Source organism: Nicotiana tabacum, chromosome 6 (genome assembly GCF_000715075.1).
Source record: "Nicotiana tabacum cultivar K326 chromosome 6, ASM71507v2, whole genome shotgun sequence".
NCBI classification, from domain to species: Eukaryota; Viridiplantae; Streptophyta; class Magnoliopsida; order Solanales; family Solanaceae; genus Nicotiana; species Nicotiana tabacum.
Window position 1 is genome coordinate 126748694 of NC_134085.1, and position 72089 is coordinate 126820782.

General features: G+C 40.0%; 2 protein-coding genes across 2 annotated transcripts; one reads left to right on the plus strand and one right to left on the minus strand.

The window, feature by feature from the left end:
• Positions 1 to 41023: 41023 nt before the first annotated feature.
• Positions 41024 to 41671, plus strand: LOC107778127 (dehydration-responsive element-binding protein 1B-like). Its single transcript, NM_001325255.1, is given in 1 exon segment — positions 41024 to 41671. A coding segment is annotated over 1 exon segment (648 nt).
• Positions 41672 to 42586: 915 nt separating this feature from the next.
• On the minus strand, positions 42587 to 53747 carry LOC107770824 (uncharacterized). The gene is made up of 5 exons (XM_075255307.1): positions 53346 to 53747; positions 51332 to 51593; positions 51043 to 51239; positions 44071 to 44258; positions 42587 to 43319 (listed from the first exon to the last, which is right to left on the minus strand). Exons 1-5 carry the CDS (start codon positions 53438 to 53440, stop codon positions 43033 to 43035), a joined length of 1029 nt encoding a protein of 342 aa, XP_075111408.1. The 5' UTR covers positions 53441 to 53747; the 3' UTR covers positions 42587 to 43032.
• Between the last annotated feature and the right edge of the window lie 18342 nt (positions 53748 to 72089).

Here is a 72089-nt window from a genome sequence, read left to right on the forward strand (position 1 = left end):
AACTGGGGCAGGAAAATTTCTTTTGTTTTGTTGTAATCAGGCGCCCACCTGGAGAACAAGGGAAGACAACTCAAGTTTCAAGGGAAAGCAGTTTTGAAGGAAGACAACTCAAGTTTCAAGGGAAAGCAGTTTCGAAGGAAGACAACTCAAGTGTCTAGGGAAAGTAGTGTCGAGGGAAGACAACTCGAGTTTCAAGGGAAAGCAGTTTCGAAGGAAGACAGTTCAAGTTTCAAGGGAAAATGGTTCAAGGTGCAAGGGAAAACAGTGTTAAGTAACAAGAGAAGACGATTCAAGTTCAGCAATCAGGTGCCCGCTTGGAAAATAAGAGAATTCAATTCAGAATGCAATACATGTCAGCAACAAAAGAAGCTCTCATCAAGAATGCGAGTCAGCAGTCCGAGATGATCAACAGAAGTTAGTCACAATCCAAAATAAAAACAAAAAAACAAAAAAAACAAAAAGAAAGACAAGAAGTGAATCCAAATGCAGAAATTAATGAAAGATGTGAGCTGCTCAAGACATGGCTGAGGTCACAAGCTCTGCATGTCCCATCGTGATTTGAAAAGTTGAAGAAGATTGAACCAACACCTGCAACTAACAAGCATCAAGATTCAGATCAAAGTCTGCATGAAGAACCAACCAAGACTCAAGATCAAGCTTCAGAAGACTCATAGATATGAATCTTGTAACTCGTAGTTGACAGACTTAGTTAGTCTTTTTCATTTTTGATTTTGATGTAATAATGGGACCGCAGACCAAAACCTCGACGGCACCTCAATCGGCTCTCCACCTCGGCATACTCCATCACCTCATTCGTTTCTAAACTACACGTGGCCTGATTCCTTTATAGCCAAGGATATGTAGGCAGCTCAGACATCAGGGCTTGGTCACATTCTACTTTCTTTAGCTTTTGGTCTCTTTAAATAAGGGTCGGATCAAAAAATATGTCTAGTCGTTCTTTATCTGAAATTACTTTGTATTTCCAGTCAAAGAGGGGCAGCTGTAGACATGTGATTTTTGATTCTCCCCAAGATTTTTTATATTTTAGCGTAAATATTCAATTTAGGTTTAGTATCGCTCTCTTTACTTTATTTTATCTAAAAAAAGAAACTACAAAAATATTTTCCCTTATTCTAGCTAGTTGATATTTTGTCTAGTTAGTTTTATTTTTGAAAAAAAAAATACAAAAATAGTCTTGGCATTTTATTTTCCAAAAAAAGATAAGAAGAAAAGTTTAAAAAAATATATTTTACATTTTAGTATATATTGAGTGGTATTTAAATTTCATTAATATGGTAATTATATGTCTTCTCTAAACATTTTTATTATCTTAAATATACTAGTATCTTTATAAAGTTATTTTTAATCCATTTTTAAAATCAAAGGAAAAGAAAAATGAAAAAAAAATTGATTTAGTCTTCCTACCCCAAAGTTAATTAGCCCAAATTCATGACCTAAATTCCTTCAAGCCCAAAACATTGGGCCCATAACCCGTTCCCCATTCGACCTAACCTAATTCATACCCCTATAAAATAACCCATAACTCCTAAAATGAAAGGGGAGAGAGACTACACTCTAAGAAAGAACGGGCACCCTCACAAAAAATCAGTGTCGCTGCCTTATCAAAAACGACCACCATCTGCCTTGAAAAGAACACTTCAAAGAATTTCCACAAAATCTCACCCCTTCTTATTATTCTTTTTTTAATCTCACAGATTCTCTTTTGCTCACACTTCCCACTTCCACTATTTTGTTACAAGTCTTATTGAAGTTGGAACCATTGGTCAAATTCAGATGTGGAATCATCATGTTGTTCAAATTGAGATTCATTTTTTGTTGAGGGATATTGAGGTCGTTGATCAAGCTCCGGTCCGAAGGTTGATTCAAACTCGTTTGGGATTTAAGGTTCGAATTCTTTCTCTAATTATTTGCTCCTTTTAAATTTTATATACATGTGACACTTTGTTTGGCATGGTTATATGAGTATTCTGATGTTGGATGGAGATGGAATACAATACATGGTCTTCTGTTCTTTGAAATTTTGTCGGGGTTATTTTATTAGGTTGGATATGTTGTTCTTTGGATTACTCGTTTGTTGTTTAGATCTGTTGTGTTTCTTTTAAATAAGCTTTTAGTCCTTTTCATTATTTTGTTTGTGTTTTATTTTTATTTTTTTGTTCTTGTTTTTTTAAAAAGAAAAAGACAAAATGAATTGTGTTTTTATGTGTAGGAGATTATTGGGGCTGATTTTGTTTTTTTTTTTAAATCATTTACTGGTTTGTATGGGAGAATTAGCATGGCAGGCCTTAGTTCTCGCACAATTCCTCTTCTTGTCGATGCCATACATGTTGTTGTTACCAAGTGGCCTAAATTAGTTCAGTTGCATTCAAGAGCAGTCTTATTTGAGAAATTAAGTCTTTTTTCTTTCCCTTGATCGTTTCCTTATCCTTTGATGTTAAATAAAAACTTGTATGACTACATAGACGTAGTATTTGGATGTCAGATTTTGAAATCCCATTATAAAGGGATTTGATGAATGCAAATCACCTTCTGTCAAAAAGGAAAAGCTAGGTATAGATGCAGGTTTGGACATAGACAAATCAGACTTGGGCCAAATGATAAGATCCTACAGTGGCCCATACTAATGAAAATCATAAGCTAGCCTATATTTTTCTAGAATTAATTTACTTCATTTCCTCCATGATATTATCCATATCTCATGACCTTGTAATAATATCAAAGTCGTCTTAGAAAGAATAAATCATAGACATCGTAGCTGGCTTTGGGCGCGATTTAATAAACCATTGTGACTATGGGTACGGTTCCCGTGACATAGTTACGATACCTAATTCTAAATTCGGGTGCGCATTTATGTGACCCAAATCCAAATTTCAACAATGTCAGATAAAATGTGTTGCGGACTGCGGGTGCATTTATGTGACGTGGTTCAAGACGTATTTTAAATGACGTTGCAATCTTTCTTAAAATAAATAAAAGCGGTTATAAAGTTAAAATTGAACCATAGGCTAAAACATGTATTAAAATCAGATAATAGGCCAATTATAACAGTTGAGCGACCGTGCTAGAACCACAGAACTCGGGAATGCCTAACACCTTCTCCCGGGTTAACAGAATTCTTTACCCGAATTTTTGTGTTCGCGGACTGTAAAACAGAGTCTATCTTTTCCTCGATTCGGGATTTGAACCGGTGACTTGGGACACCATAAATTATCCTAAGTGGCGACTCCAAATTTCACATAAAAATAATCCCGTTTCGATTGTTACTTTAAGTTGGAAAAAAAACTCCCCTTACACCATTTTCGGGGGTGTAGGTGAAAAGGAGGTGTGACAAACAATAGCTGCTAACTCAAGGTCGTGGACAGGGTAGTTCTTGTCATGCACCTTTAGTTGTCTAGATGCGTAGGCAATCACCCTACCGTCCTGCATCAACACCATGCTAATACCAATTCGCGACACATCACAATATGAAGTATAAGACCCCGAACCTATAGCCAATACCAATATTGAGGTTGTACTCAAAGAAGTCTTGAGCTTTTGAAAGCTCTCCTCACACTCCTTTGTCCACCTGAACGGATCACCCTTCTCGGTCAGACGGGTCATAGGTGCAATAGATGAGAAACCCTCTACAAATCAATAGTAATACCCCGCCAAACCAAGAAAACTCCGGATCTCCACAGCTGAGGACGGTTTAGGCCAACTCTGCACTGCTTCAACTTTTTTCGGATCCACCTTGATCCCCTCACTCGATACTACGTGACCCAAAAATGTCACTGAATTCAACCAGAACTCACACTTCAATTTTTTTGCATATAACTTCTTTCCTCTCAAGGTTTGATGCACAGTCCTCAAGTGCTGCTCATCGTCCTCCGACTTTGGGAGTATGCCAGAATATTGTTAATAAACACAATAACGAATGAGTCAAGATAAAGCCAAAATACACTATGCATCAAGTGCATGAATGTTTTTGGGGCATTGGTCAGCCCAAATGACATCAGAACGAACTCGTAATGACCATACCGAGTCCTGAAAGCAATCTTCGGGATATCTGGCTCCCGTGTCTTCAACTGATGATAGTTTGAATGCAAGTCAATCTTGGAAAACACTCTGGCACCCTGTAGCTAATTAATAGGTCATCAGTACGAGGCAATGGGTACATATTCTTCACTGTAACTTTGTTCAACTGGCGATACTGAATGCACATACGCATAGAACCATCCTTCTTCTTCACAAACAAGACTGGAGCACCCCAAGATGACACACTGGGCCAAATGAAGCCCTTATCAAGCAACTCCTATTACTGCTCCTTTAACCCTTCAACTCAGGTGGAGCCATACGATATGGAGGAATAGAGATGGGCTAAGTGCCCGGTAACAAATCAATACCAAAATCGATATAAAGATCCGCTGGGAATATATCTGGATAATCCCTCACTACCGAAACTGACTCAACGGTAGGTGTATCAACACTGACATTCCTCACATAAGCTAGGTATGCATCACACCCCTTCTCAACCATCTGTTGTGCCTTTAAAAATGAAGTAACTCTGCTAGGTACATAAACTAAGGTACCTCTCCACTCTAACCGTGGTAATCCTAGCATAGCCAACGTCACGATCTTGGTATGACAATCAATAATAGCATAATGGGGCGACAACCAGTCCATGCCCAATATAATATCAAAGTCTATCATACTAAGCAATAATAAATCGGCTCTGGGCTTAAAACCACTAAGAACAACAAAAAATGGCCGATACACATGGTCAACAATAATAGAATCCTCAACAGGTGTAGACACATAAATAGGGAAATTCAAAGAATCCCGGGATACACCCAAATACGGAGCAAAATAAGATGACACATAGGAATAAGTGGAGCCTAGATCAAATAAGACTGATGCCTCGCTATGACAGACCGGAACAATACCTGTAATGATAGAGTCGGATGCAAATGCCTCCGTCCGAGCACGAAGAGCATAATATCTAGTCTGGCCTCCCCTTCTAGGGCAACCTTTACATGCCCAACCTTCACTTCTAGTTAGATGAGCAGGTAGAGTGGTAGCTTGTGCGGTAACCATAGACTAAGAAGCCTGAGGGCCCGGTGGAATACTCAAAGCCTGAATAGCCTTCAGAGGTGCACCCTTCCCGAGTCTAGGGAAATCCCTCACCACATGATGAGTATCACCACACTTGAAACAAGCTCTTGGAGGATGTGGCTGTTGTGGCTGGCTCGGGCTAGATCGGCTGGACTGACTGCTGTAAACACCCTATGCATGAGGTGCACTAGATAATGGCAGTGCATAGTAAGGAGCCTGGGGCCTATGAGTGGCCAAAATACCGGTGGCGGCTGGGAAGTGCCAAATGAACAGGGCGAGTCACATAGCCCCTACCATGACGAGCTGTAGCAGGGGCACGAGTACCCCTATATGTGCCAGACTCTCGAGACCTCTTGGCCTCCCTCACCTCTCTCTCCCGAATCAGCATACCCTCAAACCTCTGTCATGACCCAAAGTTCCCACCGTCGGGACCGTGATAGCGCCTAACATTGTACTCGTTAGGCAAGCCAACATCACAGAATATTTCACCTTTTTCCGTTATCTTTTAATAATTAAAACTTAACAAAAGCAAATCATCGGAAAATAAATGCGGAAGAACACAGTTTAAAAGATTCTCTTTATGCTAATAACAAAAATCGAAATAAAGTCCACCCAGAATTAGTCTCACAACTCACGAACAGTCTATGAATACTACAAATAATGCTCTGAATGAAAAGTTTACATCTATCTCGAAAGTAGATAAAACATAAATGAAGTAGGATATAAGGGGATGACAGGGCCTCCGGATGCCTGCAGGACTACCTTGGGTTTCCGGAATGGAGCAACATCAACCAACCTCTTGATCAGCCACTAGCTCCGAAATCTGCACAAGAAGTGCAGAGTGCAGTATCAGTACAACCAACCTCATGTACTGGTAAGTGTCGAGCCTAACCTCAACGAAGTAGTGACAAGGCTACGGCGAGGCATCACAACATATACAACCTGCAACACTTTATACTAAAACATAATGGAAATATGTAATGAAATATAACAGAAACTTGCAAATGAATATGAAAACCAGTCATTCCACAAGTACTCAGATATAACCAATCCTCGGGAGTTTCAACATCTCAGTAATGAAATTCAACAGAAATGAATGCTAAAACAATAACTGATGGGGCGTGCATCCCGATCCCACCATATAAACAATAACAGTATCATTATTCACCCTTATTACTCCTTGTTGCAGCGTGCAACCCGCTCCCACCAGTCCACCCTTATTACTCCTCAACACATATCACCCTTATTCCTCCTGTTGCAGCGTGTAATCCGATCCCACATGTTCACCTTTATTACTCCTTGAATCCCCACCTGTCCACCCTTATTACTCCTTGCTGCGGCATGCAACCCGATCCCAATATATATATCAGCACCAATCACAAAAATAAAAACAAGTGTTTCACAAGTTAACTCAAATACTCCACAACACTTTTACCTCAATCCACACAATGGAATATCACTACGATTATGAGACTTCACTAGTTAAAACTACATAGCGGGACCAACCAGAGTGTACCATGAAGCACCAATAAACCAATATAAGCCAACATGGTAATAAAATAAAACCATGAAACAAGTAAATACTTCAAATAAGGAGAACAATAGTTAATATGAAGCAATTATACATGAAAACATTTATGAGCAAGTAGTAACTAAGTTACGAGAGCAATATATAGGGAAACAGGGAACGGAACAAGCTAAAATGATAATTTGGTGGTGCATAGGTACTCGTCACCACACCTATACGCCACACACATGGAATTTCACATAGGAAATAAGTCGGGGATCCCTAGTCCCTCAAGTCAAGGTTAGACCAAACACTTACCTCAAGCCAACGGGTATTTCAAAGCTCAATCACCGCTCTACCTCTTGATTTCACCACCAATTCACTCGTATCTAGTCATAATTAACTTAATAACATCAATAAATGCTAAATAACTCCACTCCAATGCATAATTATAGGTTCTCTAATATTTTCCCCAAAAAGTCAAAAACCCGACCCCGGACCCGCTTGGTCAAAACTCAAAATTCTAACCAAAACCCGATTACCCACTCACCCCCGAGCCCAGATATACAATTGGTTTTGGAATCCGACCTCAAATTGAGGTCTAAATCTCCAATTTATAAAAATCCCTAATTCTACCCAAACCCCAATTTTTACCATAGAAATCTTAGATTTTACATTGGAAATTCATGAAATGTGATGGGAAAGTGAAAGAAAGTGGGTTAGGATCACTTACGAAAGTTTTGGAGAAGATTTGGTTCTTGGGAGAATCACCTCTAGGGTTTTAGGATTTGAGAAATGTGAAAATCCCATTTAATTCCCAACTTAACAACTGCAGATGTCGCAAATGTGACTGGAGCTTCTCATTTGTGAAGCTCACAATTGCAAGAAGAACATTGCAAATGCGAACCTTCGCAATTTCTGCTGCCTTTGCATTTGAAACTATTATGTCGCATTTGCGACCAATACCACTCCCAGCTTTACTTAGCAAATGCGAAGGGTTCTTCGCAATTGTGAAGACTGTTGGCCCAGCTACTCTTCGCATTTGCGATGAGTGACTCACAATTGCCACACTATCAGGCCTTGCAATTGCAAACTCTGGTCTCGTAATTGCGAGATCAGAGGCCAACACCAGAACTGTAGCACCTGCAATTTTTTTCCAAGTCCAAAACACTCTGTAGCCTATCGAAAACTCATCCGAGCCCTCGAGGCTCCATACCAAACATGCACACAAGTCTTAAAACATCATATGAATTTCTCGAGCGATCAAATTGCCGAAATAACATCTAGAACTATGAATTCAACACCAAAACTCATGAAATTCTCAAGATAGTTCAAAATTTCTAACTTTTCAACCAAAGGTTTGAATCACGTCAAATCACTCCCGTTTTTTACAAAATTTCACAGATAAGGCTTAAATACCATATTAAACCTATACCGGGTTCCAGAACCAAAGTACGGGCCTGATACCAACAAGAACAAATGTTTTTCCATTTCTAAAAACCATTATATTTTTAGTTAAATAATTTTCTTCAAAAATTCATTTCTAGGGACATCGGAATTCGATTTCGGACATATACCCAAGTCCCATATTTTACTACGGACCCTTCGGGACCGTTGGAATATGGGTTTGGGTCCGTTTACCCAAAATGTTAATCGAAGTCAACTAAAATCATCTTTTTAAGCCAAAACTCATTATTTCTAAAAAAAATCACACAAAAGCTTTTTGGTATAGCGCCCAAACTGCACATGCAAATCAAGGAGAGATAAAAAGAGGTTTTTTAGGCCTCGGAACACAGTTTCGACTTCTAAAACAAGAGATGACATTTTGGGCCATCACATTCTCCACCTCTAAAACAATTGTTTGTCCTCGAACGAACATAGAAAAGTACCTGAGTCGGTGAAAAGATGGGGATATCGGCTCCACATATCAGACTCAGACTCCCAGGTAGCTGCCTCAACAGGCTGACCTCTCCACTACACACTAACCGACAGATAACGCTTCGATCTCAACTGATGAACCTACCGGTCTAGAATAGCTACCGGCTTCTCCTTGTAGGTCAAATCCTTGTCCAACTAGATAGTGCTGAAGTCTAACAGTGGGATGGATTGCCGTGATAATTCCAAAGCATGGACACATGAAACACTGGATGCACAGCTGATAAACCTGGCGGCAATGCAAGTCTGTAAGCCACCTCTCCCACTCGATCAAGGATCTCAAAAGGTTTGATGAACCTAGGGCTTAGATTGCCCTTCTTCCCAAATCTCATCACACCCTTCATGGGCGACACCCGAAGCAACATTCGCTCTCCGACCATGAATGCCACATCACGAACCATACGGTCGGCATAACTTTTTTGCCTGGACTGAGCTGTACGAAGCCTATCCTAAATGATCTTAACCTTATCCAAGGCATCCTGTACTAAATTTATACCCAGCAACCGAGCCTCCCCCTGCTCAAACCACCTAACTCGAGATCGACACCGTCTACCATATAATGCCTCATAGGGAGCCATCTGGATGCTCGACTGATAACTGTTATTGTAGGCAAATTCTGCTAACGGCAAGAACTGATCCCAAGAACCTCCAAAGTCAATAACACATGCTCGGAGCATATCCTCCAAAGTCTGAATAGTACGCTCAGACTGTCCATTTTTCTGAGGATGAAATGTTGTGCTCAACTCGACCTATGTACCCATCTCATGATGTACTGCCCTCTAGAAATGCGAGGTAAAGTGCTTACCTCGATCAGAAATGATAGACACGGGCACACCATGAAGACAAACAACCTCACAGATATAGATCTCTGCCAACCGCTTTGAAAAATAGGAAAATGCCACAGGAATGAAATGCGCTGACTTAGTCACCCTATCCAAAATAACCCATACTGCATCGAACTTCCTCTGAGTCTGTGGGAGTCCAACAATGAAGTCCAGAGTGATACGCTCCCACTTCCACTCAGGAATCTCAATCTTCTGAATCAAACCACAAGGTCTCTGATGCTCGTACTTTACCTGTTGACAATTCAAACATCGAGCTACATATGCAACAATGTCCTTCTTCATCCTTCTCCATCAATAATGTTGCCGCAAATTCTGATACATCTTAGCGGCCCCCGGATTGGTAGAATACCGGGAACTATGATCCTCCTATAGAATCAACTCAAGAAGTCCATCCACATTAGGCATACAAACATGACCCTGCATCCTCAAAACCCCATCATCTCCAACCATAACCTGTTTGGCACCACCATGCCGCATTATGTCCCTAAGGACAAGCAAATGAGGATCATCATACTACCGATCTCTGATGCGCTCAAACAATAAAGACCGAGTGACTGTGCAAGCTAAAACACGATTGGGCTCAGAAATATCCAACCTTACGGACTGATTGGCCAAAGCCTGAACATCCAAAGCAAGCGGTCTCTCACCGACCGGAATATACGCAAGGCTGCCCATACTGGCTGATTTCCTACTCAAAGCATCGGCCACCACATTCGCCTTCCCCGGATGATATAAGATGGTGATATCATAGTCCTTTAATAGTTCCAACCACCTTATCTGCCTCAAATTTAGCTCCTTTTGCTTGGATAAATACTGTAATCTCTTATGATCCGTGAACACCTCACACGACACGCCATATAAATAATGCCTCCAAATCTTCAACGTGTGAACAATGGTTGCTAGCTCCAAGTCATGAACTGGATAATTCTTCTCGTAAATCTTCAACTGCCGCGAAGCGTATGCAATAACATTGCCATTTTGCATCAACACTACACCAAGTTCAATACGAGATATGTCACAATAAACTGTATATGGCCCTGAACATGTGGGCAACACCAATATCGGTGTCGTAGTCAAAGCTGTCTTGAGCTTCTAAAAGCTCACCTCACACTCGTCCGACCACTTGAACAAGGCACCCTTCTGGGTCAACCTAGTCATCGGGGCTGCTATAGATGAAAACCCCTCCACAAACTAACGGTGATAACCTGCCAAACCCAAGAAGCTCTGGATCTCTGTAGCTGATGTGGGTCTAGGCCTGTCCTTGGCTGCCTCAATCTTCTTAGGATCCACCTGAATACCCTTTACGGATACGACGTTACCCAGGAATGTAACTGAAATCAACAAAAACTCACATTTTGAAAACTTAGCATATAATTGGTTGTCTCTCAGAGTCTGAAGAATGACTCGAAGATGTTATTCATGCTCCTCTCGGTTGCGGGAGTAGATCAAAATATCGTCAATGAAGACAATAACAAAAGAATCCATATAGGGCTTGAACACCCGGTTCATCAAATCCATAAATGTTGCTGGGGCATTTATCAACTCGAATGACATAACCAAGAACTTATAATGCCCGTACCGAGTGCGAAAAGCTATCTTAGGGACATCGGATGCCCTAATCCTCAACTGATGGTAGCTAGATCTCAAATCAATCTTCGAAAATACTTTGGCACCTTGAAGTTGATCAAATAAATCATCAATCCTCGGCAATGGATATTTGTTCTTGATGGTGACTTTGTTCAACTGCCGGTAGTCTATGCGCATCCTCATCGACCCATCCTTATTCTTTACGAATAACACCAGTGCACCCAAGGTGAGACACTAGGTCTAATAAAGCCTTTATCAACTAGATCTTGCAATTGCTCCTTTAATTCTTTCAACTCTAGCAGGGCCATACAGTATGGCGAGATAGAAATGGGTTGGGTGCCGAAGGCAAATCAATGCAAAAGTAAATATCCCTGTCGGGTGGCATCCCCGGCAGGTCTGCAGGAAACACCTCTTGAAACTCCCGAACAACTGGCATAGAATCCATAGAAGGAATCTCAGCACTAGAATCACAAACATAAGCCAAATAAGCCAAACAACCCTTCTCGACTATACACCGAGCCTTCATGTAAGAGATAACCCTGCTGGTAGAATAACCAGGAGTCCCTCTCCACTCCAATCGAGGCAACCCCGACAATGCTAAGATCACGGTCTTAGCGTGAAAATCCAATATGGCATGAAAAGGTGATAGCCAATCCATCCCCAAAATGACATCAAAATCCACCATATCGAGAAATAGGAGGTCTACACTAGTCTCAAGACCCCCAATAACAACCACACACGAACGATACACACGATCTACAATAATAGAATTACCTACTAGTGTGGAAACATATACGGGAGTACTCAAAGAATCACGAGGCACAACCAAATATGAAGCAAAATAAGAAGACACATAGGAGTATGTAGACCCTAGATCAAACAGAACTAAAACATCTCTACTACAAACTGAAACAGTACCTGTGATAACAGCATCGGAGGACTCAGCCTCAACCCTAGCTAGAAAAGCATAACATCGGGACTGGACCCTACCACCTTGAACTATATCCCTGGGACGGCCTCCTGGTAGCTTGGTCCATCTCTAGCGGTCTGGCCTCCACCTCTAACGGCCTGACTTCCACCTCTAGCGGGCTGACCCGTACCTCTAGCTCCCTTACCCCTACCTCTAGCTGGCTGGGTAGGCGGTGCCAGAATTATGGCTCGAGAACTCTACTGCTGCGACTGAACACCCACTAATCTTGGACAAGCCCTCCGGATATGCCCATACTCACTACACTCAAAACATCCATCTAAATACTACGGCTGGGGAAACTGAGATTGACCTTGACGGGCCGACTAACCATGATAATAACTCTAAAGAGGAGGTGCTCTGATAGGAGCTGGCGGTGCGCTGTAAGCTGGCTACCCTTAAGGAGGTACATAAGGACCACGACCCCCTAAAGCTTCATGCCTGGAGTGCTGAATGAAATGGTCTGGGATGATGTCCCCTACCAAAAGAATCCCTACCTCCAAACGAGGCACCACTGAACCTACCAGAATGATGAGGCCTCTTTTCACACCCCTGACTACTCCCCTGAGATAGAACTGCCTCAACTCGACGGGCCCCATTAGCCGCATCCTGGAAAGAATTCTCGCTCCCTGTCTCCTTAGCCATCTGCAATCTGATAGGCTGAGCGAGTCCCTCAATAAACATCCTCACCCTCTCTCTCTCTCGGTGGGAAGTATAAGAAGAGCATGATGGGCCAAATCCATAAAGCTAGTCTGATACTGAGTGACAGTCATAGAACCCTGCTGAATGCGCTTAAACTGCCTCCAATAGTCCTCTCTCTGAGTGATAGGAAGATACTTCTCCAAGAATAGCTGCGAGAACTGGTCCCAAGTGAGAGCGGGTGACCTAGCTGGTCAGGCCAAACAATAATCTCTCCACCATTTCTTAACGGAACCTGATAAGCAAAAAGCAGCAAAGTCGACCCCATTGGTCTCCACTATCCCCATATTCCGTAGAACCTCATGGCAACTGTCCAAATAGTCCTAGGGATCCTCTGAAGATGTACTGCCATAGGTAGTAGTGAAAACCTTGGTAAACCTGTCCAACCTTCACAAAGCCTCTGTAGACATCACCGGTCTGTGCTACAACACCCGACAGAACTACCCCAACTGGCTAAGCTGTCGGAGTCTGGAAATGAGGAGCCATATGCTCCAGAGTGTGAGTAGTGGAAGTCTGTGCTCCTCTCCCAGCCCGAGAGATGGCTGGTGTTACAAGAAGCATACCGGCCTAAGTAACGCTCTCCATAAGGCCCACTAGATGGACTAAAGCATCCTGAAGTACCGAGGTAGCTATGAACCCCTCTAGAACCTGAGATGGTCGTGCTGGAACGGTCTGGGCCAGAACCTCATCATCAAACTCCACCTAAGGCACTGGTGCTGGTGTTGCTGCTCGAGCTCTGAACTGAGCCCTACCCCTGCCTCAACCTCTAGCATGGCCTCGGCCTCATCCTCTGCCCCTTGTAGGAGATGCCACTAGTGGCTCGGGCTGCTGATAAACTGATGAAGTGGTATGTGTTCTCACCATCTGAAAAAGAATAAAGTAGAGAGTTCAATTGGCATTGAGAGATCAAACCGCACGACAGAGATGAATAGAAGTGAAAATATTCCTAACTTTGTAGCCTCTAGGGATAATTACAAACATCTCTGTACCAATCCCTCAGACTCTACCAAGCTTGTCCGTGAATTGTGAGACCTAAGCAACCTATAGCTCTGATACCAACTTGTCACAACCCAAATTTCCCACCATCGAGACCGTGATGGCACCTCACATTGTACTCTCTAGGCAAGCCAACATCACAGAATATTTCACCTTTTTCCTTTATCTTTAATAATTAAAACTTAACAAAAGTAAATCAGTGAAAAATAAATGCGGAAGAACACAGTTTAAAAGATTATCTTTATGCTAATAACAAAAACCGAAATAAATTCCACCCAGAATTGGTGTAATAACTCACGAACAGTCTACGAATACTACAAATAATGATCTGAATGAAAAGTTTAAATCTATCGCGAAAGTAGATAAAACAGAAATAAAGTAGGATAGAAGGGGACACCAGGACCTGGGATGCCTGCAGGACTACCTTGGGTCTCCGGAATACAGCAACCAACCTCTCAATCCGCCACTAGCTCTGAAATCTGCACAAGAAATACAGAGTGCAGTATCAATACAACCGACCCCATGTACTGGTAAGTGTCGATCCTAACCTCGACGAAGTAGTGACGAGGCTACGATGGGGCATCACAACATATACAACCTGCAACGGTTTATACTAAAACGGAATGGAAATACGTAATGAAATATAATAGAAACTTGCATTAAATGAATACAAAAACCAGTCGTTCCACCAGTACTCAGCTATAACCAATCCTTAGGGAGTTTCAACATCTTAGTAATGAATTTCAACATAAATGAATGCTAAAACAATAACTAATACGGCGTGCATCCTGATCCCACCATATAAACAATAACAATATCATTATTCACTCTTATTACTCTTTGTTGCAGCGTGCAACCTGCTCCTGTTGATACCCAATTTTTTTCTCATATATTTTAAAATATGCATGCATACTTTCAAAATATTGTGCATACATGCACAAATGTTTCTACGATTTTTCTATAATTTTAAGGGCGTTAAATCAATTTATTTCTGTATTTTTATTATATAAATATTCAAAAATCTTCCACATATTATTTTACGATGATTTAATCATCTAAATTCATCATTTAGGTTCATATAAGTGTTCAAATATTTTAATCACATTTTTACAATTACATTTGCAGTTTTTTAGACTTTAATTGCATATTTTGCAATAATAGCCTATACATATGCATAGCTACATTATACATATAGAAAATAACTTTTTATATTTTTTTATAATATTAAATAATTATTTTAAATCACCTTCATGCATGAAAATTATTTTTTTATCATTTAATTAGCTATTTGTAAATTATTTTATTTAGTAAAAATGGGTATTTAACAAATAGCCCCTAATTTATACCCAAAAATCGGATCCCCCCCCCCCAATCCAATTTAATTAAACCCAAACCCAATTCAAATTAAACCTAGCCCAATTAAATCCAATCCTCCCCAACCTAGAACCAATCGTGATCGTTGATCTCTAAGATCAACGGTCCATATCACCCCTTACCATTTTTAATCCAAACGACCCCTCTAACCCTATTCATATTGTTACCACCCACCACCCTTGAATCCCCCTTCTTCTCCGGTTCTCTCTAAGACCAACCCTAACCTAGCACTGGTACCTAAATTCTCCCCCAAACCCTTCGATTTTTACCCATTCCATGGGATTCCCCGGTGATTTGAGGCCCCTACTGGCCTCCTACTTCTTCTGCTTATTCGATTTTGTTATTTCATGAAGGGATCTCTAAGAGATCCAACCCAGATTTTGTTCGAAACTGTTTAAGAGTCTTCCTACGGTCATCTCCGTTTGTGAGTGCTATTATCCTGTATTTATGGTTCGAATCTTTGGTTCAAAAACAAGATTTTATTTACCCCACCCCTTTTCTCAAAACCCTAACCTTTTTAAACGTGAATCTGTTAAGATCTTTGTAGATCTTGAGTGATTCTAGGTTTATCAGTAGTTTTCTTTAAAATCTCTTGTTTTCTTTATTGTTAATCGATTTTAGTATCTTGTTATATTAGGATTTTTGTTTCCTTATTATGTGTTGATCAGATCTCTGTAGATCTAAAAAGGTTCTGAATTTCTATGGCATTTTCCTTCTGTTTTTTCCTACTGTTGATCGATCCTAAAGTTTCCCAGAACTAGGGTTCCACTTCTTCTTGTTTCTGCAAAACTTTTCTAAAAGTTTCTAAGTGTTTGAAGTTGGTTATCTTTACTCTTATGTTCTAGTCCTTTGTTTGTTCATTTGTCGTACCGTCTGCTTCAATTTCTCCCGTTATTGTTTATCTCTGTCAATTAAAATAGATTGACTATTTTTACTTAGGGTTCGAATCATATTCTCCTGTAAAAATTAGTACATCCTCGTGATTTTACCTATTTTCCTCATTTATAACCTTAGCTGGTACTACTTTCCTTATTTAGATTAGTTAGTTTAATCTATAGTCTTTAGACTTATTGCTTACTTTATTTAACTTCAATCATGTCTGATGACTGATTTCATATGAGATTCTCCCTAATTTAAGTGATATTAATTGATTAGTTTTAGCCCTAATTGACTGGTTAATTGATTTGCATACTTTATTTATGTGCTGTTAATTTTCCTTGCCTTATTTGTTTACTCTGCTCAATACTATATAAGTTTCATTATTTTTTTAACACACACGAACATAGTTCAACACACATACACACACACACAGAGTTCTTACTCTCTTCCTCTATCACAATCTTCTACTCTTTGCTGTTACATTGTCTAGCCGGCTGGAAGCCAAGGCTAGACCTTTGGACCTTGTTTGCTTCATTCTTCTATTTTCAAATTATTAACTGGTATGCCTTCACTTTACTATCATTCAAACCTCTATATGACTTAACTTGTGTACTTCTTGTTCTTAGCATGTCTACTTTCATGTTATTAAATTAGTATGTTCTTTGTTATCAGCCTGCCTAAGTTTAACTAGACCTATGTGCTTCATGCTAATACTCTTAATCAGCATGCCTACTTACATATGATTAGACCAAGAGGGTTTCTATTGCCAGTATGTCAGCATGCTTGCTTCTACTAACTAAACCTATATGTTTTCCTGCTTTCAACAAGTCTACATGTCTGCATTTATGCCATTAGACCTATGTCTACTTGCCCTGTTCTAAGTGTTCATCCTTAATAAACTTCTGATTAAGTCATGGTCTCTATGCCCTCAACTCTGCTTGCTTTTCTGTGTGATTGTTTGATCCTAGTATGTTGTCATATGATTAATACATGCCTATATGTTAACCTAGTAATATCTAAGGGAACAAGATCATGGGAAACCTTGTTAAACTAATTGATCCTATCTGTTATTGATTGATGGGGTTCAGGGCTAAACTTCTTCTATTAAATCTGGACAATATGGGCCTTTGCTTTGTGACTATATTTCTGCTGAGACCCTTTGTTTCAGAATACTTCTAACTATTTTTTTACTCATGAACTATTTCACTCTCAAATTGTTTTACTTCTGGACTGTTTTACTTCTGAACTGTTTTCTTAAAACCATTTCTAAACTTTCAAGCACTCTCACTCCTACTCTTAGAATACTTAGGATTCTGCCCCTCCAGTGTGTGTACTACCTAGGAATCCATGAGATTCCTCCAAACTCTGGCACACTGGGGCTGGCCTTTCCACATTGCACAAAAACTACTTCTCTTTAAAAGGATCTTGGTGTGAGCATTTATCGGGATCCTTGAGGCCCTTGGGAACTTTGACACACGAGAATACCCTCTCTTGGGCACTATGAGATATGGCACTTTGGACTGTTTGAAGACCTGGTTTTTCCAGGTTTACTTTAGGCCTATCCAGGCTTCCTATAGTATAGTATTATTTATTTATGTAATTCATTTATGGTTTGTAATAATTTCTTTGAAAATAGATATTGGGAATATTAGTAAAATTGGGAGGGGTTCTTATACATATCTTGTTGGGAAAGGGTAGATACTATGCCTATAGGTTATTGCAATGTTTGTTTGTTTATTTAGATACCATGCCTATAGGTTATTGCAATATTTATTTATTTAGACATCATGCCTGTAGGTTATTGCAATGTTTGTTTACTTAGACACCATGCCTATGAGTTTAAAATCAATCATGCATTCTAGACACCATGTCTATAAGTTTGAATCAGTCTCTACGCCTAGACAGCATGTCTATAAGGTTTTAAAACCAATTTCTGCATTTAGATACCATGTTTGTAGGGTTTTAAACCAATTTCTGCATTTAGATACCATGTCTACAAGATTTCAAACCAATTTCTGCATTTAGATGTCATGTCTATAAGGTTTAAATCAGTTCTCGCTTCTAGATACCATGTCTATAAGTTTAAAACTAGTTTCTACACCTAGACATCATGCCTATGGGACCTAACTGCCTGCTTAAAATTATTTATTGCGGTTCTGATTAACGACTAGATATTATATTCGTAAGACATCTCTAATCCACACCTGGGCAAGCCTGTAGGTCGATTAAAATCTAGAAATTGTAAAACTGTGCTTTTGTTTAATTATTTGTGAATTGCCCAGATTCAGCAAGCCCTAAAATCAGTAGGCAAACCGATTAGGTCTCTATTGCCTCGCTCTAACACAACGCTGCATATATTTTATTTGTCATGCTCACCTAGATATCTTGCTCTAGAATCCTTTGAAATATCTGAAATCTTGTTGTTTGAGACGTGCTATTGTCTTATTGTGTGAGGAGGTAAAAGTGAGCCTTTAATTGTCCCTTTATGTGAATGTCCCATTTGTTTTTGCTTGTCGCTTAGATTTTCTCCTTTTAAGCACTTTAGGAGAGTCTAGAACTGCCTTAATTAGAAGTCTTAAACACCTCCAGGACCATAAGTAAAGGGACAGGTAGTGCACGCATAGGATACGTACTTGATGTTGCTAGAACGCTTTGAGTAATAACTAAGGGGAGGGTAATCGGATAGTAAAGGATATGATGACCTGTGCGCTAATGCTATGTGTAGCACCCCAACTTGGGGACAATTACCAAGTATTGCATAGAAGTGATCCTATAGGCTAAAAACCTAGGACCCCTTTACTCCTTGTTTAAAAATATAATATTCATTTGTCTAAATTGCTTCATTTGTTTATAAGACTAATTCACCTAATTCGAGTTTGGTCGGGACCCACCGTTGTGGACCTCGAGGGGTGCTAACACCTTCCCCTTCAGGTTATTTCAAGCCCTTACCCGATCTTTGGTAATGCAAACCGGTTTATGAGTTATTTGCTTTAGGTTCCCTAACACACCTTAAATCCGTTAGGTGGCGACTCTTCAAATTCCATACCCAATTCCCAAAAGAAAATGAGTTGTTCCCAATGAGATGTAGAAACCCGTACTCTGCAAGGAAAAAGGGTGTGCGACAGCTCCCACCAGTCCACCCTTATTACTCTTCAACACATATCACCCTTAGTCCTCATGTTGCGGCGCGCAACCCGATCCCACCAGACAATGACATTTCACCCTTATCCCTCCTGTTGTGGCGTGCAACCCATTCCCAACATATATATATATATATATATATATATATATATATATATATATATATATATATATATATATATATATATATATATATATATATCAGTACCAATCACCATAATAAAGACAAGTGTTTCACAAGTTAACTCCAATCCTCCACATCACTTTTACCTCAATCCACACAATGGAATATTACTACGATTATGAGACTTCACCAGTTAAAACTACACAGCGAGACCAACCAGAGTGTACCATAAATCACCAATAAACCAATATAAGCCAACGGGATAATAAAACGAAACCATGAAATAAGTAAATACTTCAAATAAGGAGAACAACAGTTAATATGAAGCAATTAGGCATGGAAACATTTATGAGCAAGTAGCAATTAAGGCAGGAGAGCAATATATAGGGAAACGGGGAAGGGAACAAGCTAAAATGATAATTTGGTGGCGCATAGGTACTCGTCACCACACCTATACGCCACACACATGGAATGTCACATAGCAGATAAGTCGGGGATCCCTAGTCCCTCAAGTCAAGGTTAGACCAAACACTTACCTCAAGCCAACGGGTATTTCAAAGCTCAATCACAGCTTTACCTATCGATTCCATCACCAATTCACGCATATCTAGTCATAATTAACTTAATAACATCAATAAATACTAAATAACTCAACTCTAATGCCTAATTATAGGTTTTCTAACATTTTTTTCCAAAAGGTCAAAAGCCCGACCCCGGGCCTGCTTGGTCCAAACTCGGAATTCGGACCAAAGCCTAATTACTCATTCACGTCCGAGCCCATATATACAATTGGTTTTGGAATCTGACCTCAAATTGAGGTCTAAATTCCCAATTTATAAAAATCCATAATTCTACCAAACCCTCAATTTTTACCATAGAAATCTTAGATTTTTGGTTGGAAATTCATGAAATATGATAGGAAAGTGAAATAAAGTGGGTTAGGATCACATACCAAAGTTTTGGGGAAGATTTGGTCTTGGAAGAATTGCCTCTAGGATTTTAGGATTTGGGAGATGTGAAAAATGGGTGAAAATCCCGTCTAAGTCCCAACTTAACAGCTGCAGATGTCGCAATTGCGACTGCGAAGCTCGCAATTGCGAAAAGGACATCGCAAATGCGAACCTTCGCAATTTCTGCTGCTTTCGCATTTGCGACCAATACCCCTCCCAGCTTTACTTCGCTAATGAGAAGGGTTCTTCACAATTGCGAAGACTGTTGGACCAGCTACTCTCCGCATTTGCGATGAGTGACTCCCAATTTCCACACTGTCAGGCCTCGCAATTGCGAACTCTGGTCTCGCAATTGCAAGATCAGAGACCAACACCGGAACTGTTGCACCTGCAGTTTATTTCCAAGTCCAAAACACTCTGTAGCCGATCCAAAACTCACTCGAGCCCTCGAGGCTCCAAACCAAACATGCACACAGGTCTTAAAACATCATATGAACTTGCTCTCGCGATCAAATCGCCAAATAACATCTAGAACAATGAATTCAACATCAAAACTCATGAAATTCTCAAGATAATTCAAAATTTCTAACTTTTCAACCAAAGGTCCGAATCACGTCAAATCACTCTCGGTTTTTACCAAATTTCACAGATAAGGCTTAAATACCATATTAAACTTGTACCGAGCTCCGAAACAAAAATATGGGCCCGATACTAACAAGATAAAACGTTGTTCCATTTCTAAAAACCATTATATTTTCAGTTAAATAATTTTCTTCAAAAATTTATTTCTCGGGCTAGGGACCTCGGAATTCGGTTCCGTGCATACGCCCAAGTCCCATATTTACTACGGACCCTCCGGGACCATCGAAACACGGGTCCGAGTCCGTTTACCCAAAATATTGACCGAAGTCAACTAAAATCATCTTTTTAAGCTAAAAATCATGTTTTCTTAAATTTTTCACACAAAAGCTTTCCGGTATCGCGCTCGGACTGTGCACGCAAATAGAGGAGAGATAAAAGGAGGTTTTTAAAACCTCAAAACATAGTTTCGACTTCTAAAACAAGAGATGACCTTTTGGGTCATCACAACCTCCTAATAGTCCCCACAACCTACTGGTATGCGATGTCCATCTCCAACTCTCGGGCAATAATAAGTCTGATGTTGGGGTTGAGCCCCTCGATAAATCGATGGACCCACTCTCTAACAGTAGCAACCAAGGCTGGTGCACGCCTAGCCAAATCATTGGACCAAACCGCATACTCTAACACGGTCATAGAACCCTGGCGCAACTACTCAAACTCTGCGCGCCATGCATCTTTGAGACTCTAGGGAACATACTCCCTCAAGAACATATCCGAGAACAGGGTCCAAGTGAGTAAAGTTGTCTCGGCCAGACTACCCAACTCATATGCACGCCACCACTAATAGGCCACTCCTCTAAGCTGGAACGTAGTGAAAGAAACCCCTCTCGACTCTGCAACATCCATAGTACGCAGGATATGGTGGCACTCCTTAAGAAAACTCTAGGCATCCTCTGATGCCAAGCCATTGAAAGTAGGAGGGTGGTATTTCTTGTACCTCTCGAGCCTGAGCTGCTCCTCCTTAAAAACTGTTGCCCTATCCTCGGGCCGAACTGGGGCTATCGGTTGCACTAATATAACCTCTGGAACCTGGTCGGCATGAACCCGCTGCTATGGGGTGCGGGCGACGGGAGTCTATGCTCCTACCCCGACCTGAGATATGGTGAGAGCAAATGGTGTCAACCCTGCCTGAGCTAAGGTGACGAACATTCTTAGAAATTGGGCGAGGGTCTCCTGAAGAGCTGGTGTAGTAACAGGCGTCTCGGGTACCTGTGCTCCAACTGGAGCTACTGGTGGCTCCTCAGTAGCAACTCTTATGGGTGCCCTGGCTGAACCACGTGGACGTCCTCGGCCTCTACCCTGACCTCGGCCTCTCGCGGCTCTAGTAGGGGCACGGGTGCCTGGTTATCTGATCCGGTTGTACGTGTGCTCACTATTTGTGAGACAATAGAAAGACAAAAGTTTAGAATACTTTAAGTCAAAAATTTCGCACGACGAGAAATCAAAGAAGTGAAACTTTTTCCTTCATACCGATCCGCAAGACTCTACTTAACCTGCTTGTGACTCATAACACCTATGAACCTAGAGCTCTGATACCAACTTGTCACGACCCTATTTTCCCTCCGTAGGATGTCGTGACGGCACCTAGTCTATAAGACTAGGTAACTCAAATAATTGTACATGGTAACTGAATACTAAGCTAAACTCAAATCTCAAATTTTGAAATAAATAAAATAGCAATTCAAAATAATTACAACTCCCAAAACCCGGTAGAAATAAGTCACAAGCTCTAAGAGAAATGTTAAATATCCCTATACATCATAGTCTAATGAAGTTAAGGAAGAACAACATAAATAATATAGAGGGGGACTCCAAGGTCTGCGAACGGGGGCAGATGTACCTTGAAGTCTCCACGTACTCATTTCTCACTGATATCGAGTCTGGTAGGAGGTACCTCGATTGCATAAAGATGTGCAGAAGCGTAGTATGAGTACACCACAACGGTACCTAGCAAGTGTCAAGCCTAACCTTGGTAGAGTAGTAACGACGTCAGGTCAGGGACCTACTGGAATAAAATGGAAACATGGCAAAATATATAATATTATAATGAAAAGATTGAGAATTTAACAATGAGAAATTACAGAAAAGTAACAACACAGCAAATAGAGGTAAACAATTTGGGCGCTTTTGAGGTACCGCCTCGTAGTCCCAAAAGTAAATACACAATAGTGGAACTCTCGAGATACCGCCTCGTAGTAGCAAAAGTAAATATGCAACAGAAGATCTCCTGAGGTACCGCCTCGTAGTCCCAAAAGTAAATACACAACTCGTAATCGATGGAACAACAAATCTACAGCAAGGAATCCTACAGTTAAAGACTAAATACACAAATCAAGGAAGCAGGAACTCAACTAAGCATGCTACACAGATTGCAAGTAAGAACTAGGACACTTAGACATGCGATATTAGGCTTAACATGATGAATGCACATGCTAAGGCAACTCAGTTAAGGAATTAAAAGAAGACTACTTAGCAAGAACTGGATTTTTCAACAACTAACCCGAGTACGCACTCGTCACCTCGCGTACACTGCCTTCACATATTTCAAATACCACAACAGTACCAAAACCTAATAGGAATTTCTCACACACAAGGTTAGACAAGTCACTTACCTCAAACCAAGCTCAATCAGTCAATACGAATGCCTTTTCCTCGACATTCCGACTCCGAGTGGCCCAAATCTAGCCAAAAGCAATTACATACTATAAATATAACTATAAGAAACTAATCTAAATAAAGAAATTATGATTTTAATAAGAAATTAGAAAGTCACCCCAAAAAGTCGACTTGGGCCCATGTCTTGGAATCAAGTAAAAGTCATAAAAATTCGAACACCCGCTCAACCACGAGTTTACCCGTACCAAAATTACTCAAATCCGTTATCAAAAACTCGACCAAAATATCAAAATTTGGCCTAAGAACTTTCTTCCATTGTTCCTAAATTTTCCACCCCAAATCACTAATTAAATGGTGAAACTAAAAATATAATCATGTAAATTAACCAAAACTAGGTAAGAATCACTTACCCCAAAATCCCATGTGAGAGTCTCGCCAAGAATCGCCTAAATCCGAGCTCTCAAGTCCAAATGGTGAAAAATGACATAAACCCTCGATTTGGAACATTTTAAATCTGCCCAGGGACCTTCTTCATCGCGAACGCGACCTTCCTCTCGCATTCGCGTAGCACAGTAAAGTCTGCTGCCCAAAACCTTCTATGCGGACGTGAGGCCCCTCTCGCGAACGCGATGCCTAACTGATCCACAGCTTTACGAACGTGACCCCTACTTCGCGAACGCGTAGACCAAACGCTTGGGGTCCCAGCTTCTTCTTCTTCCTCTTCGCGAACGTGATCCCCTTCGTGCGTTTGCGATGCACCACTACCCAGACCTTCGCGAACGCGGCTCCCTCTTTGCGATTGCGAAGAATAAATTATCACCTGCCACCAGCTACCCTTTGCAAACGTGGAAGTCCCCTCGCGAACGCAGAGAAGGAAACTAGAACTGGACATCAAAATTTCTTCAACAGTCGTCCAAGTCCAAAAATCGATCCGTTAACCATCCGAAATCAATCTGAGGCCATCAGGACGTCAACCAAACATACCAACAAGTCCTAAATAACGATACGAACTTAGTCGAGCTCTTAAATCACATCAAACAACACTAAAAATACGGATTGCACATCGATTCAAGCCTAAGGAACTTTAGAACTTTAAACTTCTACATCTGATACCGAAACCTACCAAATCAAGTCCGATTGACCATAAATTTTGCACACAAGTCACATTTAACATTACGGACCTACTCCAACTTTTGAAATCGGAATTCGACTCCGATATCAAAAAGTCCACTCCCGGTCAAACTTCCAAAAATCATCAAATTTCCAACTTTCGCTAATTGATGCCAAAATGACCTACGGACCTCCAATTCAACATCCGAATATGCTCCTAAGACCAAAATCACCCTACGGAGCTATTGGAACCATCAAAACTCCATTCCGGAGTCGTCTTCACACATTTCAAACTTCGCTCAATTCCTATAACTTAAACTTCTATTTTAGTGATTATGTGTCCCATTTCACTCCAAAACCAAAATCAAACCTCCCAACGAGCCACAAAACCACAAAATGAGATAGAGGAAGCAATAAATAAGGGTTCGGGGTTAATACTCTCAAAACGACTGGCTGGGTCATTATAATATCTTATAAAAATTGTGGATATTCCGGGACCTACTACAAAAAATAAATAACTATCACAAAAATACATTTATTATAATTTTTCAAACATTTATCAAAAAACACAAACTGAAAAATTAAATCTTTTATTCTTTTAGAGATTTGAGAATGAAGAGGTTGGTCCTATTTCTCATAGAAAATAAATTGATAACTGACGACGTTTAGTCTTAAAATGACTAACGTTAAGTTAGTATTTTTCAACAAAAAACTTAATATATAAAAGAACATAAGGAGCAATCAATTGTTGGAATAAATGCGAAGAAAAAAAACTAATTAGTATCAACTCATTTCGAATATATGTTGTCTAATACTATTGTATCCTTATTGCTTCAAGTTTATGTTTTTATGAATTTGACTCTTAACATTATACTATAACTTATTTTGATTTATTTATTTGATTTGTTTCACCGCCAAGGCTCACCTTATATAAACTAATAATTTGATCCTCCAAGCATTTTATTTTTAAAGGTTAAAAATTGATATGACATTGGCTATTAGATTTTGGTATTTGCAGAAAACCATTAGTGTTCTTAACTCATGCTAACTATTTTTGTTTTTCTATTTTATATTCTTCAATATTCTTTTTAGTTATTGGTTCAAATTATTTTGTGTAGCTTTCAAATATTATACAAAAATTGATGAATCGAAAAATGTTCTTTTAGTAGGAAAGTAGTTTAAATAGATAAGAATGTAATATAGTTCATTATATAGTTCAAATATAACATGAAAGGATTTACCATTATGTTAAGTTATTCAAATAATAAAATAATTTGTATAAAGTAATGAAAATCTTAATTGATTTTAACTATGCTAAATACCTACGGAAAAGGCATGTAGCACTTCTTCTGACTTTGGTGAACTTAGAGTAATAAGAAATTTGCTATGCAGCCGTTGAATATTATTTCTTGAGTTGGTTTGTAATAGTCTTTGCTTTTCTCTCAAAATACTTTTGTTCTAATGTTCTTACGACTTTCTTCTTGTTATGACGCTTATTAGTCGAGAAAGTATTATAGTTGAAGATTTATATAAAGTTTAAAATATCTTATATATAAGGAAGGACTTAATAAATAAATTTAGTTGATTTTAGTGTCTTAAATATTAGGAAGGTTACATAAATTACAATTCCGTCCTATGTAAAATTAATTTTTAAAGGTTAAATAAGGCGAACGACATTTCATTAAGGGCTTTCGTGCTTTTAATATTGTCACGACCCAATTTCTCCTATGGGCCGTGATGGCGCCAAAAGTTATCGCTAGGCAAGGCAACAATGAACTAACATTGTGATCCTTTGTTTTGGAGATTTAAAATAGTTGAATTTTAAGTTGTGCATAAATAAGAAGTAAGATTTTTAATAAAAATGATAAATCGAGTTTTAAAAGAAGGTGAAACCAGTTAAATAACTCAAAACCATTAAGTGTCTACTAGCATAAATCACCAAGACTTGGTGTCACAAGTGTATGGGCTACTAGTAGAATATATAAAAGAATACTACTCTACTATCTGAAATGAAATAGACAAAAATATAAGCAAAAGGAAGACTCTGACTGCTGCAGTACGGGCTCGGAAGGCAGCTTACCGTGTAGTCTCGTAGTAGTAGTGATCAAGTGTGCGCACCGAACTGATATCCAGATGCACCTGCCTCATATCCTGCATGTTAAGTGCAGATGTGTAGCGTGAGTACATAAACAACATATACCCAGTAAGTATCCAGTCTAACCTCGAAGAAGTAGTGACAAAGGGTCGACTTTGACACTTACTATGGGCTAATATATGATTTTCCCTAAGTTCCATAACAAATTTCCCCGTTAAATCCCATTTTTATCAAAAACCTAGGTTTTTCATCTAACCCATAAATTCCACAAATTTACATGTTAAAATCTACCCATAATCTATGTATTAAACTCACATTAGGTAAAAATTACTTACCCTCGATAGCTAGGTTGAAATCCTCCTTTTTGAAGCTCCAAAATCGCCCAAGTGTGTGAAAAATGAGAGGAAAAGGTCTAAGTCCCGTATTTAAAACAAGAATTCCCCTTCTTCGCGAATGCGGAAGAAGCCTCGCATTCGCGAAGGCCTAAGCTTCCTGGGCATCACGAACGTGACAGCTTTTACGCAAACGCAAAGAGCAAAGTGCACTAGCCCTCCCCGGTCCCATTTCCCCTATGTGGATGCGAGTGGGGCTTCGCAAATGCATAGGCCTAGGCATACAAGACTTCACGAACGCATGAGCCTGACCGCAAATGCGAAGGGCAATTGCCCGCTGCCCCCAAATCCTTCTTCGGGAACGCGATGGCCCTCCCGCGTTCTGAAGGAGGAAACCAAAACTGAAAAATCTGATTTTCTAAACTTAGCTCCGGGCGGTCTGAAACACACCCGAGCCCCTCGGGACCCCGTCCAACTACACCACTCCAATCTAGGCAACTCTGACTTCACTAAGTTAATAGTCTTAGCATAGCAATCAAGGATGGCGTGATATGGGGATAGCCAGTCCATGCCCAGTATAACCTCAAAGTCGGTCATATCAGGCAACACACGATCCGCTCTAGTCTCGGATCCATAGAATGTGACCACACAGGACTGATAGATTCGATCCAAAACAACAGAATCGCCCACAGGAGTGGAAACCTAAATAGGAGTACCAAGGACTCACGAGGAATATCCAGGAAATGAGCAAACAAAGATGACACAAATGAATAGGTAGACCCTGGATCAAATAATATTGAAGCATCCCGACCGCATTTAGAAATAATACATGTGATCATGGAATATAAGGCCACTGCATCTGGTCTGGTCAGAAAAACATAGAACCTAACTAGGGTAGCGACTGGCTGGGCCCCACCTGACTAGGATGTAGCTGGCTGGCCTCCACCTGTCTGGCCTCCACCTCTAGGATGGCCCCTACCCGCCTTCCCTCCACCTCTGGGCGGCCGGACAGCTGGTGCTATAATCATGGGCTACTAGCCCTGCTGCACTGACTTGCCCCGAATCCTGGGGCAGAATCTTCGCACATGACTGAAATCTTCGCACTCGAATAACCTCTCGGTACAGTGATCTATTGGCCTAAAGTCTAACCCTGATGGCCTGAGTGCCCACTGGAAGAACCCTAAATGGCTGGTGGGCGGTAAGAATGCTCTGGCAGGGAACTGAAATAGGCGCTGGAAGAACCCTGATGTCCTGAGTACCCATTGGAAGAACCCTGAATAGCTGGTGGGTGGTAAGAACTCTCTGCCATGACATTGAAATAGGGTTGCACTGGAGTACCCCGAGGAGGTAGTGGTGCTGGATATGTGGGCCTGCAAGGCTGACCCCTCCCAAACTGGCCTCTACCCCCAGTCGGGGCACCTCTAAACTCTCTAGAATAGCGGATCCGCTTGTCCCGCTGCATCTGCTCTCTACCTTTCTAACAGTAACCCTCAATCCTCCGAGCTATCTCCACTACTAGCTGATAAGAAGTCCCCATCTCAACCTCTCTGGCCATAGTGGCCTGAATACCTGAGTGCAACCTAGTAGCAAATCTCCGCACTCTCTCTACGTCTGTAGGAAGCATCATAGTACATAGCGAGACAACTCAGAGAACCTCGCCTCAGCATCGGTCACTAACATTTGACCCTGCTAGAGCTGCTCAAACTGGAACCACAACTCTTCCCTCTGAGAGGGTGGAATATACCTATTCAAGAAAAGGCGTGTAAACAGATCCCAAGTCATGGAAGGAGAACCTGTTGGTTGATCACAGCAGACTCAACCTAAGGATGAGTGGGCGCTAATACCTTTACCCAATAGCTATATCGGGGTCGATTTTCCACTGGGAACTTCAAATTGGAGTCGAGTATTTGTATGGTCTAGGATAGTGTTTTAGCTCATAATTGATCTTCTAACATTTTTGGTTTTCTTTTGTTTAAGAGCTACAATTTATCAACTACAGTTGTAAAACTAGGTTATGCTACCACGTGGTTGCGAAAAGGTTCAAATGAGGCCCAAGGCTTCTATTTATAGAAAAACCCTGGGGCTTTCAGCTTACCTACCAGCGCGGCCGCACAAAAATGGCCGTGGTCCGCGTTGGTTTCTTTTAGTCACATTTTGACTACTCAGCCCACGCGGACCACACTGCTTTGATGCGCGGCCTCGTAGGAGTTTATCAGAGACTTGGTAATTTCAGCTTCTCACATGTGGACCGCACAGAAAGGGACGCGGACCGCGTTGAATTTTTTTCTGAGGATGAACTCACTGCTGCTCAAGCCCACGCGGACCGCACTGCTTTGATGCGCGGCCGCGTGGGACAATTTCTATGGATTGATCATTTTTTTTGTACTTATTCCCTGCACTGGTTCAACAAAATCCCTGCAACACTTCACAAATTATCAGCTCAAAAATCCTACTCTACAACAGAAAAACAAAGAAAAGGAAAAAGACATGGGTTGCCTCCCACGAAGCGCCTGATTTAACGTCGCGGCACGACGCATGTTACCATCACAGTCATTTCAAATGAATGCGCGCCACCACGTGGTTGTCATCAATCTTTCCCAAATAATGCTTGATGCGATGCCCATTGACTCGGAAGACTTCACCATTTTTATTTTTGAGATCAATGGCACCAAAGGGAGTTATCCCAACCACTTCAAAAGGGCCGCTCCACTTGGACTTCAACTTGCCCAGAAACAACCTCAACCGGGAATTGAAAAGAAGAACCATATCACCCATTTTGAATTCCTTCCCTCTGGCATACTTGTCATGAAGGTACTTCATCTTGTCATTATACAAGGACGAGCTGGAGTAAGCATGAAACCTAAACTCATCAAGTTCATTCAATTGCTCCACCCGAAGATTTGCAGCTACATCCCATTCTAAGTTCAACTTTTTCAGCGCCCACATAGCTTTATGTTCCAATTCTACCGGAAGATGACAAGCCTTCCCAAACACCAACCGATACGGTGACATACCAATCGGCGTCTTGAAAGCTGTACGATAAGCCCAAAGAGCATCATCCAACTTCTTCGACCAGTCGGTCCTATTTGCATTGACAGTTTTGGATAAAATACTCTTAATCTCACGGTTGGACACCTCAACTTGGCCACTCGCTTGAGGATGATAAGGAGTGGTTACCTTGTGATTTACCCCATACTTGGCTAGCAGAGAGTCAAAAGCCCGGTTGCAAAAATGAGAACCCCCGTCACTAATTATGGCACGTGGAGTGCCAAACCTCGTGAAGATACTCTTTTTCAAAAATGCCACCACACTTCGAGCTTCATTATTTGGCAAAGCTATGGCCTCAACCCATTTCGACACATAGTCAACCGCTACCAAGATGTAAGTGTTGCCACAGGAACTTACAAATGGTCCCATAAAGTCTATCCCCCAAACATCAAAGATGTCAACCTCTAGAATTGTGTTAAGGGGCATCTCATCTTTTTTCGAAATCCCTCCGGCACGTTGGCATTCATCACATCTTTTCACAAAGTCACCGGCATCCTTGAACAACGAAGTCCAATAGAAACCACAGCTCAACACTTTAGACGCCGTCCTTGCCCCGCCATGATGGCCACCATAGGGCGAAGAGTGACAAGCTTCCACAATACTCAGTTGCTCATCTTCAGGAACACATCGGCGAATTATACCATCAGTGCAGATTTTAAAAAGATACGGCTCATCCCAATAGTAATCCAAGCAATCCTGCTTGAGCTTCTTCCTTTGGTTAGAAGAGAGCTCATACGGAACCACACCGGTAACAAGGTAATTGGCAATGTCGGCAAACCATGGCATGTCTAGCATTGAGACCTGGAGGAGTTGTTCATTCGGAAAAGCATTATTTATCTCAAGGCCATCCAAAGGCCTCCCTTCCTCCTCCAATCGAGACAAGTGGTCCGCCACTTGGTTTTCACTACCTTTTCTATCAATGATCTCCAAATCAAATTCTTGAAGAAGAAGCACCCATTTCATTAACCTTGCTTTAGAATCTTTCTTCGTCATCAAATACCTAAGAGCGGCGTGATCGGTATGAATAATCCCTTTGGCCCCCATAAGGTATGGGCGAAACTTCTCCATGGCAAAAACAATGGCAAGCAATTCCTTTTCGGTGACCGTATAGTTCCTTTGAGCTTCATTCATTGTCTTACTTGCGTAGTACACCGGATGGAGCATCTTGTTGATTCTTTGGCCCAAAACCGCCCCCACCGCAACATCACTAGCGTCGCACATGAGCTCAAAGGGCAAGCTCCAATTTGGTGCGGTAATAATGGGGGTAGTCGTCAACTTTTGCTTTAGAAGCTCGAAAGCCTCCATACATTTCTCATCAAACACATATTTGGCATCTTTCTCAAGCAATTTACACAACAGGTTAACTACCTTAGAGAAGTCTTTGATGAATCTTCGGTAGAAACCCGCGTGTCCAAGAAAACTCCTCACCCCTTTGACAGAAGTAGGGGGAGGGAGCTTTGAGATAACCTCAATTTTCGCTTTATCAACCTCAATCCCTCTTTTTGAAATTTTGTGACCCAACACAATGCCTTTTTCTACCATAAAATGGCATTTCTCCCAATTGAGAACCAAGTTTGTATCTTCGCATCGGACCAATACACGATCCAACTTTTGCAAGCAATCACCGAAAGAGTCCCCGACCACACTAAAATCATCCATGAAGACCTCCAAAATGTCTTCCACCATATCGGTGAAGATTGCCATCATACATCGTTGGAAAGTTGCCGGTGCATTACATAACTCAAATGGCATTCGAGAGAAGGCGAATGTGCCATAAGGACATGTGAAAGTTGTCTTTTCTTGGTCTTCCGGGGCAATGAAAATTTGGTTATAGCCTGAATACCCATCCAGAAAACAATAGAAAGCCCGACCTGCAAGACGATCAAGCATTTGGTCCAAGAACGGTAGTGGGAAATGATCCTTTCTAGTCACCTTGTTCAACTTCCGGTAGTCCATGCATAACCTCCAACCCGTCACAGTACGAGTCAGAATAAGTTCATTATTGTCATTAGTCACCATAGTCATTCCTCCCTTCTTTGGCACACATTGCACTGGAGAAGTCCACGAACTATCAGAAATTGGGTACACCACACCGGCGTCAAGCCACTTGATGACTTCCTTTTTAACCACCTCTTGCATAGATTCATTGAGTCTCCTTTGATGTTCAAGAGACTTCCTAGCATCATCCTCCAATATTATCTTGTGTATGCAAAACGCGGGGCTAATACCCCGAATATCCGCCAAGGTCCATCCAATTGCCCGCTTGCGCTTTTGAAGAACCGCCAAAGTGGCTTCAACCTGCACGTTAGTCAAGCAAGAAGAAAGTATAACCGGCAAAGTAAAATTAGGACCAAGAAATTCATACCTGAGGTGAGGAGGAAGTGGTTTCAACTCCAACACTGGTGGCTCCTCAATAGATGGCTTGGTGGGAGGAGTTTTGCGATTTTCAAGATCAAGAGATAACTTCCTCGGTTCATAAGAATATGAGCCCATGCCATGTAATGCATTCACACACTCCACCCATCTAGCATAATCATCAACATCCATGTTCAATAGCACGGCCTCAAGTGGGTCCTCAACATTAGCCATAGCGCTTGTATCATCCACTATCACTGCCGTGACAATGTCAACAAATGAGCACACCTCGTTGCTATTTGGTTGCCTCATTGATTTGCATACGTGAAACACCACCTTTTCATCACCAACACGGAAGTTCAATTCTCCCGCTTCCACATCAACCAAGGCCTTTCCCGTAGCTAGGAAGGGCCTCCCAAGAATGATAGGCACATCAAAATCCACTTCACAATCCAAGATCACGAAATCGGCTGGCAATATGAACTTATCAACACGAACAAGGACATCATCAATAATTCCCAAAGGCCGCTTCATTGATCGGTCCGCCATTTGAAGCCTCATAGAAGTTGGACGAGGTTGTCCGATTCCCAAGGTCTTGAAGACCGAATATGGCATTAAATTGATACTTGCCCCCAAGTTCGCAAAGGGCTTTTGCAAAGTCGGCACTTCCAATGGTACATGGGATAGTGAATGCGCCGGGATCCTCAAGTTTTGGAGCCATAGAATGCACAATTGCGCTCACTTGATGGGTCATCTTGATTGTCTCACACTCCATTGATCTCTTTTTTGTAATCAAATCTTTCATGAACTTTGCGTATCCTGGCATTTGCTCGAGTGCCTCCACCAACGGCACATTGATAGTCAAACTCTTCATCATTTCAATAAATTTCTTAAATTGGTTGTCACCCTTTTTCTTGGCCAACCGTTGAGGGTAGGGCGGAGGAGGTCTAGGCAAGGGTGACTTGGCTTTTGGCACCACCGGTTTGGGCATATCAATGACGTGTTCCCTAGACGGGTTCACGGCCTCTTGAGTCTCCTCCTCACCCTCATCAATTGCAATTCTCCCATCATCATTTGCACTTGGTTCGACAACATCCTCAACTACCAACGGAATCTCATCATTTTGCAACTCATCTTCATCTACCGGAACTCGGTTATCTCTTGAGGCATGCACATCACCGCCTCTTCCACTTCGTGTTGTCACTGCCATCACATGATTGTTGTGCCCTCCCTTGGGGTTTACTACCGTGTCACTTGGTAAAGTACCCTTTGGGCGAGTATTTAAAGATTGAGAGATTTGGCCTAATTGCACTTCCAAGTTCCTGATAGATGTGTTATGCGAAGCTAATTGGGCCTCGGAATCTTGACTTTTTTTCATCATTTGTTCGAACATGCTCTCTATTCGACTCATGTCATTGCCCGACGAACTCGACCCTTGAGATTGGAACGGAGGCGGGTTATTGGGCTGTTGATACATTGGGGACCTTTGATAGCCTTGCCCCCTATTACCTTGACCACCATTGTTGTTGTTCCAATTGTTGTTCCCGCTCCAATTTCCTTGATTCCCAGAATTATTGTTCCCCCAATTGCCTCCTTGATTGTTGTTGTAATTCCAATTGCCGCCTTGTTGATTGCCCCAATTACCTTTGGGGTCTCCATTGTTGATTCCCTTGGTTGCCTCTATTCCCTTGGTAGTTGTTGACATATTGGACTTCCTCACTTTGGTCATCAAAACCTTCATTCGAATACCCACCACCATCATTGTTGTTGTCATATTGTTCACAATTACCTTGAGGTTGTTGTCCTCTTTGCCTCCTTTTCAACATAGAAACACCTTCCATTGCATTGACTTGGCGCGGGTTTTGGACTTGTTGCAATTGCGCCTTTGCTAATTGATTCATAGTTGTTGTAAGTTCGGCTATCGCTTGGCCATGATCGTGCAATTCCTTGTGCAAATGGATGACCGTGGGGTCACCTTGTGGCACATTTGCTCGGCTTTGCCATGCCGAAGAGGTGTCGGCCATTTCATCAAGTACATCACATGCCTCTTGGTAAGAAAGTTTCATAAAATTCCCTCCGGCCAATTGGTTCACAATGCATTGATTTGTGGTGTTGATGCCCCGATAAAAAGTTTGTTGAATCATAGCCTCGGTCATGTCGTTATTAGGGCACTCCTTCACCATTGTTCTATATCTTTCCCATATTTCATGCAAAGGTTCTGTTGGCTCCTGCTTGAAAGCTAGAATTTCATCCCGAGGAGCCGCCATATGACTTGGAGAGAAGAACTTGGCAATAAATTTGTCCGCCAATTCATCCCATGTTGTGATAGAATGATTGGGGAGCCTTTCTAACCAATCCAATGCTTTACCCCGAAGAGAGAACGGGAAAAGCCTCAATCTCAACGCATCCTCGGACACGTTTGTCTGCTTGCTACCCCAACAAGTATCCACGAACCCCTTCAAGTGCTTGTAGGCATTTTGATCGGAGGCACCCGTGAAATAACCTCGTTGCTCGAGCAAGGTCAGCATAACATTTGTGATTTGAAAGTTCCCCGCCCGGATTCGGGGAGGAACAATAGCGCTGGCGTATCCTTGATTTGGTAGAACTCTGGGAGCCACTCTCGGCGGTTGCGGAGGAGGGTCTGGAATGTTGTTGTTCTCATTTGCATTTATATTGACATTCCGGCCTCTCCGTGGAAGTTGAGGTAAGACCTCATCTTGTTCTATATCTTCTACCTCCTCCCCTGCTATCACATTGCCGAGAGGGTCATGTGCATTAAGAGCCATGGTACCTAATTGATCAACACACAAAATTAGTGAATAAGAAGGAAAGAGAAGCAAAACACAATACTAGCTACACAGATAGTCAACACCGTAAAGTTCCCCGGCAACGGCGCCAAAAAGTGATCACAACAGACTCAACCTAAGGATGAGTGGGCGCTAATACCTTTACCCAATAGCGATATCGGGGTCGATTTTCCACTGGGAACTTCAAATTGGAGTCGAGTATTTGTATGGTCTAGGATAGTGTTTTAGCTCATAATTGATCTTCTAACATTTTTGGTTTTCTTTTGTTTAAGAGCTACAATTTATCAACTACAGTTGTAAAACTAGGTTATGCTAAAATTACTATTCTAAATTGTATGCAAGATAGATAAAAGCACTAGGGATGCAGCATTTACCTAGGTGGTCCACTAATGGGTAGAAATTCCTAATGCCAGAATGACACATATGGGGCTTATGCTATAACCGTTGCACCTTTCACACCCACTCTCACACCTCTCGGTAGAGAGAGTGATTTTTCCCAATTGACTCTCTCGAGACCAATCGGGTAGGCTAATTTGCCCAAGCAACTTATGGTTCAAGTTGGGTAATTACTCTCTCGAGGTCTAACCCGTTAATTAGGACTACCATTCTCATGGGTCCATCCCGATTCCTTGTTGGAGTTAATCTTGAGGTCATAGACTCTCTTTCTCAAGGAGAGTCAAGACCCACTAAGCTAGACTTAGTGTTTGCAACCACCAAATCTTAGTGAAAACTTAAGATTAATCCAAATAGCAAACACCCACATCATTCATGCACTAAACAATCACACCCATCAATTTCCCACACTAGGGTTGAGCCACAACCCTAGCTAATGGGTTTAGCTAGACATAGTAGTAACAAAAATCAAAGAAATAATAGATGAAATTGATATAATAGTTAACTACAATGTTAATCTACTTGATTCCCCTTTAAAACTAGAAGAAATGGTCCAAAATAGGCAGATAATAGGGTAACACGAGTTCAGCTGCTCTCTACTCTCGAACCGCCTTCCTCAAAAAAACTCCATGCTAAAAAGTAAAATGTTCTATTTATACTTCACAGGAAAAATCGGACAAAAATACCCCTGAGGGTATGGCGCGGACCGTGCACAAATGACGCGCGGCCGCGTAGGGCTCTGGGTCTTCATTACTTGCATCTGGTACTGAGGGGCGCGGACCGCACAAAAGTGACGTGCGGCCGCATGAACTTCATCCACGCGGACCGCACTGATTAGGTGCGCGATCGCATGAGCTTTTGTCTCGAGTGATTGCTTCTCTGATTCTCTTAGGTGCGGACCGCACAAAAAGGGACGCGGACCGCGTTGGAACTGGGTGCGGATCGCGCGAAAAGAGGCGCGGACCACACAGCTTATCTTAAAAATATCATGGCCTCTGAACTTTCCTGCGCGGCCGCATGGCAAAACAGTGCGGTCCGAGCAGTTTGAACTTGGATATGCCCAGCTTCTGAACTCTCTTGCGCGGCCGCGTGACAGAACAGTGCGGACCGCGCAGGGCCTTTTGATCCCCCCTTTCAGTTGTCTCTTGACACTTGGCAGATTTCTCTCCTTTTTGAGCCGATCTTTAGTATTTGTCATCTGGTCGCTCAAACCTGCAATCAAGTGTCATTTGTAAGCATTTTGGGACTATTATATGGCAATAAATGCACAAAGCTCAGGTAAGAATGGGTATAAAAAACATGCAGAAATTGCAGTTATCAGGCACCCGGTACCTTACTCAAGCGAGTACCACCTACGGGCCCTGCCCTCTAGTTGGAAAGTAGTGAAATCCACCTCATGGGACCCAAATATCCTCATGTTGTGCAGTCTGTCCCTGCACCGATCAATGAAGTCCTAGGGATCCTCATGTTGCTCACCCTTGGAGATAGGAGGGTGTAGCCTAGTCCATTTGTCCAGTAGCTTTGTGGCTCACCGGCCGCAGCTGGTCTGGGCTCAGGTACGATTGCTGCTACTAGCTAGGCACCACCCACGGGTAGTGCGCCCGGGTCTGATATATACCAGTTGCATGCCTAGGAGCCTGAGCAGTAAGGGTCTGTCGGAAAAATACCAGCCTGGGTCATAGAATCCATGAACCGTAGCATACGGCCCATAACCTCCTGAAAGCCCAGTGCTGACATTAAATCGACTGGGGCTGGCTCTGCTACGGGCACCTTGCCTTGCTCGTCAAAAATGGAATCCTCAACTGGATTCACTGCTGGTACAACTGGGGCAACTCTGGGACGTCCTCTTCCCTACCTCAGGCTGGTTCCCACATCTGGCCTCTGCCTCGGCCTCTAGCAATAGGGGGAGCAGCCTCTCCCGGGTCTAGAATGTTTGTCGTGCGTGTTCTCACCATCTGTGATAGAATAAGAGAAAGAAACTTAGTACACCATCAACTGCACGATAGGAGATGAATAAAGAGTAGTTTCCTAACACCCTATAGCCTCTCGAAGATAAGTACGGACGTCTCTGCACCGATCCGCAAGACTCTATTAGGCCTGCCCATAACTTGTGAGACCTACGTGAACGTAATGTTGTAATACCATGTTGTCAAGACCCAATTTCTCCTATGGGCCGTGATAGCACCCAACGTTATCGCTAGGCAAACCAACAATGAACTAACTCTGTGATCCTTTGTTTTAGAGATTTAAAATAGTTGATTTTTAAGTTGTGCATAAATAAGAAGTAAGATTTTTAATAAAAATGATAGATCGAGTTATAAAGCAAGTGAAACAAGTTAAATAACCCAAAACCATTAAGTGTGTACTAGCATAAATCACCAAGACCTGGTGTCACAAGTGTATGGGATACTAGTAGAATATATAAAAGAATACTACTCTACTATCTGAAATAAAATAGACAGAAAAATAAGAAAAAGGAAGACTCAGGATGCTGCAGAACGGGCTCGGAAGGCAGCTCACCATGTAGTCTCGTAGTAGTGATCAAATGTGCGCGCCGGACTAATATCCAGATGCACCTGCCTCAGGTCCTGCACGTTAAGTGCAGTAGTATAGCGTGAGTACATAAATAACATGTACCCAATAAGTATCCAGTCTAACCTCGAAGAAGTAGTGACGAGGGTTCGAATTTGACACATACTATGGGCTAATAATAAAATGTCAAAAATTATAGCTAAGCATGGATTACATAAATATAGCTGAAAACTCCATAACAGGAAATAATAAACAATCTTCTCGCTAATAGTAAATCCGAAGTTTATTTCCATCACTTAACAATTTATATCTCAAGCCAATGAAGCAATATTAATTATAAATAATTCCAAATATTCATTATACGCAATTATGATGAGGTCGTACGACCCGATCCAACATAAAAATATTTAAACTCTTCACTGCCGAGGGTCGAACGGCATGTACCATAGATGCATCTATTTGCTACCGAGGCGTTCGGCCCGCTCCACAAGAAAAGAATATATATTTAAACAACCAATTCAAGATTTATTAAGGGTAAATATTCAAAGAAATACCAATTATTATTAACGGTCTAGTAAACGAAGTTTAAACTTTTACAATTCCTTTATCAAGTTCCAACATGATTTAAGCAATTAAACTAACAATTAGGGTGCAAATGTTGCAAGTATAATATGATTTGGGTCTTAGACTACCCGGACATAAGCATAATTAGTAGCTACGTACGGACTCTCGTCACCTCGTGCATACACAGCCTCCACAAATAAAAGCACATATTAATTCAATTCACCTATGGGGTTAATTCCCTCTTACAAGGTTAGAAAAGATACTTACCTCGACTCAAAGCCTACTTTCCGGTCCAAGATTGTGCTCAAACCCTCAATTCGATGTCGAACAATCCAAAACTAATCAAATGGTATATAAACTAATCAATACATGATCAAAAGTTCGTATTCCAACTATTAAAGTGATTACCCAACCCCAAATGTAAGATTCCTAAAATTCACCCCCGGGCCCAAGTGCCCGGATTCCGGAAATTTTCAAAGAAAGTTGTTACCCATAACCTCACGAACTCAAATATATGTTTTTCCCTAAGTTCCATAACAAATTTCGTGGTTAAATCTCATTTTTATCAAAAACCTAGGTTTTTCATCTAACCCATAAATTCCATAAATTTACATGTTAAAATCTACCAATAATCTATGTATTAAACTCACATTAGGTAGAAATTACTTACCCTCAATAGTTAGGTTGAAATCCCCCTTTTTGAAGCTCCAAAATCGCCCAAGTATGTGAAAAATGAGAGTAAAAGGTCTAAGTCCCATATTTAAAACAAGAATTCCGCTTCTTCGCAAACGTGGAAGAAGCCTCGCGTTCGCGAAGGCCTAAGCTGCCTGGGCATCGCGAGCGTGACAGCTTTTACGCAAATGCGCAGAGCAAAGTGCACTGGCCCTCCCCGACCCCATTTCCCCTGCGCGGATGTGAGTGGGGCTTCGCGAATGCGTAGACCTAGGCTCGCAAGGCTTCGCAAACGGGTGAGCTTGACCGCGAATGCGAAGGGCAATTGCCCGCTGCCCCCAACTCCTTCTTCGCGAATGTTATGGCCCTCCCGCATTGGCGAAGAAGGAAACCAGAACTGGAAAATCTGGTTTCCTAAAGTTAGCTCTGGGCACTCCGAAACACACCCGAGCCCCTCGGGACCCTGTCCAACTACACCAACAAGTCTAAAAAATATAATACGGATATGCTCGAACCCTCGAAATGCGTAAATCAACAACAAAACCAAGAATCACACCCTAAAACCAAATTGAATTAAAATATGAACTTCAAGTTTCCAAATCGCTCCGAAGCACCGAATCATACTTAGACTACTCGGAATGATACCAAATTTTGCGTGCAAGTCTTAAATCACCATATAGAACTATTCCCGGTCTTGAAATTCCATTTGGACTTCGATATCATCAAAACCTACTCCAAACCAATTTAAAGAACTTCAAAACCTTCAAAGAACCAACTTTCACTATTAGGCGTCCAAACGCTCCCGGATCATCCAAAACTCGATCCGAACATACGCCCAAGTCTGAAATCATCATACGAACCTATTGGGACCGTCAAATCCTGATTCTGAGGTTGTTTGCTAAAAATGTTGACCAAAGTGAAACTTAGCCTTTTTAGCCAACCTTAAGGAACCAAGTGTTCCAATTTCAACCTGAACCCTTCCAAATCCCGAACTAACTATCCCCGCAAGTCATAAAACAGTAAAAATACGTACGGGGAATCTTTTTTAGGGGAACGGAGTTCTATAAAGTAAAACGATCGGTCAGGTCGTTACAGATATATTATATAGATATATATAGATTATACTTAGATTTGATGATAAATATGGAATAATTATTAATCTGATAATAATGATAACTAACGTTCTAACACAAGTTACAACTCACTAATAATACCAAAGGAATTTATATTTTAAGTGCATATAATTAAACATACAATTAATTTTGTCTTATGATTTTCAAATGTCAAAGATTGGTCAATAGCAGCCTAAATAATCCTAATACTGTAGAAAAGATATTATTCCAAAAACGGGAGGAAGGAAGGAAGGAAGACAGGCAGAAAACTAAAAGGATACACCAGGTGCCACATCAGCCGAAACCACACGAGTTGGACACACTTAAAGACTCGGAATTTACTTTTCTTTGAAATCAATCCACTTGTCCCATAAAATAGCTGGGGCCTGGGCTTAGGATATTTCTGAAAATATCCTTACAACCCCTCAAATTAACTCCCGTGTTCTTTCGCCCGCGTCATCAAATTTTTTAGCTTCAGTGCTTCACTTATCATAGTTTACTTCCCCTATATATAGAAGCCCACCTTTCATATTGACCATAAAGAAAAAACCTCTAATTGAACAAACATTCAACACTACTGGACTACTTTTTACTCTCAGTATATATATACATACTATCAGTGATCAAGAATGGATATCTTTCGAAGCTATTATTCCGACACTCTTACTGAATCTTCATCACTGTCTGAAAATAGCAGCTCCTCACGTAATAGAGCTAATCTTTCCGATGAGGAAGTTATGTTAGCTTCAAATAACCCCAAGAAGCGCGCCGGGAGAAAGAAGTTTCGCGAGACACGTCATGCAACATACAGGGGAGTGAGGAAGAGGAATTCAGACAGATGGGTTTGTGAAATCAGACAACCAAATAAGAAATCAAGAATATGGCTTGGAACTTACCCCACTGCAGAAATGGCGGCTAGAGCTCATGACGTGGCGGCTATTGCATTAAGGGGTCGTTCTGCTTGCTTGAACTTTGCTGACTCTGTTTGGAAGTTGCACATCCCTGCTTCCGCCGACGCTAAGGATATTCAGAGAGCGGCGGCAGAGGCCGCCGAGGCTTTCGGCCGCCCATCTGAGTCAGAAGAAGCAGATTCAGGCACTACTCCTGAAACGCCAGAAAGTAGTAAGTTATTTATGGATGAGGAAGCTCTGTTTTGCATGCCGGGATTGCTAGCAAATATGGCGGAAGGACTAATGCTGCCTCCACCTCACTACGTAGAAGTTGGCGATTATGTGGAAGCTGCTGCTGATATGCCTCTATGGAGTTATACTATGTAAATACTTCTGGTTATTGCCTCTTTTGAAAAATCTATATCATCGTAAGTATATATAGTCAATACGCAATCAAGATGCTTGAGGTGAAGTTCCTTCAATTAGGATTTTGGAGATATATACTGGTAGTTTCGTACTCAATATTTGGATGGTACGAATATACAATACTAGCATTATAATTTAGTATAACGATGTAAATAGTAATTAAGTAGTATGCTCTACTAGCATCAGAAAGTGTTTTGTGCTAAATGCAGGACATTGATGTTAGTTACCGTACGTCACCAATTTTGTGATAACTTGTCAACTGGATGACTTGGTTAGGCAAGTGAGAGAAAAAAAGTTTTGTTATTTTCATGCCATTGTATTTTGAATGAAATAAGTGGCCAAGTAATTAATGGACCTATTTCATCAGTTTTTGAGTATTCAATATTTTTCGCCTTCTAAGATTATTATATAAACTTGGACTAATATTTAAAAGATATAATTATTATTTTGCCACTTTTGATATTTATAAAAAAGTCACTTCTAAGTACTTTTTCTTTGTAGCCTTTAGTATCTAAATTTAATTTTGTAACCCAAATCTTAAGCGAAAATAATGATGCAAGCATATGAATTTTCACTACTTACAGTGTGAATTACTGGAAGCCATTCTCCTCCTTGTAATTAACTAGAAGTTCATTAAAGTACAAAGCGTCTCCTAACGTCATCTATTATGTGACCTTCATAGTCGTTGATTTACAACCACAGAACATTTTCGTTGATGGGACCTTCATAGAACATACGAGACTAAAATATACATGGACGACAACCAAAGATCCCTACTAAATCCAAATAGCATGGCATGGAATGACACCTCACTTACGAGGAGCTGAAATCGTTTGATAATGATGTACAGCAAATAATAGCATATTCACAATAATATATTTGGAAATTTACTATCAAATGATAAAATTTCACGAAAACAAAGCAGCCTCAGGCTGCAATTGTGTACAGTGAGAATATTAAACATGATTCTCAGAACACCATGAAGCACATGGAAACACACGTCATAAATATTCACCTCAAGGAGCTTTAAATGACTTGATCTTGTGCCCTAGCTCAAATAAAGTTCACGCCACATAAGCACAAAAAGCAACAACAGAATTTCAAATGCTATTACAAAGCTACTGGAGAAGAATTTGAAAATCAAACAGTGAATCAAAGCTAGGCCTACTGAAGTTGGAAATAGAGAAACTCGCATGGGTAGGCATCTCCTAGAAATGCACACAGCGAGAAAAAAAAAAGACAGCCTGCTGACAATTAACAAAGACCTGACAAGCAAATAATTTCATACATAACTAGCAGTTAGAAGCACATGATTGTTCAATCTACTTTGCTTTCTTGATGAGAGTTGTTGTCCTGAATTCACTGTCATCCCGCACAAAGCTCCACCACAAGCAGGTCAGAGGGATGGTGGTGGCATGCCATAGAGCATGGGCATCCACAAATCCCCTATAGGGAGGAAAGTCATATAACTCAAGGAGTGTAGCGAGACCTCCACCAATCACCACAACCCATAGTTTCCAGCGTGACGGATGGCGAGTAACCCCTGCCCAGACAGCCCATAAGACAAGCTGCAGCATGCCCATAGACATACAGACTTTCATGTTCCACCCTGCAATGTGATCAAGCAACATCAGTTTTCCTACTCTCCGATACTTGATACATTCATGAAATCTAAAGAGCCACTACAATCATGCATCATTATTATTTCAAAGTGACACAAGGCAAGTATTTGCAACTAAAATTGGAATGTCAGAAGATATTATGCCCCAACTTAATAATAGCATCTGTGATATATCTTCTTCTCTTCAGTTGATACACAAATTGCTTCAATAGCCTCTGCATTTTCTCACCATTATTTTATTTTTGTCGTGTTACTCATTTCCGGTCAAACTTCTATTGTCAAAAACAATTGCACGGGCATCTTAAATTATAAGGACCTAAGGTCATTTAATTCTAAAGGTACAGTACATAAACTCATACCTAGAGTCCTAGACAGATTTAAGGTCACAGAGCGTAACAAGTTTACGGTAATTAGTTCATTTATTAAGTGAGTAGTTAATATTTTTGTTATTAGGATATTAACTCCCATAATTATATGAACAGAAAATAGAGCCAACATGGTTCAAATATGTGATGCTACTGATCATTGAGAAACTAAACACAGTTAAAGATCAAAAGAGAGAGATAAAATGGAGGACATTTAGGAAACTAAAAGTGTTGATGTTACAAACTAGATTTGTTTATACTGCAAAATCATCCAAAAATTTGCTGTTTCATTTTCCGTTAGCAGGAGATTGTGCAAGGAACACTTTATCACAATCATACATTATTCTATGGAAGTGGTGATGAAAGTGACATACCATAGTCAAGCTGGTAACAGTTCAGATACAAGATGTGGGTTGTCACAAATGCAAGAATGGGAGCAGCAGCCATTACCCTTGCTGCCTCGTCTCTCACATTGAAGACTCGCAATACAGCCAGGATCAGAGAAAACCCCAACAATGCAACGGCAGATGAATAGTCTAGCTTCTCAGTCAAGTCTACGTCTCTAAAGAGAGTTACAAAACATCAGAAGACAGAACATGGAAATTCGCAAATGAGAAACTGTAAGCTATTTGAGAAAATAAAAGAAGAGCAAAAAATGTGCCTGACTAGATAATTTGATGAATATAAGGTACACCTATTTACAAGTGTCTAACAGAATACATATGGGTAGTAACTATCTTAAGAACTTAAACTTCTAATATCTTAACACTGACATTCTCACGGCCCCCTTATATTTAATTGGAAAAACCAATTTACTTATTTTGACAACACATAAGAGCAAACAAGCCTTGGAATAGTAAAAAGTCACCAAAACGTCACTTGAATAGAATCGGAATCACTCAGAGAAAGAAAAGAGTCCCTAATATGGTTTCACGGAGATCCTGTATGAAAATCATTGGAAAAGCATAACCGCTGGGATCTTATAGGAAAGTTCAGGTCGTAGGGACCGTTACTGGATTAACTGCCAAAATAAAAAGAACAAAAAAAAAAAAAAAGGTGTCATTGCAATGTTCATTAGAAAGAGGGGTGATGCTGCCTAGACAGTCACCTGAAATAGATGCAGTGCCGCTGCAACGGTCACCGAAGAAGAAGCGTGGTGCCGCTGAAACAGTAACCAGAAATTTAGAAGTGACGTTGCTAGAACAAATATCAGAAAGACATAAGAATAAAAGAACTTTAAAAGAGAGCAAAATTTTTTGCTTCAGTCAGCAGGTCGCATGAGGCTGTCATGTAATAAGCACAAATTACTTAAATCTCAGTAAGATAATAGAAATTTCGGCACCACGTGGAAGTAAGCGGGAGATATATCTGTGACTTCTAGCCTCTTTGGCCAAGTTTCTTTTTGGCCAAAAGTGCTTTTTTTAAAAGTTAAGATGTTTGGCCAAGCTTTTAAAAGGAAAAAAAATACTTTTGAGTAAAAGCATAAGCGGTTTTTGAGAAGCAGAAAAAAGTAGTTTCTCCCCAAAAGCACTTTTGAGAAAAATACACTAAAAAGAACTTTTTGAAAGCTTGGGCAACACTAATTACTGCTTAAAAGTGTTTTTCCAATTAATTAGCTAAACACAAACTACTTTTCATCAAAGGTAAGTTTTTAAAAAGTACTTGTGAGAAAAGTACTTTTCAAAATAAGCTGACTTTAGAAGTTTAGTCAAACAGGCTATTAATAATTAGATGGATACAAGAGCAATTATTGATAGATGTCAAACATAATACACATTATATTTGTCTAATGTGAAAGAATATCTAACTTTAGCATTTCCAATGTTCCAATTCTGACAATATAACATCAATGATTAACATTTTAACAAGCTAGAACATTATAACAACCAAACATATTGAAGGTGTTGGTTTATGTTTAGTCAACAATGGCATGCCAATTGGAAGAGTTGGTGGAAAGAGTTGGTGTGGATGCTAGGAGGAAGCTTCCTCCTTTGATGTCACCCATGACATCAAGAGGAGGTCTTTACCTCTATAAATAGATGCACTCCTTCATTTGTAGAAATCATCCCAAAAATAATACAACACATTGTAGTGAGTAGAGAGTTAAGAGAGAAATTCTCTTAAGTGTAATTGGGAACTCTCCCCTTCCTTTGTTAATATTAAAAAGGCAACTGTTCTCTGGTGGACATAGGGTTATTTTGATCTGAACCACGTTAAATCTTGTGTTCTTTCTTTTACGTTTCCGCTAACAATTGGTATCAGAGCAACAGGATTCTTTAACGATCCAAGGAGGAAGAACAAGCAAAGATGAGTTCCATGAAGTTTGAAATTGATAGATTCAGTGGACGCAACAACTTCAATATCTGGAAGATCCAGATGATGGCGTTACTGCGGAGGGAAGGTTCAATCCATGCTATTGACGGAAAGTATCCTAAGGATATATCAGCTCCCGACAAGGAGAAGATTGAAGGGGATGCATTGAGTGCAATCCAACTATCCCTTGCACCTAACGTGCTTTGTGAAGTGAGTACGGGTACCGAAGAGACGGCCAAACAGTTATGGGAAAAGCTAGAAAGGCTATACCAAGACCGATCAGTGACAACAAGGATGTTGTTACAACGGCGTCTTCACACATTTAAGATGGGGTCAGGTACTTCGTTACAAGATCATTTAGATGCGTTCAATAAACTTGTCATGGACTTACAGATTGCAGGAATTAAAAAAGAAGAGGAGACGCTTGCATGTGCTTTGCTATTTTCATTGACTTTAGGATATCGTGATATTGAGAATTCAATGATGTATAGCAAGGAGCCTATCAAGCTTGAGCAAGTGCTGCAGGCACTTAACTCTAGTGATGTGCGGAGGCACATTGAAGGAGATAGAGATGACCAGGCAAGTGGGCTCTTTGTGAGAGGCCGGACTAGCCAACAGGGAAAGAGCAAATCAAAACACAGATCAAAGTCTCGTGTGAACAAGAAGAATACAGAGTGTTGGGGTTGTGGCAAGAAGGGGCACTTTGAACGAGACTGCCCAATGTCAAAGTCCAAGGAAAAGGCGAGTGCATCCACAGTTGAACAGGTACACGATTTTGATAATGATTATGTACTAACAACATCGTGTAATAATAATAGTAGTTATGGAAACAAATGGGTGTTAGACTCTGCTTGCACTCTGCATATGACGTTCCGAAAAGACTGGTTTAGCAGCTATGAGAAAAGTGGAGGAACCGTAGTAATGGGCAATAATGCAACTTGTGCAATAGTTGGCATTGGCTCAGTTCGGGTTCGCTGCCATGATGGAGTCGTGAGGACTATTACACAAGTCCGTCATGTTCCTGATCTGAAGAAGAATTTGATCTCCCTGAGTACTCTGGATGAACAAGGCTACAGGTACATGAGCGAAGCAGGAACTATAAAGGTGACTAAAGGTTCTTTAGTCATGCTGAAAGGCAAGCTGGAGAACGGCCTTTACACATTGGCCGGAAGCACCATTGTTGGCTCTGCAAATGCATCTACAATGCAGTTATCTAATGATGACAAGGCAAGACTATGGCACATGAGACTGGGTCATATGAGCGCACGTGGCATGGAGATGTTGAGCAATCGTAACCTTTTGGAAGGTGAGAAGATCAGCACACTTGACTTCTGTGAGCACTGCGTTCTAGGGAAGCAAAAGAAGGTCAGCTTCAGCACTGGCAAACACAAGACAAGAGGAGTGCTAGACTACATCCATTCAGATTTATGGGGTCCCTCTAAACTTCCATCGAAGGGCAAAAAGATGTATCTTCTCACTTTTATTGATGATTTCTCACGAAAGGTTTGGGTGCATTTTTTGAAGGCAAAAAGTGATGCTTTTGAAGCATTTAAAGAGTGGAAGATTTTGGTTGAAAATCAAATGGAGCGGAAAATCAAGTATCTTCGCACAGACAATGGCTTGGAGTTTTGCAATGAAGAGTTTAATGAATTCTGCAAGGTTCATGGGATCTCAAGACATAGGACTGCCAGGCATACCTCACAGCAGAATGGAGTTGCCGAGAGAATGAACAGAACTCTTCTTGAAAAGGCTCGTTGTATGCTCCTACAAGCCAAAATGTCCAAAGTATTTTGGGCTGAAGCAGTTCACACTGCTGCTCATATTGTCAATCGATCTCCAGCATCGGCAATTGACTTTAAAACTCCGAATGAGGTATGGTCAGGTGAACCCTCTAACTATTCATACTTACGAGTATTTGGGTGTCCAGCTTATTATCACGTTAATGAAGGAAAGCTTGAACCAAGGGCTAAGAAGGTCATATTCGTAGGGTATGTGGATGGAGTAAAAGGGTACAAACTTTGGTGTTTGTCTTTACTCAAATTTATAGTTAGTAGAAATGTCACCTTTGATGAATCCTCTATACTTGATCCCCGTAAAGTTTCTGTGAAGTTTTCAGGAAACAAGAACGACGAGCAGGTGGAGCTTCAGGTGGAGCTTGCCAAGGAAAAGGATCAAGAGACTCAGGTTAAAGATGAGTCAGAAGATGTAGACCTTGAAGAACTTGTTGTCAATGAACCATACACAATTGCAAAGGAGAGGGAGAAGAGGCAGACACGAGAACCGGAACGCCTTATAGATCAAGCAAACTTGATTGCATATGCGTTCGTAGCTGCACAAGAAGAGATTAAGGATCTGGAGCCCTCCTCGTATATTGAAGCAACTTCTTGCAAGGATGTTGTACAATGGCGGTTAGCCATGACTGAAGAGATGGAGTCTCTTCACAAGAATCAGACATGGGTCTTAGTGAAAAGACAAGGGAAGAGGACAGTTGGATGCAAGTGGGTCTACCGAAAGAAAGAGGGAATTCCCGAAGTGGAAGATACTAGGTTCAAGGCGAGATTGGTTGCAAAAGGATTCAGTCAGAAGGAGGGAATTGACTACAATGAGATTTTCTCTCCAGTCGTAAAGCATAGCTCAATTTGCGTGCTACTAGCATTGGTTGCCCAATTTGACTTGGAGCTTCAATAGCTTGATGTCAAAACTGCTTTCTTACACGGTGATCTAGAAGAGACAATCTATATGGATCAGCCTGAAGGTTTCCTAGCTGAGGGAAAAGAAGATCACGTATGCCAACTAAAGAAGTCTTTGTATGGTTCGAAGCAATCCCCTAGACAGTGGTACAAGAGGTTTGATGCATTCATGACTACATATGAATTCTCAAGGAGTGCATTTGATAGCTGTGTGTATCACAAGAAGATGTCTGGTAACTCAATGATTTATTTACTGTTGTATGTTGATGATATGCTTATTGCTGCTAACAACATTACAGAGATAAATGCTTTGAAGAAACTGTTGAGTAAGGAATTTGACATGAAGGATTTAGGAGCTGCAAAGAAAATCCTTGGTATGGAGATTTCAAGAGAAGACGGTGTTGTACATCTTTCTCAGAAGAGAGTTACAAATGCCTTAGTTCGAGGATGAGGTGGAGCATATGTCAAAGATTCCTTATGCCAGTGCAGTTGGTAGCATTATGTATGTTATGGTATGCACACGTCCAGATATTGCTCAATCTGTAAGTGTGGTAAGTAGATACATGTCCAGCCCAGGAAAGAGGCATTGGGAAGCTGTCAAGTGGATATTGAGATATCTCAAAGGAGCTTCTGGTGTTGGTCTGACCTTTCGAAAAAGTGGTGGAGGTATTTCAATTCTTGGTTATGTAGATTCTGACTATGCAGGAGATCTTGACAGAAGAAGGTCCACAACTGGATACATCTTTACCCTGGTTGGCAGTGCCGTTAGTTGGAAGTCGACTCTGCAGTCGATTGTCGCTTTGTCTACGACAGAAGCAAAATACATGGCAGCAGCGGAGGCGGTGAAGGAAGCTATTTGGTTGAAAGGTTTAGTAGCGGAATTGAGTTTGGTTCAGCTGGAATCAACTCTTAGATGTGATAGTCAGAGTGCTATTCATCTAATGAAAAATCAGAGATTTCATGAGCGCACTAAACACATTGATGTCAGATTTCATTTTATTCGAGATGTTGTTGGAGAGGGAACTATCAAGGTCGTGAAGGTTATCACAGACGATAATGCTGCAGATATGTTGACCAAGATAGTCCCACTCGCTAAGTTTGCACACTGCAAGGACTTGGCGGGGGTGTGCATCAACTGATGCAACTCCGAAGAGAACAGTTGTTAGGTGGAGGTGGTATGTTCAACAATGGTTTGATTCTTCTTGTTTCTTACAACGGGGTTGCCCAGTAAGCTTAGAAGTTTTGGCCAGAGTTGTTCACACGCACGTTCGAAACGCAAACCAAGGTGGAGATTGAAGGTGTTGGTTTATGTTTAGTCAACAATGGCATGCCAATTGGAAGAGTTGGTGGAAAGAGTTGGTGTGGATGTTAGGAGGAAGCTTCCTCCTTTGATGTCACCCATGACATCAAGAGGAGGTAGTTTGATGTCACCAATGACATCAAGAGGAGGTCTTTACCTCTATAAATAGATGCACTCCTTCATTTGTAGAAACCATCCCAAAAATAATACAATACATTGTAGTGGGGAACTCTCCCTTCCTTTGTTAATATTAAAAAGGCAACTGTTCTCTGGTGGACGTAGGATTATTTTGATCCGAACCACGTTAAATCTTGTGTTCTTTCTTTTACGTTTCCGCTAACACATATATATTTCCACAGGCGCTGCCCCAGAAGAAATAGTTTTATAATAATCCAACTTGGTTTACCGTAATTAGAAGCTAATCTAAGTTTCAGCACAATTACTGAAGAAGTAGTGGCCTCAAACAACACCCAGAATTAAACAGTAAGAGATTTGCAAATAACTAGTTTTACATACACCAAACAGTGTTCTCCACTAAGCCCTTAACAATTCCACTCATAAGGAGAAGCTAGAGAAACATAAAATGTCCTCACTCCTCAGACACCAACATAATAATTTGCAGCCGTGGTGCTCATATGATCTTATCGAAAACAGGCTCTCTACTCCTCCGGAGCAGGGGTAAGGTCTGTGTATACACTATCCTCCCCAGACCCCACTTGTGGGATCCCACTGGGTTGTTGTTGTTGGTGGTGCTCATATGATCTCTGTGGCAAACGCCCAAAAAATTGAGAAATTGACAAACTCATATTGAAGGTTATGTTGTCTTGCATCTGAAAGTTCTGTATATATATGCATCCCAGGACATATATTACAAATCCAAAATGTTAGCACAATTATCCATGACAATGCCAGAAAAAGCCTGAATCATATATTGATGAGAAGCCAACAACCAAGAAGGAGAAACTATATATATTCAGAAGACAGTTTCAAGCTACTTGAAAGAAAGAGAGAACTACAAAAAAGAGAAGTAAACAATCTCTCACCTACTATGGAAAACAGCACTCCAAAACCAGGAGTTCAGTGAAAAAATAGCATATATATGCCACAGGCCAGTATACTCATAATATGGCTTTTTGTTTGGCCTAAAGGGCAGCTTGTAATTCACCAAAATGAAAAAGGATACCCATCCATGGAATTGTACAGCAAGGTTAAGAGCCGAAAGAGCTACAGAAACAGGTTCCTGGAATGAAAGACTTTGTTTATGATACTAACCATAATACAGCTTAAATTAGCCTGCTTAAGAAGGAGGAAATGCTTAGTAGTGTGAAGAACCTGGATTCCATTGACACGCTGAAAAGGCCATTTTCCATGATATTTGACAGGCTTAAGACCAAGTTTCTTCCGCTCTTCCTCTCTGGAAAGCATGCAGTGGTAACGACAATCACTAAGGCAGTCCCATTGCTTCCATCTCAAATAAAGTGGTTCCTGCAGATACCATGGACCATCAATGGGACTCCCACCAGAAGTAAAATTACAGTGTTGAGAGCATTTGTCCCCCACGCAACCAGTCTTCTCACACTGATCAACACAAGCTCTGTAAAACCAGCAATTTCAAATATTAAAGGGCATGAAGTGAACATAACATCAAAAAACGTGTTGCAGATTAACAATAGATATTCGAATTTCTTCCGGGATTCAGCCCGTAAAGCATGCAAATTAGTAAAGCCAGGTGCTGCCTAAGACCCCAGAAGGTAGACTTCGACATGGAAAAGCAGGCTAGAGGATTAAGGTTTCTAAAAGAGTACACATGCATTACTTCATGTATTCCCTGTTCCCTGTTGGAAAGTTTAAAGAACAATATGATTCCGAAATTAGAGCAACTATTGGTTACATGTATATATGGCTCGAGAGTATATATAGTCCTTTATTGTGTTCCACATCCAAAAAGAGTCTACCAGATCCGACCTCACTTGTCTGTCAAAAACATATGTGGAGTCTCAGTTCTTCACTGATTGTGGATCGTAAATGAGCTTTGCAGCATCTAGGGCTTCCTTCACTTTAATTTGGCCCCATTTAACAGCATAACCCACGGTAGCCTGGTTTATTGGGCTATTGGAAGTATGTCACAATTAGTAAACTTACATTGAACCAAAGAACTTAGAAATAGAGAGAGCAATGATTTGCATCAAGTTAGGTTTCAGTACAGAGGCAAGAAGCCGCAGTTGTCAGGATTACACAGGCATCTGACCGTTGAACGTTATCATATTAAAGTTGTCTTCAATCCAACAAAAATTTTAAAGAATTTGGAATGCAATATCTACTTCAAGTTTACTCTAGACTTTTAGACAATTCCCGATACCAGATAATGCCTCTTTTTCATGTGGGGATGGAGGATGGGCAATTGAAGGGGCATTAACTAGGTATCCTCAGTGGAGCTTTCATTAGGAGTGAAGATCACCAACCATAGTCCCGGAGGACATAATAATGCCTCCTGTAATTAATAAATACAGGCAGCCTAAAGCAACTCATGGACATCAATTTTCTCTACAATTTTTTTTCTTGCAAGTCCATTATATAAATGCATCATCCATCAATAAGAACTGTGATAAAATGCAACTACAGGACTCCCTAAATTTATTAATCAAACCAAATAGATGAGAAAAACGAAATATGGATCTTCACAAAAGTTGAACTGACTAAAAATAGAATTTTTTTTGTGCAAATTCTCAGATGCTTGGTTGTCTAATTAACTTTATAAAAAAATTAAATTAGCAAAGGTAAAGTGAACACCATCATTAAAGGTATCAGATAACTCTATTCACCAACACTTAAGCAGATCGAAAAAAATCTAAGTCCATTCATTTGAAGGAGGAACATGAAACTTGCACGGTACAACCAAGAACAGGTAGCTTCATGCCACTGGATAGAGCTAAATTTCTACTCTCTTACAAATTACTAGCTTTTAACCTCGATAGACAACAGAAGATGTCTCTTCATCTTGCATTTTGTATGTACAAGCTCACACTAAATCAAGTAAATTATGACCTTCACCTCTACTTGACAAAGGCTCATCAGTTGATTCCACTTTCCAGAAATCAAATTGAACAGAAATATCAGAAAATATACAAAAAAACGAGGCAAAAACTAGCATTCAATTGCTTCCATTTATTCTAGCTGTAAATCAAGCAATGTCAACCATTAAATCTCAACAAAAAAAAAAGCGCTTATAAATTAAATTATTTACCACGAATTAACTAGAACTGAAAATGAACCGGATATAGAAATTGCAATACTTAAATTAATAAGAGCAGGTCAAAATAGTAAATATGAGTAAAGCGGAGCTTACCTGTAAACCGGATCCGCATCGCCGGCACTGGCATGGAGGAGTCCGAAAATGGAGAAAAACGCAGCAAGGAACAGAAGCAAACGACACTGTGCCATCAGATTCGCGATAGAGAAGGGAGCGGGAACTAAAATTCAAAGTCACGAAGAATTCCAACGGATGAAAGTGAAACTTTGCGTACTGAGTTGACTGATTAACTTCCATCAATATCGCACTGTCTTTAAAAGAGATTGACGCAATGATGAACCCATGAACTGATTTGATTTGACTGTAAACATGTGGAATGGATGAACAACGTGATTACAATTGAAGAGAGAGAGAGAGAAATTTATTTGAGGGCTTTTGGGAAGATGAAGGGGGTGAGCTGAAAGGCTGCGACCGGTGCGTTGAGGAATCTCGTGAATAGAGCACCCGGAGATGGCGTTTCACGATAAGACACGTGGAACATCTCCCTATTTTACGTTTTTGCCCTCCATCTTTTAATTAATTCTACAGATCCCCTTCCTTAACTTTTCGTAATATCTTGATGATGGAACTGGATTTGGTGATATATTCCACCATCACCCCTTAAACAGTTCGTATAAACTTGCGAGTGAAGTAGAAAACCAAGTCAAATTATAACATGTGATAGCATGTGAATTTCTATTTTTATTATTAACAATGGTTGATTCACATTTTTAAAGTCATGAATGCTCGAAATTCCAAAAGAATAGGAAAAATATGTTTAGTTATGAGTGTTTACTTAATATTTATCTAAATATTTTATAATTATCTATGCAACTTTACAAAATATGATCAAAGTTAATGGGTGCTTGAACACCCACAGATGCCCATGTGATCCGCCACTGATTATTAATTACGTATTATTTTATCAAAATATTTATCTGTAATTATCTAATAAATTATTTGATTGTGTACATCAATAACTTAAACTCTTCAAAGGAGAAACTTTATTAACAAAAGGGTAAAATTGGTAAAATAAGTTTAAGAATTCATTGTGACTTCAATCTGGAACTATATAATTTAATAGACTGTAACTAACGTAGAGACTCTGTTGTTCCTTTTTTAATTTTTTGAGACTCTGTTGTTATAATGCATAAATTTAAGAGAAAATTTCATAAAGCACTATCTTTTAGTGATAATTAGCTATCGATAGATATCATTTGCTATATTACGGATTGTAGATACGTTTTCTGTTGTTATAAGATGTATTAAATGTATTTAAGCTACTGTATTCATGAATACAATAGCAAAAATAGGCGTGAATCAGGAAAGTCCAGCTAATCAGTTGTTGTATTCGATTGTATTCATGGCGTGAAACATTGGATTACAGCTAGGCAAATTATTGTATTCGACTGTATTCACGGCGTGAAACAGGGGATTACACTGTTTTTAAGCGGAAAGTGAGTCAATTAACATAATAGACTCCTAATATAACTTAACAAACTCAATTACAACACACAAATTTTGTATTTTCAGTTACAAAAAAAGATTCTCACCCGAAAAATGCCTCAAAAATATAGCAATCTTCAGAAAAATTATATAATACATCTGAATACATAAATTATATTAATTAAAAAAAACATATGAATACATTCATGGCATATAGAAGGACAGTAAATACAATGAAATACACAGAATACAACAGGATACATTCAAATACAATGAAATAAAAGACAGTGAATACAATGAAATACATGGAATACATCGAGATACATTGAATTACAATGAAAAAAAAATACAATGAAATACATGAAAATACAGCGTGATACGTTGAAAATACATTGAAATATATTAACATCAAAATCAAGTTGCTCAACCCCAAACTCCGTCGTCTTTGTTCAAGAACAAACCCTAATTTCCGGCGAAACTGCCGTCGAGCAAAAACCCTGAATCACCACTAGCTATAAGGGTTAATGATGTCTAGACACCCCACTAGGAGATACTTGCCACGAGTCATCCATCACGTTAGCCATGTATCATGGTTGTATTTTACCAATAGAGTTTAATGATACAATGTTTGGAATTAACTAGCTTGAATAATTTGAATCTGAGCAAGTAAAGACAACAAGGGGATAAAGAACCATCTAGGGAAAGATTTTATGATTCCACGAGCCCGAATCATACTTAGAACCTCGACTTTGTCAGTTTAGCCACGCCCATTAATGAGTCTTTGTCGATACCTGGTTTAACAAAGGTCGTCGTCGAGGGGCAGCCTGAAAGTATAGTTCACGAAATTGAAGATATGGTTTGATTTCGACGTTGATTCAAAGCCCCATGCCACTGACAATGAAAAATTCGTTCGACAATGGAGATGAATCAGTGGGGAATCATGGTTGTATTCATGGAGAAAGACTGGCGTTAGAGAGAGAGGGTGGAGAAAAATCTGAAGAATGAGAGAGAAAAATAATAAGCATATTTTATGGCTTAAGTGTAGGAGGTGACCATAAATAGATATTTGGCTATAAAAATCAAAAGGTAGCTATAGAATATAATTTTTTAAAAGGATATTTATTTAAAATAAATAAGGTATCAACCTTTACTACAGGACGTAAAAATTCCTAAATTATTTAAAATGTTTGAAAGTGCAGAGTAACTAGTTATTTGTAGCCCGTGCAAAGCCCGGGCCCAATTTAAAAATTAAAGCTTGCAAGAGTAACTGAAAGCTGGAAAAATAATTGTTTTCTTATTTTTGACTTTTATTGAAATGAATAATCTTTTTTTCTAGGTAGATTTCGTTTAGAATACTTGTATACCAAGCTTTCAAATCCAACTGAGCCTTGGCATGTTTATCCTATTTGACCTGTTAAATTTTGTAGTTTTCTAATTTTTATTTAAGAGAATATAGTAAGCAAAATAAGTTGATTAGATAATCTGATATTGAAAAGGTGGCAACTACATCTTATAAGTTTATTGTACACACCATAATAATATTTTTTATATAATGAGAAAACACAGAAAAAAAATATGGATATATAAAATTTTGTCAAATCTTTGTACATTATATTGTAACAATGTTTTCATTTCATAAATAAACTTTATTATAATATATTTAAATGTGACTTTTATGCTCTTCTCGTCGAACATTTTTAGCTAAACAATACCATCTTTTAAGACCATTAAATTAAATTTCCAAACATATGAATGCGATATACATGATCATAAGTAAATAAATTAGTTAGAAATGAAAAAAAAAAGTTTACTTAGTAATTTATCTTTGCCTTTTCCAGACCACCTTTTATTTAAAAAGAATTATTAAAATTTCAACAATATCATATCGCTATAACTAAATTATAGTATACGACAAATAAAATTTCTCGTAATTAAAGATATCATGTAGAATAAAACAATGAAGAATTCTATACTAATGTTTGCAGACATTTATTCAGAATGAATACCAAAGAATTGAAAAAGTTTACCACGCCCCCTTTTTATGTGATACATTTTTTTTATTGATTTTGTACCAAATATAATGCCATTTTTCTTTAGAAGAAAATTAATTTTAAAGTTTTCAATTTAGCCTTAATATGTTTATTAAAATACCAACATATTTATTCAGAATTGAAAAAGTTTACCATGCCCTTTTTATGCGCTACATTCATTAAGTGTATATTTTAGTAAGATATCTAATTTATATGTTTGATCAGAATATAAGACAACATCAAAGTAGTACTCCCTCCATCTTATAAATTTCCATGTTAATTGTGTTGAAGCAAACTCAATCCAAATTAAGCATACCAAAGAATTGAATTTTTTTAACCACGTTCCCTTTTATGTAATACTCTTTCTTATTCACTTTGTATGAAACATTATGATATTTTTCTTTAAAGAAAACTAACTTTATACTTCTCAATTTAATCTTATGATATAAAAGAAAACTAACTTTAGACTTCCTAATTTAATCTTAATACGATTATATAATCACACTAATATATATAATATTTTTTAGAGTTAAATTTCTTTATGTACATATTTGAGTTTCATTAAGTGGGCGTTTGGACATAAGAATTGTAAAATTCAAAAAAAAAAAAAAATCACGTGAAAATGGTATTTCAAAATTAGAGTTGTGTTTGGACATGAATATAATTTTGGGTTGTTTTTGAATTTTTTGAGTGATCTGAATAAAAATTCTGAAAAATAATCTTTTCGAGTTTTTCAAATTTTTGAAAAATTTCAAATTTATCTCAAGTGAAAATTGAATTTTTTTGGCCAAGTACTGATTTCGAAAAAAGTGAAAAAATTTCGAAAAAAAAAGTAAAAATATTATTATGTCCAAACGGGCTTTAAGTGTATATTTTAGTAAAAGATCTAATTTAGATATTTGATAAGAATACAAATATACAATACAACATCAAAGTACTCCCTCTGCCTTATAAATTTCCATATTAATTTTATTTAAACAAAACTTAATTCAAATTAAGCATAGATGCTTCCAAGGCCATTCAGTTTCATTTTCTTAATTGAATCTAATGCTATGATTATTAGTGGCTAGGAAATCCCATGTTTTGAAAAGTTAGGAAGAGAAAAGATAAATAACAAAGTAACGGAGCAACTGGACTATCAAGGATTTTCACAGTAGCCAAGAGCCCGGTGAATGATTTTGGATGCCAGAAAAAGTAAATGACGTAATCAAAAGGGTAAGATTGCCCATTAGAGATATAAGTTGTCAGGCAGCTACAGAAACTGCCTTTATCAGCCAATGGAAATTATTTACTATTATTATATTTACAAAATCACTTTTCTGACCCGTTTGGAACCGGATGCTGCTCTTTTTCTTAACCGGATACACCTCTCATTCCTGTTTATTAATTATTAATATAATATGTTGAAGAGGCGGAGAAGCACTCGGAAGAGCCCGCACTTTTCCAAACTAAAATATTTTATGTACAATGGACTTTGCACTTCCCTTAAAAGGTAGTAATAAATAAAGAATATATTTTACTATAACATCCATAATAATGATAGCATTTTAAAAAGTTTTCAAAACTAGTTTGATGAATAAGTAATTAATGACAGAATTAGATTTGGTACTTCGAATATCTGGATATATGAATTCATGTAACTTTATACGTAAAGAATAAGATTTTAAAATAAACATGAATAATTATATCATATTCTCACATTTTTCTAACAAATTTTACATGAAGAAGAATACATGCAAAAAGAGAAAAGAAGAAAAGCTAAAAGCCAAATGGTAAGAAAGGAAGCCACTTGGGCCAATACCCCATATTGGCTAAAATATGTTAAAAGATTTTTATCTGCATAAAAGATGTAACTTGCCAATGTAACATATGGACAATTAAAGAACGAACTACTTTGGCTAGAGTAATCTCGTTAATTCCAAAGTAACCTCTCTTCGGCCAAGTGCCATAAATAGCAAGGTCACTTTATAAAATAATTTTCAATCTTTTGCAACACACAATAATTAGTCTTGGTCTCTTATACTTGTCTTTTTTATATATTAAAAATATCACCTTAATCTTTTAAATAGTTCTAGTCTTTAAAAAAATAGTTTTTCTTACTCCATGAAAGAATAGTTGATGAAGCTTGATATATTTTATATTACTATTTTTACTTTAATACATTCTTAGCTTGAAACTTTCTATTACATTTCATATTGTGCTGGAATGATGTATTTTGAATTGAATTATAACATATATATATATATATATATATTTATTTTATCTTTAAGTTTTTCTTATTAATTTTATAATTTTCATGAGCAAAATTAATATATAATAACTAATCTAAAATTATAAAGTGAAAGTAATTTTTAATAAACTATTAATTCAAGTCCATAATCTTACTTACCTCAATTTTAGTTAATTCCCACCGAAGAATTGTCATATGTAAGATTACTGACTTTTAGTAAAAATATTCTCTCGAAATTTACTACAATTCAAGCAAAAAATGTTTTGATTTAATTGTTACTAGTTGTAAATCAATTAATTAATAATCTCACGAGTTGCATGGTGTTATTAGTTGGTTATTTTTTAGTTTTAAACATATAATTGTATTAGTAATAAGTAATTATTCCTTAAAGAAATAAATATAAAAAATGAGATTTTATTATAATAATTTTATTAAGTGAATTCAATAATTCCCAAACTCTCTTTAAATATAAATCTTTTGAAGTTGTTATTTAGTTTAAGCAATTTATAATTCCAAAAACTAACAAAGCCAAGATTTTTTCAATCTTTGTGGGACTAGCAAAATTTCTATACATATTGACCTCATTGAGTCTACTTGGTGTCTTGCTTTTTGTTTAAAGTTATGTATGAATTTTCATACTTGTCAATTATTTTGTACTTCTTTCTATATTGGTTATACCTTAACTAGAAACGGAAGCCCGTGCAATGTACGAGCGTACAACAAGATTAAATAATTTTATTAGCATCTGAATGATGTTTTCAATACATATGTTGCACACGACATCAAAGTGATTTACCCTATGTATGTATAAGCATTATAACTGAGATTAAACAATTTGATTAGTGTTTTAATGATGTTTTCAATACATATGGTTGTATACAACATCAAAGTGATTTTTACCCTATGTATAAGCTTTATAAATGAGAGCGTCAATTAGATAGTGTAGCAAGGTGTAATCACATATCTTGCTGATATTTCGCAACAATTAAATCTCAAAAACTATCTACGTGGGTCAAACCATAATTCAGATTTCGGTAAAATGGTAGGAACAATATGAGCACTACCATAATCTATAAATAAGATTTATAGGAACCTTATCAACAACCTGCAATCGTATTAGAAGGATACTACAAACACTGTTTCAAAGGAAATGGATCACGGTAATGAATCTGAAAAATCAAGGATGACATATAGTTGCATAATGACGCTTCAGTCTCCTAGAAAACTGTAACTAAAAGAAGGTACAAACAAAAGTGTAGGTTGATGAATCTAAAAAACCTAGGATGTGCACAAAGATGCTCCTCCTACTGTAATCAAAATAAGCTACAAACATAGGTGTAAAAAGGAAGTATTCAGTATTCTCAGCTGGTGAAGGCTTCATATATGCTGCAGTCTGCTGAAGTATATCAATTTTTTCATTAGATCCAGCTTATCACATATGACCAAATGACATCCTACCACAATATATAGCACCTTAGCTGCATGCTCGTCTCCTATATAAGATTTCACATTGTGATTAAAATGGGCCAAGATACAATGACATCAGAAAGAGCACATAGCAATTCAAAATTTCAAAATAGAAAAGATATTTAAGTGAGAATAAAAAATGAGCAGAGTCAGAAGAGACATACACAACTTCAAAACTTAACATCTGCAATAGCCCAAAGGTACAAAAAATTGAAAACCAGTTACTGAATTGGAACTATAAGTATCAAGAAATAATGATTGTTTTCATGCATAGTAAAAGAAGGGAATATGGGTAGTCGAACAACCTGCTGCATAAATGATCACCTCATGTTCAGTTCCCCAAGTATATCAAGTTTTTTCACTCATTCCACAAAACTCAGTTAACAATTAATTCCTTCTAGAAGTTGTAAAACTCCACTTGTACCAGCAATATGAAAATAAGCATAATTTTTTTAAAAAAAACATAGCATCTCAAAATGGGAAAAAAGTCCAAAACCATGCTAAAAGATCTAAAATATGCCAGGAACCACATATAGGTAAATGACCTTCTTAGCGCACTTTCCTGCCTTTGAGTGGCAAAAGGTTAAAAAAAAAAAAATACCTCCCTATTTATCCTCTTAACTTTCTTTTTTATGTCCATCTTTATATAGTTTTCGGAAATAACTTTTAAGGTAGTATTTCACAACTGAAGTAATGTTGCTGATTTTACATGACTAAAGTGCATCTAACAGTGCAAGGATGCATACATTAATAAACTATTCCATCCTATTAGTTGTGATGACCCAAAGGGTCATCTCATGTTTTAGAATTCGATTCTGTATTTCGAGGCCTTTAAAATTTCATTTTCATCCTCCTCGATTTGTGTGCGCAGTTCGGGCGTATTTTCGAAAAAAATTTATGTTGAAAGTTGATGAAAATAATAATTTTTACCTTTAAAAGTTGATTTAGTTGACTTCGGTCAACGTTTTGAGTAAACGGACTCAGACTTATATTTTGATAGTCCTGGTGGATCCGTATCGAAATATGGGACTTGTGCGTATGTCCGGAATCGAATTCTGAGGTCCCTAGCTCGAGATATGAATTTTTGTTAAAAATTGAAAGATTGGAAATCTAATGGTTTTAAGAATTTGGTTAATATTTGATCTTGTTGGTATCGGGTCCGTATTTTAGTTCCGGAGCCCGATACAAGTTCATTATGATATTTAAGACTTGTCTGTCAAATTTGGTGAGAAACGGAGTTAGTTTGACGTGATTCGGACGTCCAGTTGTGAAAATAGAGGTTTTACAGCTTTCTTGAAAATTTCATTCAATTTGGTGCTAAATTCGTAGTTCTAAGTGTTATTTTGGCGATTTAATCATACGAGCAAGTTTGTATGATGTTTTATTGCTTGTGTGCATGTTTGGTTTGGAGCTCCGAGGGCTCGGGTACGTTTCGGATAGGCTACGGAATGTTTTGAACTTAGAAAATCTGTTATTTTTGCTGCAACAGCTGTTCTTGGGTGTCCTTCTTCGCGTTCGCAAAGATACTCTCGCGAACACGAAGGGTGGGCTGGTTAGGGTGAGTTTTTCTTCTTCGCGAACGCGAAGGCCTGGTCGCGAACGCGGAGTGATGGGGGCTTTACCCTTCGCGAACGGTTCATCATGAACGCGAAGCATTTGGGGACCTGGGGAAGGGGTCAGACTTCCTTCTACGCGAACGCGAGCACGGGCTCGCGAACGCGAAGGCCAGAGGGCAAAGCCGTCGCGAACGCGATGGAGTTTCGCAATCGCATAAGCCTAGCAAGGCAACTCTTTGCGAATGCGGCAGTGTCCTTGCGAACGCGATGAACACTATCACCCAGTTCATAAACAGTCCCAAATCGGGACTTAGTTCATTGTTTCAAATTTTCAAAAGCTAAACGTCCTAAAGGCGATTTTTAAAAGATAATTTCTTTTCCAAAGTGTTGGTAAGTGATTCTAAACCATTTTCTTTCAATTACCCATTGCATTTCATGAAATTTTAATCTAAAATCTAGTGTGTTCATGGTAGAATTGGGGGTTTTGGGGTAGAAACTAGGGATTTGGAAAATTGGGGATTTAGACCTCGAATTGGGGTCGAAATCCAAAAATCAATTATATATCTGGGCTCGGGGTGAATGGGTAAATGAATTTTGGTCCGAACCTCGAGTTTTGACCGAGCGGACCCGGTGTCAGTTTTTGACTTTTTGGGGAAAGGTTTGAGAAATCTAAATTTATACATTGTAGTTGATTCCTTTAGCAATAATTGATGTTGTTGAGTTAATTGTGGCTAGATACGAGTGGTTTGGAGGTGGATACTAGAGGAAAAGCGGTAATTAAGCATTGAGTGGCCCGTGAAGCGAGGTAAGTGTCGTGTCTAACTTTGACTCGAGGGATTAGGAACCCTTGACTTATTTGATATGTGAAAATCCACGTGAGCGGCGTATAGGTGAGGTAACGAGTACCTATGCGCCACCAATTTATCGATTTTTGCCTATTTCCTTCCCGTTCTTCTTATATTGTTATTTCCTGTCTTAACTGCTATATGCTTTACTTCTATTTCTATGCCTAATTGCTACTTGTTAGACATGATTTCTCTTTGTTGAAAGTATTAGTTATTTCGTAGCTTCGTTGTCTCCTATTATTTGCTTAAGTTATTATTGGTACTTTCAAGGCATATTTTCTGGATTTGTTTCGTTGTGTAGTATTGTTCATGTAGATTTTATAATGATTAAGGTTTCCTTTCTTGGATCAGTTGGTAATTAATTATCGTAAAGGCCTTGTGATTTAGCATGTTGATTTTTGTATATTGGGTGTTTGGTTCTAATATGGTGGGATCGGGCTGCACGCCGCAACAGGTGTAATAAGGGAGGATTGATATGGTGGAATAAGGGTGAATGTATATATACGGTGGGATCGGGTTACATGCCGCAACAGGTGTAATACGGGTGGATTGATATGGTGAAATAAGGGTGAAATTACGATATTGATTTTGATATATGGTAGACAAGAGGGGTTGCTCTGATAGTAAACAACCTCCACTTCCAACCAAGAGGTTGTGAGTTCGAGTCTCCCCAAGAGCAAGGTGGGAAGTTCTTGGACGGAAGGATGTCGGGGGTCTATTTGGAAACAACCTCTCTATCTCAGGGTAGGGGTAAGATTTGCGTACGCACTACCCTCCCCAGAACCCACTAAGTGGGATTATACTGGGTTGTTGTTGTTGTATTTTGATATATGGTGGGATCGGATTTCGCTCCGCAACACACACACACACACACACACACACACACACACACACACATATATATATATATATATATATATATATATATATATATATATATATATATATATATATATATATATATATATTGTTATGGTGGAATAAGGGAGGATTATGTGTTGTATGATGGAATCGGATTGCGCGCCGCAATAACTTATATGTTTCTATTTGCTTGAGCTCCGTTGTTTCTTCGATATTTTTGTTTGAATGGTAAAATTGGTAATTCTGGACGGCACTGGTTTATTTCGAGGCTGAAGTTCTCATTCTCTATTGGCTGTTTAAATTTTGTTCGGTATTTCCATTATTTGTATATGCATTATTAAATTGTACGGGTTGATTTGTAGGTGCCTTGCCTTAGCCTCGTCACTACTTCGTCGAGGTTAGGCTCGACACTAACCAGTACATAGGGTCGGTTGTACTGATACTGCACTTTGCACTTTCTGTGCATATTTTGATACCGGCTCGGGTTGATCGTGATTTTTCTATTGGTCCACTGTCCGGAGACTCAAGGTAGATCCTGCTGGAGCCCGTAGGCCCTGGCATCCCCTTCTATCCTCCACACTTACTGTTTTTACTTCCCTTCATAAACAATTGTGTCTTCTTTCGAACAAATGTTTGTAGTAAATCTTAGTGTGTTCGTGAATTGTGACTTCAGATTCTGGGTAGAAGTAACATGTATCTGAAATTAATATCTATATAGTTTCATGTTTATTTCGTCTTATTTTTGATGGTTTACTGATAATCATTAAAATGTAAAGAATTGGCTAAATAATCTTTAACGTTGGCTTGCCTAACAACTGAAATGTTAGGCGTCATCACGATCCCAAAGGTGAGAATTTCAGGTCGTGACAAGTTGGTATCAGAGCACTAGGTTGCCTAGGTCTCACAATTCACGAACAAGCTTAGTAGAGTCTAAGGGATCGGTACGGAGACGTCTGTGCTTATCCCCCAAAGGCTACAGAGTTTAGGAACAATCTCACTTCTATTCTTCTCTGTCATGCGATTTTGTTCTCTCAATGCTAATTGAACTCTCTACGCTTGTTCTTTCGCAGATGGCGAGAACACATACCGCTTCTTCCGCTAAGCAGCAGCCAGATCCCCAAGTGGCAGCTCCTACGAGGGGCAAAGGACGAGGCCATGCCAAAGGCTAAAGCAGGGGTAGGGCTCAACCTAGAGCTCGAACAGAAGCACCAGCGATGGAGCCTCAGGTAGAGTTTGATGAGGAGGCTCCAACCCAGACCGTTCTAGCAGGGCCAGCTTAGGTTCCAGAGGTGTTCATCGCTACCCCGGTACTTCAGGATGCTTTGGTCTATCTAGTGGGCATCATGGAGAGTGTGGCACAGGCCGACATATTCCCTGTAGCACCAGCCATCTCTCAGGCTGGGGAAGGATCACAGACTCCCGCTACCTACACTCCGGAGCAGATGACTCCTCAGTTTCAGACTCCAGCAGCTCAGCCCATTGGGGTAGTTCTGCCGAGTGTTGCAGCACAGACCAGTGATGGATCAGCTATATCTTCTGAGGCTTTTTGGAGATTGAATAGGTTTACCAAGCTTTTCCCAATTCACTATGGCGGTACATCTTTAGAGGATCCCCAAGACTATCTGGACAGTTGTCATGAGGTGTTACAAAACATGGGGGATAGTGGAGACCAATGTGGTCGACTTTGCTGCATTTTATCTGTCAGGTTCCGCCAAGAAATGGTGGAGGGATTTTATGTTGGCCAGACCAGCTGGGTCGTCGGCTCTTACTTAGGACCAGTTCTCTCAACTATTTCTGGAGAAGTATCTTCCCATCACTCAGAGAGAGGACTACCAGAGGCAGTTCGAGCATCTACAACAAGTTTCTATAACTGTCACTCAATATGAGACTCGATTTGTGGATATGGACCGTCATGTTATTCTTCTGCTTCCTATCGAGAGAGAGACGGTGAAGAGGTTTATTGAGGGACTTGCCCAGCCTTTCAGACTACAGATGGCTAAGGGGAATGGGAGCGAGATTTCCTTTTAGGCGGCAGCCAATATTTCCAGGCGAGTCGAGATGGCTTTAGCTTAGGGGAGTGGTCAGGGGTCTGACAAGAGGCCGCGTCACTTTGGTGGATTCAGTGGGGCCTCATCTGGAGGTCGAGGTACTTTTGGTAGAGGCCATCCTCCTAGGCCATTTTATTTAGCGCTCCAAACTTCCTAAAGTGCTTTAGGGATTCTTGGTCCTTATGTGCCTCATTTGGGACAACCAGCTTATAGTGCACCGCCAGCTCCTATCAGTGAACCTTCTATTCAGAGTTATTACTGTGGTCAGCCGGCCCGTTCGAGTCAGTCTCAGTTTCCACTACCACAGTATCTGGATGGATGTTTTGATTTTGGTGGTTATGAGCATATTAGGAGGACCTGTCCGAGATTATTAGGTGTTCAGCCACATCATCGGGGTTCTCGTGCCATGGTTCCAGCACCAGTTGCTGCACCGCCCGCTCAACCAACCAGAGGTAGGGGTCAGGGAGCCAGAAGTAGAGGTCAAGCCACTAGAGGTGGAGGTCAGGACGTTAGAGGTGGAGGCCAGGCCGCTAGAGGTGGAGGCCAGCCAGCATGAGACCGTCCCAGAGATATGGTTCAGAGTGGTGGGCCCCAGCCCCAATGTTATGCTTTTCCAGCTAGGCCTGAGGTTGATTCATCTGATGCTGTTATCCTAGGTATTGTTTTAGTTTGCAGTAGAGATGCTTCAATTCTATTTGATCCAGGGTTTATATACTCCTATGTGTCATCTTACTTTGCTTCATATTTGGTTGTGCCTCGTGATTCCTTGATTGCCCCTGTATATGTTTCCACACCTATGGGGGATTTTATTATTGTAGATCGTGTCTATCGTTCGTATGTGGTTATTATTGGGGGTCTTGAGACTAGCGTAGATCTTCTACTTCTCGATATGGTCAATTTTGATGTCTTTTTTGGGGATAGATTGGCTTTCACCTTATCATGCTATATTGGGCTGTCATGCGAAGACATTAACCTTAGCTTTCCCGGGGTTGCCTCGATTAGAGTGGAGAGGGATTCCTGGTCATTCTACCAGTGGGATTATTTCTTATATGAAGTCTCAGCGTATGGTTGAGAAAGGGTGTCTAGCTTATTTAGCTTATGTCAGCGATTCTAGTGCTGAGGTTCCTTCCATGGATTCTATACTGGTTGTTCGAGAGTTTCTAGAGGTATTTCCTGCAGACCTTCCAGGGATGCCACCCGACAGGGATATTGACTTCTGTATTGATTTGGTTCCAGGCACTCGTCCTATTTTTATTCCGACATACCGCATGGCCCTACCAGAGTTGAAAGAGTTGAAGGAGTAGTTGCAAGATTTGCTTGATAAGATCTTTATTAGACCCAGTGTCTCGCCTTGGGGTGCACCCATGTTGTTTGTAAAGAAGAAAGATGGATTGATGAGGATGTGCATAAATTATCTACAGTTTAACAAAGTCACCATTAAGAACAAGTACCCATTGCCGAGGATTGATAACTTATTTGATCAGCTTCACGGTTCCAAAATGTTTTCAAAGATCGATCTGAGGTCTGGTTACCATAAGTGAGGATTAGGGCGTCTGATGTCCCTAAGACAGCTTTTTGGACTTGATATGTGCATTATGTTTTCCTGCTGATGTCATTTGTCTTGACAAATGCCCCAACAACATTTATGGATTTTATGAATCGGGTGTTCAAACCTTACTTGGATTCCTTTGTGATTGTGTTTATTGATGATATCTTGATCTATTCACGCAGCCGAGAGGAGCACAAGCAGCATATTCAGATCGAACTTCAGACTCTGAGAGACAACCAGTTATATGCTAAGTTTTCAAAATGCGAGTTTTGGTTGAGTTCAGTTACTTTCTTGGGTCACGTTTTTTCAGTAGAGGGTATTTAGGTGGATCCTAAGAAGATTGAGGTTTTTCAAAATTGACCTAAATCTACTTCAGCCATAGAGATCCGTAGTTTCTTGGGATTGGCAGGTTATTATCGTCGGTTTGTGGAGGGGTTTTCATCTATAGCAGCCCTGTTGACTAGGTTGACCCAGAAGGGTACCCCATTCATATGGTCAGATGAGTGTGAAGTGAGCTTTCAGAAGCTCAAGACAGCTTTGACTACGGCGCTGGTGTTGGTGTTGCCCACAAGTTTAGGGCCTTATACAATATATTGTGATGCATCTCGTATTGGACTTGTTGCGGTATTGATGCAGGGTGGCAAGGTTATTGCATATGTTTAATGACAGCTAAAGGTTCACGAGAAGAATTATCATGTTCATGACTTAGAGCTCGCAGCCATTGTTCACGCGCTGAAGATTTGGAGGCACTATCTATATGGCGTGCCGTGTGAGGTGTTCACGGATGATAAGAGTTTGCAATATTTGTTCAAATAAAAGGAGCTCAATTTGAGGCAGCGGAGGTAGTTGGAGCTATTGAAAGACTATGATATCACCATCTTATATCATCTTGTGAAGGCCAATGCTTTGAGTAGGAAGTCAGCTAGTATGGGCAGCCTCGCATACATTCCAGTCGGTAAGAGACCATTTGCATTAGATGTTCAGGCCTTAGCCAATCAGTTCGTGAGGTTGGATATTTCTGAGCCTAGTAATTTTTTGGGTTGCACAGTCGCTCGGTCTTCTTTGTTTGAGCATATCAGGGAGCGGCAGTATGATGACCCTCATTTGCTTGTCCTTAGAGACATAGTGCGGCACGGTGATGCCAAGAGGTTACGGTTGGATATGATGGAGTTTTGAGGATGTAGGGTCGTGTTTGTGTGACTAATATGGATGGGCTTCGTGAGTTGATCCTAGAGGAGGCCCACAGTTCTTGGTATTCTATCCATTCGGGCACCGACAAGATATATCAGGACTTGCGGTAGCATTATTGGTGGAGGAGGATGAAGAAGGATATAGTTGCATATGTAGCTCAGTGTCTAAATTACCAACAAGTAAAGTACGAGCATCAGAGACCTGGTGGTTTGCTTCAGAAGATAGAGATTCCTGAGTGGAAGTGGGAGCGTATCACTATGTATTTCGTTGTTGGACTCCCACGGACTCAGAGGACATTTGATGCAGTTTGGGTTATTGTGGATAGACTGACTAATTCAGCACATTTCATTCCTGTGGCAGTTACCTATTCTTCAGAGTGGTTGGCAGAGATTTATATCTGTGAGATCGTTCATCTTTACGGTGTGCCCGTGTCATCATTTCTGATCGAGGTACGCAGTTTACCTCACACTTTTGGAGGGCAGTACAGTGTGAGTTGGGCACGCGGGTTGAGTTGAGCACATTATTTCATCCTTAGACGGACGGACAATCCGAGTGTACTATTCAGATCTTGGAGGATATGCTCCGCATATGTGTTATAGACTTTGAGGATCGTGGGATCAGTTATTGCCGCTAGCAGAGTTTGCCTACAACAACACCTATCAGTTGAGCATCTAGATGGCTCCCTATGAGTCATTATATAGTATACGATGTCGATCGCCGGGGGAGGCTCGGTTATTGGGTAAAGATTTGGTACAAGATGCCTTGGATAAGGTTAAGATCATTCAGGATAGACTTCGCACAACTCAGTCCAGGCAAAAGAGTTATGCCGACCATAGGGTTCGCTATGTGGCATTCATGGTCGGAGAGAGAGTGTTGCTTCGGGTATCACCCATGAAGGGTGTAATGAGGTTTGGGAAGAATGGCAAGTTGAGCCCTAGGTACATCGGGCCTTTTGAGATCCTTGAGCGAGTGGGAGAAGTGGCTTACAGACTTGCATTTCCACCAGGTTTATTAGTGGTACATCTAGTGTTTCATGTGTTCATGCTTCGGAAGTATCACGGCGATCCATCCCACGTGTTAGATTTCAGCACTGTCCAGTTGGACAAGGATTTGACATACTAGGAGGAGCCGGTAGCTATTCTAGACAAGTTCGTCGGTTGAGGTGGAAGAGTTATCCTTCAGTCCGAGTGCAGTGGAGAGGTCAGCCTGTTGAGACAGCTATTTGGGAGTCCGAGTTCGATATGCAAAGCAGATATCCCCACCTTTTCACCAGCTCAGGTACTTTTTTATGTCCGTTCGGGGATGAACGATTATTTTAGAGGTGGAAAATGTGATGACCCAAAAGGTCATATCATGTTCTAGAACTCGATTCTGTGTTCTGAGGCCTTTAAAATCTTATTTTACCCTCCTCGATTTGCGTGCACAGTCCGGGCGTGTTTCTGGAAAGCTTTTATGTTGAAAGTTGATGAAAATAATATTTTTTACCTTTAAAAGTTGATTTAGTTGACTTCGGTCAACATTTTAAGTAAACGGATCCGGGCTCGTATTTTGATAGTCCTGGTGGGTCCGTATCGAAATATGCGACTTGGGCGTATGCCTGGAATCGAATTCCGAGGTCCCTATCTCGAGATATGAATTTTTGTTAAAAATTGAAAGACTAAAAATATAATCGTTTTAAGAATTTGGTTAATGTTTGATCATGTTGGTGGCGGGTCTGTAGTTTGGTTTCGGAGCCCGACACAGGTTTATTATGATATTTAAGACTTGTTTGTGAAATTTGGTAAGAAACGGAGTTGGTTTGACGTGATTCGGACGTCCGGTTGTGAAAATAGAGGTTTTAAAGCTTTCTTGAAAATTTCATTCAATTTGGTGCTAAATTCGTAGTTCTAAGTGTTATTTTGGCGATTTGATCGCACGAGTAAATTTGTATGATATTTTAGGGCTTGTGTGCATGTTTGGTTTGGAGCCCCGAGGGCTCGGGTGCATTTCGTATAAGCTACTGTATGTTTTGAACTTAGAAAATCTGGTATTTTTGCTGCAGCAGCTGTTCTGGTGTGTCCTTCTTCGCGTTCGCGAAGATACTCTCGCGAACGTGAAGGGTGGGCTGGTCAGGGTGAGTTTTTCTTCTTCGCGAACGTGAAGGCCTGGTTGCGAATGCGGAGTTATGGGGGTTTTACCCTTCCCGAACGCGATCAGCTCATTGTGAACGCGAAGCATTTGGGGACCTGGGGGAGGGGTCAGACTTCCTTCTACGCGAACACGAGCACGGTCTTGCAAACGTGAAAGCCGGGGGCAAAGCCTTTGTGAACGCGATGGAGGTTTCACGGTCTCATAAGCCTAGCAAGGTAGCTTTTCGCGAACACAGCGGTATCCTCGCGAACACGGTGAACACTGTCGCCGAGTTTATAAACAGTCCCAAATCGGGACTTAGGTCATTGCTTCAAATTTTCAAAAGCTAAACGGCCTAGAGGCGATTTTCAAAAGACAATTTCTTCCCCAAAGTGTTGGTAAGTGATTCTAAACCACTTTCTTTCAATTACTCAATGCATTTCATGAAATTTCAACCAAAAATCTAGTGTGTTCATGGTAGAATTGGGGATTTTTGGGTAGAAACTAGGGATTTGGGAAATTGGAGATTTAGACCTCGAATTGGGGTCGGATTCCAAAACCAATTATATATCCGGGATCGGGGATGAATGTGTAAATAGATTTTGGTCCGAACCTCGGGTTTTGACCAAGCGTACCCGGGGTCGGTTATTGACTTTTTGGGGGAAAGTTTGGGAAATCTAAATTTATATATTGTAGTTGATTCCTTTAGCAATAATTGATGTTGTTGAGTTAATTGTGGCTAGATACGAGCGATTTAGAGGTGGATACTAGAGGAGTAATTGAGCATGAAGTGGCCCGCGGAGCAAGGTAAGTGTCGTGTCTAAATTTTACTCGAGGGATTAGGAACCGTTGACTTATTTGCTATGTGAAAATCCATGTGAGTGGCGCATAGGTGAGGTGACGAGTACCTATGCGCCGCCAATTTATTTGTTTTGCTTGTTTCCTTCCCATTTTTCTTATATTGTCATTCCTGTCTTAACTGCTACATGCTTTACTTATATTTCTATGCCTAATTGCTACTTGTTAAACAAGGTTTCTCTTTGTTGAAAGTATTAGTTCTTTCGTAGCTTTGTTGTCTCCTATTATTTGCTTAAGTTGTTGTTGGTACTTTCAAGACATATTTTTTGGATTGGTTTTGCTGTGTAGTATTGTTCGTTTAGATTCTATATTGATTAAGGTTTCCTTTCTTGGTTTAGTTGGTAATTAATTATCATAAAGGCCTTGTGCTTTAGCATGTTGATTTTTGTACATTGGATGTTTGGTTCTGATATGGTGCGATCAGGATGCACGCCGAAGCAGGTGTAATAAGGGAGGATTGATATGGTAGAATAAGGGTGAATGTATATATATAAGGTGGGATCGGGTTGTGCACCGCAATAGGTATAATAAGGGTGGATTAATATGGTGAAATAAGGGTGAAGTTACAATATTGATTTTGATATATGGTGGGATCGGGTTGAACGCCGCGA

Coding starts and splice junctions, on each gene's coding strand:
- LOC107770824 (XM_075255307.1), bottom strand. CDS start 53,440: ATGGCACAGTGTCGTTTGCTTCTGTTCCTTGCTGCGTTTTTCTCCATT. Junction 51,240..51,331: donor AGCGTGTCAATGGAATCCAG/GTTCTTCACACT, acceptor CTTTCATTCCAG/GAACCTGTTTCTGTAGCTCT. Junction 44,259..51,042: donor AGTGCTGTTTTCCATAGTAG/GTGAGAGATTGT, acceptor AACTCTCTTTAG/AGACGTAGACTTGACTGAGA.